The sequence below is a fragment of the Physeter macrocephalus genome, chromosome 1, assembly GCF_002837175.3.
Source record: "Physeter macrocephalus isolate SW-GA chromosome 1, ASM283717v5, whole genome shotgun sequence".
NCBI lineage: Eukaryota > Metazoa > Chordata > Mammalia > Artiodactyla > Physeteridae > Physeter > Physeter macrocephalus.
The window spans coordinates 30228964-30299046 of NC_041214.2; the positions used below are offsets into that span (position 1 = coordinate 30228964).

Sequence of the window (70083 nt, forward strand, 5' to 3'; positions counted from 1 at the left end):
CCAGGCCTCACGAGTAGAGGGAATAGCGTGATGAACCCACGTTCCCAACACCCAACTTCAACCGTTATCAACTCAGCTCGTGGCCCGTCTTGCCTCACCTATCTCTCCCCACTACCTCGGGTCTGTCCGTCTCCACAGCCCTCCATCCAGGCTTCTTTGGACCTCTGGATGGTCCTGATACCTGGGCTAAACCCTGAAGTTCTAGCAGGAGGAACCAGGGGAAGTGAGGAGGAAAGGCACTGCAGAGGGCAAAGGGGATCTGGGGCAAAGGAGGCTTGGGGGTATCATGGTGCCAGGCGGTTCAGTGAGGCCAGAGCCCAGCTTATGAAGGGCCTGACGTGGGACTCGGGTCAGCCCACCCCTTAGCTCCTGGGGAGGGAGTTCCCTTTGTGGATCTCATACCTTTGAACAGCTGCGAAGGTGTACAACCAGGATCTCAGTGGCATGTGAGGAGGGGAAGGGACAGTGGGTGGGGAGTGGTGGGGGCAGTTCATCCCCCTCTCAGGGTTCTGCCGACAAAGTTATGCTTTCTTATTCACAGGCTTTGGGCAAGGAAGGTGTAAAAAGGTGCTTGTGGGGTCCCTCGCCACATGCTGGTTTCCCGTAGCTCTGAGTGCACTACCGTTGCCGGTCCCCCACATCACAATGTGCTCTGGGACCCCTGCTTTTCGGCCTCAGGGTTGTCTCTGGTGGGAGGCTGCACAGGCTACTTGCAGGTACAGCCTGCAAATGCTGGAGAGCTGTCTCTACCAGGGCAGCCCACACCCAAGGTGGAGTGGGAGTTGGTGAGTAATTGCTCCAGCCTTCCCATGCTTTGGTGGGACAGTTCTGAGCTTAATTCTGCAGTTTCTCAAAGTCCCCAGGGGGAGTGAATCCCAGTCTCCTGCAACAGTTACAATTTATTAACACACCCTTTATTGGCCTTTCTCCCTCTGGTTTCATTTTTCTCACCCTCTCGCTTCTGCTTCTTGGGAGCACCTCTGAAATAAATAAAACCTGTACCTAAGTCCTTGCCTCAGGCTCCGCTTTCAGGGGGACCCAAGTGAAATAGATGTGAGTGCCCACGTGTTTTGCATGTGCTTACACATGCTAGTGATAATCACCTGTACAGAATGACTCTGTTCCTGAATGTACATTATTAAGTTCTATGTCCCCAAATGTGTTTCTCTATCTACTCTGGAGACTCACATATTAGTTTTGCATTTCTATGCTGTTTACCCCTCCCTACTTTCAAATACATTAAAATTTGGGGGGGGGGCAAGATTTATAAGAACTTTGGAACCTATGTGTATTAGTCAGGGTTCTCCAGAGAAACAGAGCAATAGGATATAGGTTCAGATATAGATATATGAAGAGGAAATTTATTACAGGAATTGGTTCATGCAGTTATAGAGGCCGAGAAGTCCCATGATCTGGTGTCTGCAGGCTGGAGAACCAGGAAATCTTCTCAGTCCTGGAGTGTGAAGGGCTGAGAACCAGGAGTTAAAAGTCTCAAGGGCAGGAGAAGATGGACGTCCCAGGTCAAGAAGAGAGAGCTAAATCGTCCTTTATCCTTTCTCTACCTTTTCATTCTATTTGGGCTCTCAGTGGATTGGATGATGCCCAGCCAGGCTGGTGAGGGTGGATTTTCTTTGCTCAGTCTACTGATTCAAATGCTAATCTCTTCCGGAAGCTCCCTGAGAGACACAACCCAAAATAAAGTTCTCCCAGCTATCTGGGCATCCCTTAGCCTAGTCAAGTTGACCCTAACATAAAATTAACCATCACAGTATGTAACATAGTAAATTATTTAAAAATTATCCAAGCAGTGAGATTGATGTAGAAAAATTAGAAAACACAGATAATCAAAAAGAAAAATAAATTTGAATAACCCCCAAATCCAGAGTCAACTACTAGGTATGCATGCACTGATTAAAAACATACATATGTCTCCTTCCTAGAGTTCAACTATATTTATTCTTCTCTAACTTGATTTTCCTTCTTGAAAATAGATTATAAATGTCCTTACATCAATACGCATGTATCAACATAATTATATTTAATGGCCACATAGTATCACAAGGTAAAGATTACAAAAATTTATTTAGCCAGGCATTTCTACTTCGGGCCTTTGATAAATCATGGAATGATAAACAAATGTGTATATACATCTTTGTGAGCTTAATAAAGATTTCCTTAGGATAAGGACTTAGAAGTGAGGTTGCTGGACCAACATCGTAAAGAAAGCTAGCACTATATGCCAGGCACTGGTCCAAGTTTCTTACGAATATTCACTGACTGAGGACTCGCCTGGCGGTCCAGTGGTTAAGACTCTGAGCTTCCACTGTAGGGGCCACGGGTTCCATCCCTGGTCGGGGAACTAAGATCCTGCATGCCGTGTGGTGCGGCCACACACACACACACACACACACACACACACACACAAAATTCACTGATTGAACCTGACAGTAACTCTTTGAGGAGGTGCTGCTATTACAGTCATTTTAGGACTAGGAGGTGAGACACAGAGCAGTTAAACTTGCTTTGAGTCCTGTCTCCAGTAAACGGTATGACTGGGATTTGACCTGGCCAGCTGGCTCTGGAGCCCTGGCTCCTCACCATGTATTTTTTTAATATATATTTTTAATTTTCTATTTCTCTTCTCCTCTTTTAATCTTTTTAAGTTTTTTGTTTTAAATTAATTTATTTTTGGCTACGTTGGGTCTTCGTTGCTGCGCTCGGGCTTTCTCTAGCTGCAGCGAGCGGGGGCTACTCTTCATTGTGGTGCGCGGGCTTCTCATTGTGGTGGCTTCTGTTGTTGCGGAGCACAGGCTCTAGGCACGTGGGCTTCAGTAGTTGTGGCACGCAGGCTCAGTAGTTGTGGCTCGTGGGCTCTAGAGCGCAGGCTCAGTAGTTGTGGCACACGGGCTTAGTTGCTCCACGGCATGTGGGATCTTCCCAGACCAGGGCTCGAAGCCGTGTCCCCTGCATTGGCAGGCGGATTCTTAACCACTGCACCACCAGGGAAGTCCCTCACCATGTATTTAGCAGGATTTTCATTACATAAACACTCTCCAGAAAACCTGAGCCACTGAGTCTAGTGTTTGGGGTGATCCTCTTCGCATTCCCTTGCCACCAGGGGGTATCATTCATCTCTAAATGTTTGGACAGTGTGATAGATGAAAAACGAAACCTCACCTTTTAAAAAATTTACATTTTTTAGTTTTCTTCTAAGACAGGATTTCTTTTTTCATTTTCCTATCAATTATTTCTATTTCTTCTTTTATAAATTGCCCAATTATATTCTTAGTGCTTTTTTTTGGTCAGTTGATGTAATTAACTTTTCCTTGTTGTTTTTTTCTTTATCTTAAAAAAATTTATTTGTTTATTTGTTTGTTTGTTTATCTTGGCTGCACCGGGTCTTTGTTGCCGCACACGGGACCTTTTTAGTTGTGGCATGCAGGCTTCTTAGTTGTGGCATGCGAACTCTTAGTTGTGGCATGCATGTGGGATCTAGTTCCCCGACCAGGGATCAAACCCAGGGCCCCTGCATTGGGAGCATGGAGTCTTACTCACTGGACTACGAGGGAAGTCCCTCTTTATCTTTTTATTATGGAAAATTTCAAGCATATATAAGAATAGAATGTATAATGGCCTTGATGTCCTCATGGCTCAGCTTTAACAATTATCAACACATGAAGACTCTTATTTCCTGCAAACGTCTTGCCAACCTCCTCCTGAATAATCATATTATTATATCTACAAATATTTCCATATGTATCTCTAAAGTATATTTCCTTTTCAAAATAACCACTTTACCACCACCACTAAAACAAAACTCAGTAATATCTTCTAAATTTCATCCAGTGTCTGTTGTGTTCACATGTCCTCTCTTTTCCTATACATGTCTCTTTTAATCCATAGATTTCATTTCCACTTTCCCCTTCCTTCCTTCCCTCCCTCCCTCCTTTTCTCCCTCACAATCCTTATTATTTTTTTTGTTGCTAAAGAAATTTGGTTATTTGCCTTGGAGAATTCCCCTGGTCTCGATTTTGCTGACTGCATTACTGTGATGGTGTTTAATGCATTCCTCTTTCCCCTAAACTATCTGTAAATTGTAGTTAGATCTAAATACTTGATCGGGTTCAACTTTTTCGATTCTTTTTTTTTTTTTTTTTTTTTGGGGTATGCTGTGCTTGGCTTGCAGGATTTTAGTTCCCCGAACAGGGATTGAACCCTGGGGCCACGGCGGTGAAAGCACCGAGTCCTAACCACTTTTCGATTCTTTTTTGACAAAACACTTCGTAGGTGGGACTGTGCACTTCCAGCAACAGGCACATAACATCTGGTTCCCTCTTTTTATGGTGTTGATGATGGCATTGATGATATATTGAGGATAATTACCTAAATCCATCTATTGAGGGATTTACAAAATTATGATAGTCTATCATTCCTTTGGCATTTACTGGCTGGGAAGCTTCTGTAAGGAGAAATTCCCCAAATAGAGCTGTCTGGTTGCCTTAAGATACAGTTTATATAGGTAAGGAAGCTAAGGGTTTGATTCTTTCCCCTTTCAAAATAATGAGACGGTTTCCTTCTATACTCCATGGGAACCATATGAACTCATACATTTAAATATATTTGATCTGTTGAAATTGATTGTGGTTGTTATCCTTATTGATGCTGAACTCGTCGTCTTTGGCCAATGGGTGCTTCTTCCTGTTGGTTCCTGGGTCCTTTTGAATGACCTTAGCAGTCTGATAGCTTCTTTGCTATCTGTTATGAAAGAAGATCCAGGTTCATAGCATACATTTCCTGCCTCAGACCTGAAATTAGTAATTTCTCTGGGGAAATCCTGGTTTCTTTTGGAGGAAGATGATAATTACAGACAATCTGGGTGCAGTGGGGTCCTGATTACCACTGGTCTTGTCATTACTTCTAAGCGCTTTCAGTGGACAGAGACAGGAAATACAAGTAAGAAAATGTATTATAAGTTCTTACTGATATTTCCCATTCAAATTCAGGACTACAGGATTTTTACTTTATTTCATTGATTTAACATCTATTTGTATCTCTTTTCTTCCACTCCAAGAGTCTTGGCTCTTAACAGCACAATCTCAGTCTTAGAATAGCAGCACCAACTTTATTGTCCACAATATGAATATTAAAAACAGTTTAAAATTTATTACTGTTATATTTTGGAGTTTTGGGGTCCTGAGGGTGTATCCCACTAGGGATGCCCAGTCAAATTACTATGTTTTAAAATCACTTCCAGTAGTTTCTTTCTGTGGTTATGCTACTGACTGGCTGTATAATTTGGTTTGCTTCTTCGTTTTACTTTTGATTTTTAGAGATAGCATTTTTATTATTTAATTTGCTTCATATTGCTTTTATATATACATATTGCTAATATATACAATGTAAATATATTAAAATTATATATATAGTTATATAAATAAGACTTTGTATTTGAAAATATTAATCCATTGTCATACTGCTATTTTTTGTCTTTTAGTTTTGTTTATACGTTCCTTCCCACAGAGAGATTTTTAAGTTTTATATGTCTAACTGATGTTTTCCTTTATAATGTCTCCCTTTGGTGGTTGTCAGCATTAGAAAGGCTTTTTTCATTCCAATATTTATGCATTTTCATCTATATTTTCTTTTACTTCTATTTAAAAATTTAAAATTTGAATACTTAATATATCTGGAGTTTGTGGGGGGAGGGTGTTAGCTGTGAGTTAGGGATGGTGCTTATTTTTTTCCAAACAGTTAGCCAATGGTCTCACCATCATTATTTGACAATTTATCCTTTCTTCACTTTTAAAAATATCCCCTTTATCAAATGTAAATTATTGTATGTGCTTGGATCTGTTTCTGGACTTTTTATTTATTCCATTAATCTGACGGTTCTGGCACTGGAATCGCACTGTTCTTAATCATTAAAATTTATCATCCAGTAGGATGCAAATACCCTAATTATTTTTATCTCTCAGAATTTTATTATTGATTATTTTTCAAAGTTGATATTATATCAGATTCTTATGAAGGCATCCAGATCCCCATCTATGAATGAACAAATAAATATGAATGGCTCCCACGTGCACCTTCATGAACCCTAATTACAACTCTTATTTGAAGTTGGGTCTTGTCAAAGCTCTAACTTGGTCCTTAATTGGGTGTCTTTTGAATACTTCTAAGTAGAGTGTCCCGTTTCTCACAAATCCTCCTGGATCTCACAATTCTTTCTGGATTCCCATCAGGCTGGTTCTTTGTAGTGTGGGAACGTAATCCCTGGTAGTGTGGGGTGGCAGTGTGCTGTAGGCTCAGTTAACAAAATGTTTTTCAGGTGATTCGAGGTTAACAGCTTTTATTTTGCTGATAAGAACATAACAGAAAGAAAGTATGCAACAGTTAACACACTAGCACCTTTATTTTATAAAAGATTTTTAATACCAGATGAATAAGATTGAGTTAATCTTTGACTAGAAGACCTAACTTCCCAAGAATAGGCCCCTCACAATGACACGCACCCCCCATTTTCTTCATTCACTTCAAAACGAGGTGGACAAATGAAGACCTGGTTATGGACCAGCTCTGGTCCCTAGCCTGGCACTCGGGAACCGTAGTTTGTATCCGTGGACCATATATTACATGATTGCATGATTCAATAGGAAAACAGAAAATGTAATGAGTTGTATCTTCCGAGATAACTTCAATAATGAGCTTAACTTATGCATGTAAGGATGATAATGACTGGAAGTTTATAATAGGTTGATGGCTATAACCTGAAAAAGGTTTTTACCACCTAAAAGTCCGAAGCCACAATTTAGGAAGTAGAAGATACTTTGATCTCATGGCTGGAATCTGATAGTGTTGTGAAACTGAGATACACGTAAGACCATTTTCAATTTTGGAAAATCTAAAGTGAAATGACATATTATAATAAGTTGATTTACACACTGTTATCAATTCTAAGTTTATAGGGAATTGAAGTAAAGCAAACTCTAAAGTCAACAAAACCTCAGCTGTGAGTCTGCACTTTTTTCTGTTCCTTGTGTGTGTCCCCTGCCAGTTTCTGAGGGGAGCTACTGAGATCCTCTCTAAGAGGAAGGGATGTGGAAAGAATCATTCATACCTGCATGGCCTATTCTTTGTCTGTTCTCATGCCTGTCTCATTTACATACCTGTCTCCCTGGAGGTAATGGTGCAGGTTCCAGGTTAGAATAATAGACAGAAGAAGACAGAGCTGCCAGGCACTAACATTTGCTAAGTTCATTAGGGAGGAGGACATGTCGCTGATCCTTGTATCACCTGTTTCTACAGAGAGCAGACACTCCCCATCTGATAAGCCGAACTGGGCCAATTCTAAGTCAGTTATTGTGCCAGGAGTGTCTTCATAGCGTATGAAGACACACCTGATGACAAGACAAGAGAGAAGAACCAACATAAGCAAGGAAAGAAACATATCCCCAAGGGATAGCGAGGACTCAGGATAAAGGTCTGAGGGGGGTGAATGGGAGGGCCTGAACCGGGATGAGGTAATGAGCTGAACTGTTGCTGCAATAGCTGATCAGTGTTAGGCTCTTGTAGAAATGGAGATGTGTTCCATACTCAACAGAGCCCATCAGCATCATGGATCAAATAAATGGATGGTCTGAAGGAGTAGAGAGCTGCCCCTCTGCTCACTGATTCCATGATTTGATCACAGTCAGAGATCTTACAGAGGAGAACTTGGGCCCAATAGATGATCACTAAGGGTCCACTGAGCCCCAAGATTCTAGAGCCTTTTCTTTGCCTTGGTTCAGCACAATAGTTATTCAGAGAAAGTGCTTTGAATTCCTGACCAGAAGTGGTATGTTGGCTTAGAAGCTGCTACTGCTTGTTTTATTTTGCGCAGGATCAGCCCACAGGTGCCTACCGCACAGTGCCACTGTGGGCCAGAGTGGATGGCTCGTGAGGACTTTTCAATGACGTGTGGACCTTTCCGCAAGAGATAACCAGGGCTCTTCCAGCCTGCACCACCACTCCGGGACAGGTGGGCAGGACTTGGCAAATTGTCTTATTCAGCCAGGCAACTCTCCTATCGTTAAAAAAACAAAAATCAAGAACCTTTGAAGATAGGTATAGAGCAGGGACTTGTCCTGCTTTCCTGCTTACCCTTGTGTTGCCAAGGCCTAGCAGAGAGTCTTGCACCGAAAAGGCAATCAACAAATACCGATGGGTCTCCACAACCTGTGTTCTCAAGGGGACTCACTGTCAGGAAGTTTCCCCGTCCTGGAAGTATCCAACACATAGGGCAATTCCACACGGAAAAGTCCTTATGACCTTTTTGCTTCCTCAGTTGCTGTACTGTCTCTCATTTTGTTTATAGATACATCTAATTGATTTGCTTATACCTGCTGCAACCCAGGCCTCATTCCATCAATCTGTTAGATATACCCAGTCATAACTGAATCTCAGCCTTGGCTGACATGCCTTTGAGTTGCCCTTGAACTGTCTGTCCCCTCTCTTCAATATTCCAGCACATATGCATACCACCATCACCACCACCTCTTCCATCATCACCACCACCACCACCACCACCACCACCACCACCGCCATCACCACCACCACTATTACCAATACCACCACTGGTACCACTGCACCACTATGACCACCACCACTACCATCATCACCACCATGACCACCACCATCACCACCACCACCACAACCACCATCTCCACCATCATCACCATCACCAAACCACTATTAATAATACCACCATGGATACCACTGCACCACTATGACCTCCACCACCATTGCCATTACCATTATCAGCACCATAACTACCACCACCATCACTAATATCACTAACATTAATACCATGACAACCACCACCCTACCCATGAGGAGGGAGTATGCTTTTGAGTTTGACAGTCATGTGTGTGAACTCCCGTCTGCCACCGTGTCCTCCTTAGTAGTATTGTCATCTGAACCACCTCTTCCATCAGCACCACCAAACCACCACCATCACCACCACCATCACCATCACCACCACCACCACCATCTCCACCATCACCACCACCTCCGCCATCACTGCCACCACCACCGCCACCACCACTGCCACCACCATTGCCATCGCCACCGCCACTGCCACCACCGCCACCACCACCACCACTACTGCCATCACCACCACCATCTCCTCCACCATCACCATCACCACCACCACCACCACTATCACCACCACCATCACCATCACCACGACCTCCTCCATCATCACGACCACCACCACCACCATCACCACCACCGTCACCACCATCACCACCTTCACAACCACCACCATTGTATATTTATCCATGTAATTCTGGGGATTGTCACTCATTTTTGAACACAGCTTCTATTGTAGACAGAGTGGAAAGAGCCTGAAGAAGGGAGCTAGGAGCACTGATTCAAATCCTGACAGCCACAGACCTGTTTTGTGACCTTGGGAAAGTCACGTAGCATTTTATTTTCTCACCTGTGAAGTGAGAAGCTTGGCAGAGCTGATCTTCTAGACTTACAGTATTGTATAATCCCATGAATGCCTTAGGCTTTAGAAATTCACTTTTACCTTTAAAAAGGTTAGTCAATTTACTAATTATAACCTGAAAGTCCTTTTGATATTTAAAAAATCCTCTTGCTTTCTCTTTGTTCTTTGAAAATTTAGAGCTGCCTCATTTCATAATGCCTGAAGCCTATATTTATAATCAGCATCTATTTCATGGTTCTGAGCCGTTTTTCACGTAATTGTCTTTTTTTTTTTTTTTTGGCTTTGGAATTAGTTCTTTTGTGGTTAATGTATAGCAGAAACAAAATGACTTTTAAAAAAGCCCTTTGGGAAATATGGGGTTCACAGCTGTATTACTAGGGGCACACAGCACTGAGAGAGAACTAGGTCTCAGAAGGGAAAGTAGCCCCATTCTGGGGAGAGAGAGAAAGGAGCAGCCGAGGCCAGAGGCTGGTGGTGTGCCGGAAATTTGCAGTGGTGTAGAAAGTAGTTAGAGGGTGGCCTGGAATAAGCCAGAAAATGGTAGTCTGGACTCCAGAGGGGAAGGGAAGACTATGTCCAGTGAGACCGGCAGGGGGCGGCAGATCACAGAGCACCGGGAGGGTGAGAGCTGAGGGTGGGTCAGGCGGAGGCTCTGCGTTTATGTGGGGCGTTCCAGACACTCCAGGAAAGAACGGCCCTTACCTGGGACCCACAGATGGGTAGATTTAGGTATATTTGGGTTTCACATGTAAATTCTGAGAGAGCTGAAAAGTTTAGGGAGGGTACTGCAGCAAAGAATGGGACTTCCTATTAGTCAAGGGCATAGGGGGTTGGAGCATCAATATTTGGAGTGTGGCTGTGTATAAATGATCACATGATTTCTACTCAACGGCTGCTGCAGGCTAGGTGGCAAATATACTTTTTCTTTTTAAAAATTTATTTTATTTATTTATTTTTGGCTGTGTTGGGTCTTCGTTGCCTCTTGCAGGCTTTCTTTAGTTGCTGCGAGCGGGGGCTACTCTTCGTTGCGGTGCACAGGCTTCTCATTGCAGTGGCTTCTCTTGTTGTGGAGCACGGGCTCTGTGCGGGCTGCAGTAGTTGTGGCACGTGGGCTCAGTAGTTGTGGCTCGCGAGCTCTAGCGTGCAGGCTCAGTAGCTGTGGTGCACGGGCTTAATTGCTCCGCGGCATGTGGGATCTTCCCGGACCAGGGCTCAAACCCGTGTCCCCTGCATTGGCAGGCGGATTCTTAACCACTGCACCACCAGGGAAGCCCTATACTTGGTTTGAATACTCCCTGAATGTGTATATATTTCTCATTCTATATGTGGATTCAGGCATTCTCAATACATTATTTAGTCACATAGGTGGTTGAGAGTTTCCCTGTAGAAGGGGTTTAAGGGTGACGATCTGATTTGGGGGGCCCAAGGCATTAGAGTCGGTGAAAATGGAAAATAAAAAGATTTCATTCTCATTCTTAAATGATAGAATACTTAGGTGTAGAGAAGTAGGATAATTGTTTTCCATCATTACATTAAAAGATGTGATTCCACTGTGTTCTAGAAAATCTATTATCACTCCAAATGCCATTGCTTTGTAGTCAATCTGTCTTTTTTCTTGATTTAAGTTTAAGATGTTCTCTTTATTGCTGCAATTCTACATTTTCATCACGATGTTTGTAAGTTTGGATTCATTTGGTTTCTTCTATCTTTATTAAGATACAGTACGATTTTAAGTTGGAAGATTTATATCTTTAAAAAACTTTAAAAATTGCAGTATTCTAAACATAAAGATAATTAACTGGACTTTACAGAAACTGATCTAGGATTTTTTTTTCTGCATATGGTTGGCTAGTTCCTTCCACAAACAAATAATAGCAGCTGACACTGATGGAGCACTTATTGTACAATAAGTACCTTGATGAGAGTTACTGTTATTCCCCCATTTTACAAAATGGAGCACTGAGGCTCAGATAGGTTCACGGTCACATGACTATACATGGTAGAGGGAGAGTTTGAACGTAGGGCAATTCGTTTTAGCAACTACTGTTCTTGCCATACTTCCTCTTGATATTAGCCTCAAGTTTTCAAACCTTTAGTGTGCTTCTTTTTCTTTTTTAAAATTTATTTTTATTCCATTTGGGGAGGGTCTTAGGGGACTAATAAATACTAGTTGAAGGGGACAAAAGTCTCCGCTCATGACCAGGTTCTCCTGTCCTCAGGTTTGAATGCACTTTCCCAAGCATGTTTCTGCCCAGCTTTTTCCCACAAACCTTCCTCCTCTACCTCAGAAAGACGCACTCCTGCCCAGGGAACCTCTAGGGTGTACAGGGCCCTGAGCAAATATTTTTCATAAAGCTGTCTATGAAAACTATTTGATTAAGACAAAGAAATTGCAGTTAATTTAAAATTAATTTTAAATAATTTAAAATCCATGGGCATGGGCTCGTGTGACATAGTGATTTATTGTTGGCAATATAGAAAAATAAGGGGAGAAGAGGTACTTATGGATTTGTTTATTGTCCAGTTGGTGCATGTGAAGACTCTCTGTAGTGTTCTGGCACCATCTCATCCTGTTCAGGTCCAGGAAACATTCTTCATGTTCTTTATTGTCAAATGCACCATTCCTGGCTAATTTCATACTCCTCATTATGAGGAAAAGGTAGCAATGCTGTTATTGCTCCCATTGCTGTGGCTGTTTGTATTGAAACAATATAGATCTGCTCATTCTCACAGTTCCCTGATATCAGCTATTTAGTGATGGTGATATCACTGCTTATGATGCTGCCTCTGCATCAGGCCACCTGTGAATACTGGCTTCCAATGACTCTCTCAAATGTTGCCTGCTTCGTGGTTGAGGAGTACAAAAACAAATCTTACCTGGAGTATACAGGAAAATGAGAATGATAGATCTCTGGTCTTGTTACCTTTACCATTTGGAATTTTTTAACCTGAAGGTAGACCACATCTTTTTTTCTTAAATTAATTAATTAATTTTTGGCTGCATTAGGTCTTCGTTGCTGCGCGTGGGCTTTCTCTAGTTGCAGCGAGTGGGGGCTACTCTTCGTTGCGGTGTGCGGGCTTCTCATTGCGGTGGCTTCTCTTGTTGCGGGGCACGGGCTCTAGGCGCGCGGGCTTCAGTAGTTGTGGCACGCGGGCTCAGTAGTTGTGGCGCATGGGCTTCGTTGCTCTGCGCATGTGGGATCTTCCCGGACCAGGGCTTGAACCCGTGTCCCCTGCATTGGCAAGCGGGTTCTTAACCACTGGGCCACCAAGGAAGTCCCTAGACCACATCTTCTGACCACATCTTCTCTTGAAATTTTTAGGCTTTAATCACTGCCTTCATAAGATGTGATCTCTTTCAACGTAGACACACCTTTGCCTGCAGGGAGGATGGACGAGGGGCCTGTGAGGGGAGTGAGAAAAGCGAGGCACGTACCTTGTATGAGGCATGTCCATCTGTCCTCTACCGTGGGGGAAGACTGAGCAGGAGACTGCAGTGTCGCCACATGGATTAGGAGTGAGGACATCAATTAAAGCGCCCCCTGGTGTTGCAGAGCGACATTCTCAAGAGGCCTCAGGGGATGTAGGTGAGACCATCCCCAGAGGGCCGCTGGGTGTGTGGCATGGAGCCTGGAAGGGCTTGGGAGACCTCCCTGGGCGCCAGCAGCTGGGGACACATAGGGTAAGTGACACCTGCTGCTGTCCGATGTTGTAGATCTGAGGCGGCACTGAGCATAGAACATGGGGAAGGGGGGAGGGATGACACAGGGGCCCTGAACTTATTCTGTGGAATATGTGAGTGTCACCCCAACTCAGCATGTTAACACCATTTTAGGGGCCCAATCTTGCATGATCTCACGGAGAGATACTGTACTAAGTAGGAAGGGTAAGCCGCTGGCCTGGCTGCTGTCCTGAAACTGGGGACACGTAGGCACATGTTCCAGAGCTCCTTTGGGCATCCGACCAACCCCACGTCCAGGGTAGAGAGTCAGCACTGAGAAGGGGAGAAACAGGGATGGAGTTCTCTGTGTCCTGGTCTGGGCTTGAGGCGTCTTCTCAGACGGCACCGCTGGCCCCAGCCGGTTCCAGGCCCTGAGGGGTGCTTAGAAAACGCCAAGGAAGGCACGTGAAGGAGCAGGGCCCCACGAGACCTGGGCCGCTTGCCCGCTCAGGCCTAAGCCATGTATTGCGCCTCACGACGGTGACCGCGTCCACATTTGCGGTTGCAGCGTCAGCCCTAGGCCTCTGCACACTGGACACAGGAAGGAAGCTAGGTTGTGCTGAGTTCTGGTTTGGTGGATGAGGATGGACCTCTAATTTAAATCTTCTATTTGGTATGATCACTTCTTTTACCATTTGATCTGTACGGTTGTGAAAACAAGCAACTATTTTGTTCTTGACTTACAGCCTGAATCCATAATGAGGAAAGGATGTTTCTTCCAGCTGCAGAGGTCTGCCCTGACCTTGGCCTCACAGGGCTCCATTACTGGATGGAGGAGCTTTTCTTTCTTGCTTCAACTGGCAATCTTCCATTAAATGTTTGTTCTTTGCTCACCTGAGGGAGGTCTCTTGCCTTGGATAAGCTCTTTCAAATCTGGAGGTACCCTCTAGTGAGTATGAATGTCTGTGTAATGGTGTTTAGGGGGCTGTTGTGGTCATTATTGTTTTGTCTTTTGCCAATTATTCCTGTGACAAAGCATATATATATGCTTTATATATATGTAGGTTTGGGTGTGTTTCATAGTACAGTAGGTGCTGGATTCCTAATTTAACAGAAGAGGAAATGAATGTTCTGAGTGACCTGACCAGACCAGAGTCCATAGCAAGGATCTATATCCTGGGATCCACACCCTGTAATCACACATTGGGACTGTCGACTGAAGAAAAATGCAAACCTAAAAGTTGTGAGTTATGTTTTATTCAGGGACCTTACTAAGGGCTAAAGCCTGGGAAGGCAGCCTCTCAGATAGCTCTGAGGAACAGTTCCAAAGAGGTAAGGGAGGAGCCAGATTATATAGGAGTTTTTGCTGAAAAAATAAAAAAGCAAAGACAAACCAAACATGGGGTCGAACATCAAAAGATTACTGATAATCACAAAAGACAGACGACTCAAGTTAATGATTTTAGTGCTTTTTTATATATGGGAAGATGCAAGAATCTGGGCTCATTGAAATTATTCCTTAGATTTGCATCTTAACTATCTAGGGCCAGTATCCTGTTTTCCTTCATCCAGAATTCCCTTCATAGAGTACTGACAGGGGTGGCTGCAGTGGCCGATGCCTTGATGGTGGGCAGTATTTGTTGTTTACTGGAATGACAGACAACATTTTTTTATAGGCACTGGGATAGCATCCTGAGATCCACACCCGGGATCACACTTTGGTAAGCCTGGCTGGTTTCTCATGCTTCTTAAACCCACAAGCAATTGGTGTTGCCACAAGGTTCTCCAAACCCCCGGAAAACTAAGGCACATCTTCCTTGGTTATCAATTTTATTTAAATATCTGAGGGGATAAAGGTTAAGCATTTTAACTGGCAAATAATTTTAACCCTTAAAACATTACAACAAATACAGATATATTACAGAGCAGAACGTGACATGCGCAAGAGTCCCTATCTGGAGCTCTAATTGGGTCTGGGCCCTCCAGGCCTCCTGGACAAGTTTCCCAAAGCTGAACTTCTCTCTCTTTTTTTTTAATGTTTAAAAAAATATTTTTGAGATATAGTTCATATAACATAAACATCACAACTTTAAAGTGTACAAGTCAGTAGTTTTTAGTATATTCACAATGTTGCACAGCCATCTCCACTTTTACCCTCTTTTTGAGGGATTCTTTCATGAAACAGTTTGGGATGCTACTTCCCTGCCGCTCTTCCTCCAGAGAAGAATTCACAGCCTCAGTGACAGGAGGTAGGGAAAAATTCTTATTTGTGAGGGTGGCTTTTGGGGATGCATTTTCAGTTCCTATCAAGTCCTTCCACCTAGGCAATCCTCTCTGTTTGGGAGGCAGCCTGTTCCTTGAGTATTCATGCTGTACTGTGGATGGATTATCACTAGAAGAATCAAGGATGAAGTCTTCCTGCCATAGAAATGACCAAATCACAGAGGACTAAACAGCTTAGAAACTGTGAAGACTCCTGAGAGAATAGTAGGGGCTGGACTTGCTTTAATCAGGTTTCAATGCAGAGACAGGTGTCCTGTCAATTCCCTCATTCAGGGACACATTTGTGGTGACATTAACAAAGTCAGCATTCCCTGGAGACCCACAAAAGCCTGATCCAATGTGAGTTTGTGTCTTTCTGTAAAGATTTGCGGTGGGACTCCAAGCAGTTTAGATAATGGCCTTCTTCTCACTGAAGATGCCCGTGGCTATTCCATGGGGCCAGATCTGTGGTCATGTTGTTTTTCACTTTTCATGCAAATTCACAAGCAGGCTTGAACTACGGTGGCTTCTCTTGGCATTCCTGCCCAGTATCTGCCCTGAATGAGGACTTGATTTTGCCTCTCTTTGGGATTTTCTCTTCTTACAGACTTTCTGGAGATTCTTGAGACAAACATATGCCTTCTCAAAGCCATATAACAAAATCCTGTTAACTTAGGTCCTAGATTTCGTACCCACTGCAAATTCTGAGAACTTGGGGTGTAGGAAAATGGCTCCTGCCTCTTTGAGAGATGGTTACTTGCATAGCTGTGAATAACAATAATTATTCTTTATAGGCTAGTACCATGTGCTAGATGCTTTACACGTATTATTTTTAATCCTTACAACAACCTTGCAAGGTAGGTGTTAGCCCATGTTGACTGAGCTGCTGAGGCTGAGAGAGGTTAGTAACTGGTCTACTTTTGTACAGCTTGCTAGGAAGTGCTCTGGCTCCAAATTTCCCAGGACCCCTCTTCCCCCTTTCCTTTAAGCCTTACTTCTCATTTGGTCCCTTGTCTTGGTGCATTGAAACACAACGGGCTTTGAGTCAGTTGACTGAAAAAAAGTGCACAACCCAAAAGTTGAGAATTATGATTTATTCGGTAGCTTTACTGAGGACTTAAGCCCTGGAGACAGGCTCTCACATAGCTCTGAGGGACAGATCTGAAGAGGTAAGGGAGGAGCCGGGATATACAGAAATTCAAAAAAAAACCCAGGTAGACGAGCATCAAAAGATTACCACTAATTAAAGAAAACCAGACATCTCATGTTAATGAATTTAGCACTTTTCTATATATGGGAAGATGCAAGAATCTGGGCTCATTGAAATCATTCCTTTGATAGACACCTCAGCTATCTAGGGCCAGTATCCTGTTTTTCTCCATCCTGAATCCCCGTCGGGTGCACATTTGGGGACTGCAGTGGCTGATGGATTGGTCGTCCCAACATCCTTTGTTTACTGATATGGCAGGCGACATTTTTTGTCCACAAGTCAGACAGACATGATTCAAATGCCAGCTCCACTAATCACTAGAAGAATGACTGGACCAGTCATGTTACCTCTCTGAGTCTCAGTTTCCTCAGCTCTAATTGTGATAATAATGCTTTGGGAAGTTGCTGGTTGCTATGGAAATGAAATGAGCTGAAGCACTTCCAAGTCCCTGGCATGGTATTGGCACATTACATAGCACAGCAGAATCTCAACAAGTGGCACTTTCTTGTCCTTCTTTATTCATCTTTGTATCTGCCATGGCACCTGGTACAGAGTAGGTACTCAAGAAATATTTGAGGAAGTAAATTCAAAGGATTCTCCATGGCCTTGTTTCATAGGGACGTTGTGAAGTTGGACCCTCTCCAAAAGCTCCCTGAAAGAACAAAAGCAGTTTTGAAGCATGTCAAAGCTACTCACGGTTAAAATCTTTAGGATGAAGCAGGAAGACAAGAAAAATCATAAAAATAACAATAATACTAAAATTCTGAAGTAAAATTCGCTAGGTTGGAGTGCTGTTGATCTTCAAGAAATAGCAAGTTGAGGCGTGTCAAGTTGCGGATTGGCAAGGGACAATAAAAGTGACGAGAATGGCTCTTGGTCTTGGAGGATTGTTCAACAATGCGTGAATTGGTTGGAGACAGTGCACTTTTGTAAGTGTATCCTTGTTTAAGAGCATAAAGGATAAAATATAAGATTTTTGAATGCGTGATGTGGGGTGTTGGAGGGAGTGCACCTTCCCTGTTATGCAGGGAGTGGTTAGAAGTGGTCTCGGAAGGGATTCGGGAGGGTGAGAGTGTGACGTGGGTGTTGCTTGTCCCCAGCCACTTGCATGACAGACACTGCTCACTGACCATGGCAGTTTCTCATGCCTGAGTCCTTCTCAGCACAGTCAGTTGGAATCAGTCTAGACTTTTAAGATCCAATGATTGTTGTCCCTGGCTCCAAACAGGGAGATGTTTGTGCCCATTTGGTACAAAGATTCAAAGACCCCTCTTCCCTCCAAGGAAGCTTCATTCTAGTCTCCTGACACAGCTAGGTCATGGCACCAAAGCTACTAGAACCTCTCAGGATGGCATTAAGATTTTAGAAGTGCAGTAGTTCCCCGTTATCCATGGGGGATACATTCCAAGACCCCCAGTGGATGCCTGAACCCGCAGAGAGTACCTAACCCTATGTATACCATATTTTTTCCTATACATACATACCTATGATAAAGTTTAATTTATAAATTAGATGCAGTAAGAGATTGTTGTTAAATAATAACTAATAACCAAATAGAATAATTATAACAGTATACTAATAAAAGTGGATTTATCATGCACTGTGGCAGTAACTTCTGCAGTTTAAGGTATGATAGCAAAACTAGCACAAATTTCTTTTTCCTTCTTCACAATTTCACAGATAGGAAAGTCATTCTAACCATAAGTCTAACCATAAATATGCAACCTCAGCATATTTTTTCCTTCCTTATGTCAAGAACTTTCACCTTTTCACTTAAAGGAAGCGCTTTAAGGCTTCTCCTTGGCATATCTGAGTTGCCTGCAACACTACTCTTCCCACTGGGGCCATTATTAAATAAAACAAGGGTTACTTGAACACAAACACTGTGATAACCTGACAGTGTATCTGATAACCAAGATGGCTACTAAGCGACTAATAGGTGTCATACGCTGGACAAGAGGATGATTCACTTCCTGGATGAGACAGAGTAGGATGGGGTGGGGCGGAGTGGGATGATATGAGATTTCATCACACTACACAGAATGGTGCACAATTTAAAACTTATGACTTTATTTCTGGAATTTTCCATTTAATAATTTTGGACCACAGTTGACTGGTGGTAACTGAAACCACAGAAAGGAAAACGGCAGATAAGTAGGGACTACTATAGCCATTAATATGTTTTGCTTCTTTTTGCAATGCATTTGCCCTAGAACTCAGACACAAGTCTATGCACACTAGATTAGAGGACAATCAAAAGTACACACTGCATCCAGAATCATCCCTACTCATGCTTGAAGTAAACCTGTTCTTTGTCATTTTTCTTCTCTTGAGATGGGATTTTCTAGGACATACTTCATTCCTCATGCTCCTCAAGTCTACCAAACCCATTTGGCACAGTGGATATTTCTGTGAGAGCTGTACCCACTCAAGGTCTCTGATGAAAGCTTGGCCTGGGTGTCCATGTTTCTTTTAATTAAGATACATTTGCTTTAAGTAGTAGTAAATCCCAACTGAAATTTGGTTATGCAATAAAGATGCTAACTATCCTACATTACAAAGAGTTCAGAGATGGAATGTCTGCAAATGAGGAGCAAAATTAGAGTTCTGTTTCCACTTTCCCTAGGCTTCTCTTCTGCTCTCCTTCATCTTCAGGCTGGTAGCAACCTAGCTTCAATGTTTCCAGTCATCACATATAATCATGGTTATGCTAGATGGAGGAAGAATGTGTGTGTGTGTGTGTGTGTGTGTGTGAGTGTGTGTGTGTTTGTGTATTTGGGGGATGGGTCTGTAGGTTTTGCTGTCTTCTCATTAGGAAGTGAAGAAATCTTTTTTTAGAATCCTCCAACAGACTTTCCTTTATAAATCACTAGTTAAAACTGGATCATATGCTCCATTCCCTAAACCAATCCCTGGGAAGGGGAATGTGCCACTATGATTGACTTAGGCCAATCAAAATATATCCTTTGAGCTGGGGAAAGGGCCATAGGATGGAAGGTAGATATACTTCTTTAGCAAGAAAAAGTGATGGTAATAGGACAGATGTTGAGTAGCCAAGGCTACTACAGGGACAGAACTGATTGGATCAGAGGTGTACCCTTCACAGAGGATGACAAAATTTTCATTGGTTAGTGGTCAGTCAGATTTTCTCTCGTGAGAAGAATTTAACCTAAGAGAAACATAGGTTCTGCTTAGATTGTAGTAGATACTTTAACTAAAAGTTCATGCAGAGTTGGATCTGGGTGAGGCAACCATTTTTAGTTGAGGAGTAAGCAGCTGGCAGAGAGGCCCCAAATCATACAGTGGGTTTTCTGCTCCTTGCATACAAAAAGACTTGACCAGAATATCCATATAAGCTTGCATCCCAGGTTGAGCACAATGTAGATTTAGCTGGTCCCACTGCCTACCTAGAATGTGTTATCTTTGTACTTCTCAAACTAATGAAATAATTTCGGTGGGTAAAAAGCACTAAAGCTAAGATGATGCTTGCTCTTCAAGGCCCACCTGTTCTTAAGTGTCTGGATATAATTCTCAGTAGTATTGGCTTGGCAATACCCAACTGATAGAGTCAACAAGACCTCTATAGTTCCTCAGACCTGACCCTTTCCCACTGGGAGAATTCTGTGTGGCTCACACAGTCACATTGTGTTTCCTGAGGACAGTGACAGCTGGAATGGCCAGTATCTTCTATGCTGGTCCCTGGAGAGACTTCATCTTGCCCTTACTTTGGAATGATAGTTTAGGTGGTTGTAAAATTCTCCTCTGAACTTTGAAGATATGATTACAAAGTCTTCTGGCATTTTTTGGTACTGATGTCAGTCTCATTGCCATGGATTTATAATAAATAATTTTTTCTTTATTTATTTTAAGATGTTCTTCTTATTCCTGATATTCTTCATTTTCATGACTATGTCCCTAAGTATAGCTTAATTCTCCTCAGGAGGCAGTGTGCTTTTCATACCAGAGAATATGTCTTTCTCCAGTTCTAGAGACATTTCCTCTCCTCCAGGTTGACTAATTTTTTCTCTTGGATCCATATTAAGTGAATGTTAAAGCTCCTCATCTTGTGTGTCATGTCTCTAAAATCTTTTTGAGGCATTACATCTCTTTCTCTTCTTGTGTTGAGTCATTTCCTTTACTCATTCTTCTGAGATACCATGCTATATCTAGTCCATTATTTAACCTGACTATGATTCTTACATCAATGACTATATTTTAAATTTCCAGCATTTCTATTTGGTTCATTTTTAAATACCACCTGTTCGTTTTTCCCAATTCTTTTTTTGGGGGACACATTTAAAGCGTCCTTATTTTACAGCCCCTTATATTTTTCTATTAGCTGGAGATCTTGATTTTTGATTTCTCTTGGTTTTCAAATCTAGTGACTTTCTCATCATGATTTATTTCCTCACATGCTTTATAATTTTTGATAGTGAGCTTAATTTTAGTGAAAGATGTTTTAGTGAGGGAAGCTTGTATATGCTGGGATGTGGATGCATCCATATGGAGTACCTGCTCTGGGACCTTATAGTTTCAGTTATTTCAGGCTAATATCTTCCTTCCTTCCTTCCTTTTTCTTTCTTTCTTCTTTCTTTCTTCCTTCCTTCCTTCCTTCCTTCCTTCCTTCCTTCCTTCCTTCCTTCCTTCCTTTCTTTCTTTCTTTCTTTCTTTCTTTCTTTCTTTCTTTCTTTCTTTCTTTCTTTCTTTCTTTCTTTCTCTTTCTTTCTCTCTCTTTCTTTCTTTCTTCCTCTCTCTCTCCCCTCCTCCCTTCCTCCCTCCCTCCCTTCCTTCCTTCCTTACCTCCTTCCTCTCTCCCTTCCTCCCTTCCTTCCTTCCTTTCATAATTTTAAAAATATTTTGCTACATGGTTTATAAATATTTTATTTTAATGGCAAATTTTCTACGTGTTTGTGTAAAATAGACATTCAGTACATGTTTGTTCAATAAGTGAATACAAGTGAATCTTGAAAGTATATTATATGCATGAAACCCATTTGGGGAAGAATAAATTAAGTGCCAATTCTCCTGTTCATAGAAAGAAGAGCTAGCTTCCATTTAGGAAAGAGAATGTTAAAGTGTTGCACATCCTCTCCAAGTGTAGGTGCCCCATGTTTAACCTATTTTTGGAGTTTCCATTCCATTGCAACATGAAATCAGCGTAGAGCAGGGGAACCAGAGGGCAGCCAGCTATTGGGTTTCACAATAGTATCTTTACACTCTTTGTCTCATCCTCCTCTGTGAACCATACTCCTCAGTGACTGCTCTGAGTTAAACTGTCAGCAGCAGGGGCTATAATAATTCCCTTGAGGGTGTCTAACTTAAAAACTTTCTATACCAGATATGCTGAACCACTGTTCCAGAACCACATTGGGATACCTTGCCTCTCTCCTGCCTCAGAGTGACTTTCTTCTCTCCATGTATAACCCCTCCCTTTATAACTTTGGAGACAGACTTTGTCCTCTCTTGTTGCTAAAGCCTTAACGTTGTGTGCCAGGATCTAAGTGTCAGTCTCATAGACATCTGCAATCTTTCTCCCAGATCCTCCTGCAAACAGATCTCCCTCGTGGTAGATGTTCTGTTGTGAGAATTCCTCAATGGATATATAGGCTCCACTCAGCTCCACTTCTCCTGCCCTCTCCTCTCCCATCCCTTCATTTCCCCTAGGGTCCTATTTTCTTCTATATACACACAAAAAGTGGTGATTTTTTCCTTTCAAAATTGTCTGAAATTTTACATCCCTAAAGGACTTGCTGTGGGATTGGCACACTTGCTGCAGCAAAAAGGTTAAAAGAAGGAATTTAATATGCTCCTTTCCCATTCCCTCTGGTGGGTAGGTGGAGTATTCACCTGGGATGGACACTAGTGGGGAGAGGGCTGAGGGTGATGGGGCTCAAGTTCCTGCCCTTAGCCTGGGGAGGGAAAAGAGAGGGAGAGCCCATTGGTGACATAGGCAAGCATGTCCTACTCTTTTTTTCACAGCAGCCTCAGTGACAGCTTTACCTCTCTCTTGTCCTTTCTTCCTTCCCCTCCTCCATTTCTTTTTAACAGCAAAAGAGGAACCAAAAAGAGAGTGTATTAGAGAGAGAACCATTACTTTAAACATAATTAATTCTAGGGCTTTCTTACGGCAGGGTTTCTCAAATTTTAACAAGCATAAGAATCACCTGAGGATCTTACTAAAATGCAGATTCTGATTCAATAGGTCTGGGATGGGCATCAAGAGTCTGCATTTCTAACAAGCTCCCAGGTAATACTGTTATGGAACCAAACTTGCGTCTGCTTGCCCATGCTCAGTAAATTCAGTGTACTGATTCCAGCTTGTGGTGAAGGAAAGTGCAGTGTTTATTGCAGGGTGCCAAGCAAGGAGTCCAGGGCAGCTAATGCTCAAATCACCTGAACTCCCTGATGGGTTCAGCAAAGCATTTTAAAAGGCCAGTTGAGGGAGGGGAGTCCCAGGGTATGTGATCAGTTTGTGCACAATTCTCTGATTGAGTGATTGATGGTGAGGTAACAGGGCAGTGTCACAGGAGTTAACATTATCAATCCTTAGGTACCAGTAGGTCAGGGGGCTATATGCTCATGGTCATCAAGTAGTTAACTTTTTCCGTTTGGTGGTGGTTTTAGCATCTGTAAATCAACTCAGGAAATGTGCATCAGATACTACTATCTAGGTACTTCAGAGAAGAGCTAAAGCTAAAGGATATGGGGGAGGGGTCTTTCCTGGGAAGGTCTTACAGGGTCCTGCTCAGTTACAACACCAAAACTGCTGGTCTATGGACCATATTTTGAGTATTAAGGTATTACAGTTCAGACGTATAGCCAGGTGCTAACATCAAGGGGAGGGAGCCTGGGGGCTGAGCCAGGATGTGATGTGGGATTTTTGCCGTAGTTCCTGGTCTCTGCCACAATGGGGGCAATACCAATGGAGGCATAGAAGGAATGAGAGGGTATGAAATTGTAAGTTTGGGGGCTCTCTCTTGGCAATGAAACAGTACTTTTACATACTTCATAAATCTGTCTTTACCTGGGTGTGATTTCAAAGGGGGAAAAGTCCACACTGAGAAGGAGAAATATCTATGTGACTACTATGTGCTATGAAATTTTATTTTATTTTTTTTGCTCATGTTTTCACACATTTGGGCCAGCCTTAAGAAGCAGTACAATTGCATCAGTTAGGAATACATCCAACTTCTAGTAACAGAAAATCCAGTGACGGTGGGGTTTATTGGTTTCACATAATGGGAAGTCTGAACCATTGGGTAGTGGAATGTTGTCTCAGACCTCATCTTCTATATGCCTCCAGATCTGTGTTCTCAACTCTGGCTGAATGACCTGGGGAATTAAAAAAAATCATGTTGTCCAGAGCACAGCCCAGACCAATTAAATCAGAGTGTCCAGGGTCAGGACCCAGGCATCAGTATTTACAAAATCTCACCATACGAATCTAATGGGTGAGAACCTCCACTCCTGGCCTTGCTTCTGCACAGCTTTCTCCAACACTTTGCATCATGTTCTTAACAACTCTCAGCTGCTGGCATTGGTTCAGTACCAGACAGTGTTACAGCCAGCATATCTGTGAGTCTCTTGGCCTATCCAGCTTGGTTCCCAGATGCTTGATGCAGCCTCAGTCGCTACATTCTAGACAAGAAGGAGGAGGAAGGGGAAAAGGCAGGGCTCAGACTGCCACTCACATCTTATTGGCTAGAATTGTGTCATGTGTCTTCTGCTAGGACAGAGGTGGCTGGAAAAGTGACTACTTCACCTTTTCTAGCCTCTGTAGTAGAAGTAGACAAGAGCAATGTGGGTTGGGAATAGCTATGAGGTAAGAGGTAGGTATTGGGTTTTTTAAAGAGTTGATTGTTATTGCAAACATAAAAATTACATGCCCGTTATAGAAAACTTGGAAAAAATGGAATAGAAGAAAATATACTTACCCTGGTCTCAGCACTTCAAGACAAGAACTGTCAATAGTTAGATGCATTTCCTTGCAGATTCTTACATGTTTTCCCTATGATTAAATTATATTGCATTTACAATGATGAATTTTACCTTTTCTTGTAACATGAAAGGATGAGAATTTCTCCATATGTTATGATGATTTCTTAAACATCATTTTATTGTCTGCATTATATTTCACTGTGCTACTGCATCATAGTTTAACTTTTTCCTTGCTGTTAAGATTAAGGTTTTTGTTTTCCCTTTTCCAGTTTTACAGAATTAAAAACAATGCTGCACTGAACTTCTTCGTGCCCAAAGTCTTCCCCCTGCTTTGTTCCTATCTATCTATCTATCAATCATCTATCATTTATTTTGGTGGGAGAGAGGAGGAGGTAAAGAAAAAAAAATTTGGTTTCTACTTCAAATAACTTTCCCAAAGAGTGGTGATTCATTTACATCATACATCCTCATGGATGAACACTGTTCTCCTGGTTTTCATGACAGTTTGAATTGAAGGTAATGTGTGTAATGTTTTTCTGAAGTCCAGTGTATTCATTTGGACCTATGTGGGGTGTTTCTTGTGTTCTTGATCTCATATGAAAGGAGGGGGAAGGGTAAGCTGGGACGAAGTGAGAGAGCGGCATGGACATATATACACTACCAAATGTAAAATAGATAGCTAGTGGGAAGCAGCCAGGGAGATGCAAGAGGGAGGAGGTATGGGGATATATTTATATGTACAGCTGATTCACTTTGTTATACAGCAGAAACTAACACACCATTGTAAAGCAGTTATACTCCAATAAAGATGTTAAACAAAAACCAAAAAACCAGAAAGATACATGTACCCCTATGTTGATAGCAGCACTGTTCACAATAGCCAAAACATGGAAACAACCTAAATGTCCATCGACAGATGAATGGATAAAGATGCGGTACATATATACAATGGAATACTACTCAGTCATAAAAAAGAACAAAATAAAGCCATTTGCAGCAACATGGATGCCACATGTTGGAGATTATCATACTAAGTGAAGTAAGTCAGAGAGAGACAAATATCATATGATATCACTTATATGTGGAAACTAAAATAAGGCACAAATGCACCTATCTACAAAACAGAAGCAGACTCATAGACATAGAGAACAGACTTGTGGTTGCCTAGGGGGAGAGGGAGGGACTGGGAGTTTGGGGTTGGTAGATGCAAACTATTACATTTAGAATGGATAAACAATAAGATGCTAATGTATAGCACAGGGAACTATATTCAATAACCTGTGATAAACCATAATGGAAAAGAATATAAAAAAGAACATGTATGTATGTATAACTGAGTCACTTTGCTGTACAGCAGAGCTTGGCACGGCATTGTAAATCAACTATACTTCAATAAAAAAAATTAAAAAGAAAAGAAAGAAAGGTATTGACATTTTGGCTTCAAGAACAAATTAAAAAATCATAAATACAACTTGTGTTTGATTTGGGTCTGGGCTGATTACCAAGCAACCATTCAGCAACAATGGTCTCAAATATTTAAACACCCTGTGAAATTGCACTTAATTTAGCAACTGTTGATTTGAAGAAGTGTGCAACCAACAAGGGAATGAGGGGAGAATTTTAAGTCTGGATGCCAAGTTCAGAGCAAAATATTAATAGTCTCCTGCTCACATCTGCCATATCTGTAAATATAATAGAGGGAGAGGATAATAAGAATCATATGAATAATGTTAAATAAAAAGTACAAATAAAGCAGGAAATTTTTTCCATTAAATTTGCCACTTATTCAAGTTCAATAAAATGGTTGTAAGGAAAATAACAATTTAAGGCAGAAGGCTAGTTACATTGTTGCTATTCAGAACTTCTTATGAGCGGAAGAATACCTATCAACTCCCCTGCTTTAAACTTACTTATTTGCCTTAAAACATGTTATTTTGTAACTTGAACATCTAGTTATGCCTTGAAAAGTCCAAGAAGAAAGTAAAATCATACTGAAAGCCAGCAACTGCATCAATACATCTAGACAGATGTTTGCTGGTGGTTTTTGGTAACAAACCCTTTTTCCTCACATTGCACAGATATTCTTTTTATAGGCACAGCCCTGGCAGTAATGAGAACGCGGGTTGGTGCACAGAAATGTTACAAATTCTGCAAGTGGAGAACTTATTCTCTCCTTAGGGGCTGAATTTTGCTTTTTTTTTTAGAAGGTAAAGTTTTGTTTTTGTTCAGCTTTCTCCCACCAATTTCACTAGTATTTCTTGCACATGGAAAGACATATATCTGGTGTGATAATGCTAGCAAAAGTACTACCAAATACCTTCAGCTGATGGTTCCCTTAGCCACAGAACAAGATTTTTTTAGTCAGGATGATTTCCTTTGGGCAGATTCCAGGAAGGCATCACTGGGTCACAGAGAATGAACCCGGTAGTGACTTGGAGTATGTTGCCAGAGAGGCCAGGAGGGTCATTCCAATGCCAATTCTCCAGTGAACCCTTTGCTGGCTTCTCTCTGCCCTGCTGGCTGTGCCCCTTTGCAGATGGATGGGGCTGGTCTGTCTGCACAAGGGCTAGTGGTAGGAGGGTTCTGCCAGCACTCAGGAGAAGACACAGTCACATACACCCACCGATTCTGATGCCCCACCCCCATCCCTCAAAATGCTTGTTGGACATTTTTCTTTCTCTCATTCTCTCTTAATTATGACTTAACTCCTAAGACTTGGGCAGACACTCCCAGTATCATAAGCGGGGGGGCTAGCTGGGTGGCCTATGCTCTATTACGGTATTTTATTCACCCTTCAGCCAGACTCCATCCTCCTTACCAGAGCCATTGCCATGGCAACTGTCCTCCTTTGGGCAATAAGTATGGTCAGCAAAGTCCTACATGATTAATATGTTTGATATTTTACCTTTCAAAAAATTCTTTGGGGAAATTCAAGTTGGATTGTTGAACAAAATAAATAAGCTTTTTATTGATAACAAGGGCTAAGGGTGGCAGCTTTGATAACAGGAAAAGCCTGGACTGGTCACAAACCTGAGACCAGAGTGAGCAGGTCACATCCAGCTCCACTTCAGACAAGAAAGGATTGGAAAAACTCTCGATTGATGGAAACTGACTCAGAACCCAGGGTGTTGGGGAGCTCTAACATAAGATTAGTGCTGAGATGAAAAGTGCCTCAGCCCAAACCCAATCTCAGTGACCTTTGGGTGGCTTTTGGCTGTCACCACTGGAGGGGTCAGGGATTTCACCTACAGAGAGTGCCCTTTGGGGGCCCTGGGCGTTCCCTGACCCTCTGGCATCACACCACAGGTCTCCTCAGCCTTAAAAATGCGCCCATGTCACACAGCACACTGAGAGTTTTGCGGAGGCTGAATGTGTCAGATCAGAGGGAACAGCTAGCCTGATGTCCTCCTCCATCCCCACCATCTTCTGTCCACCACTTACAATAGATTTGCTCTTTCTTGACATTTTGTTTAAAATTAGAGAATTAAAGATTGAAATTTTACAGTATGTTGTTTTAAGTATTATGCTTCTTGGCTTCATAGGCAAATACTTTTTCCTTTAAAGTAGACTTATTCCTCCCTCCCTCCCTCTCTCCCTTCCTTCCTTCCCTCCTTTGTCTGTATTTATGTATGTATTTTGCCTCAGTGGGATTCACTCTGGCATAGTGGAAAGAGAGTGAGGTGTGGAGCCAGACAAATCTTGGATGGAGTCCACACTTTCCTATTGGCTACGTAGCTTTGGCATAGGGTGACCAGATGTCCTAATTTGCTGAGGACTGAGGGGTTTCCTGGAAGACAAGGCTTTCAGTGCTAAACTCAGGACAGTTTATCACAAACCAGGACAGTTGATCACCTTACTTAGGCAAGACACTTAACCTCTCTGAGCCTTGGTGTCTTCATATGTGAAATGAGGATAATAATACTTGTCTCTTGAGTTATTTTGAGGATTGGAGCTAGTGTACAAAAAGGGCCTGAAGCTATGTCTGAGAGCCACTAGATCTCAGTAGATGACACTGTTAGTAGTATTAATATTAGTAATTTTCTATATATTTTTTAAGGCTCGAAGAGATCTTTCATCATCATTCAGTTCTGCCATCGATGCTTTTCTCTTAATTTCTAATGTCTGTTCAGGAAAGGGGAGTTTAGTTTGTTTTCTTCACTTTTATGTAAGCCTAGGTTTCTAAAACTTTACTTTCCCAGGTAAAAAAAAGCTACTAAATTTTGCCTAACATCTCTGAGTGGAGTCTAAGGGTAACACACTAACTGAGATTCAGATTATCTTTTAGAAACCCTGAGAAAGTCATTGAGGTCCCTAAAGTCTTCCTCTTTAGATACAAGACATATGGCTTTTACCAAGCCCCTTCTTTTCCAGATGCAGGTCTGATGTGTTTCAGGTATTGAAGGCTTGGGAACTGATGGTCTGCTCTGGATACTTCCCTACACAGGAGAGTGGAGGTCCAGGCCACCTGCCAACATTAGACCACCTGCCCCACAGCAAGCTTGTCCTTGCTGTTTTGAGTTGGCCCTTTTGTCCAGAAAAAAGCGTTGGGAACCAGGGAGGCCAATGGGGTGGAAACGTGTGGCCTTGGGGAGAAAGTAAGAGGTTAAACCTGCGTATGAACTCCAACACTTGTTCTAGCTCCCCCTGACTCTTTTCTGGTCCTTGCCCACTATCGGGGTGTGGGCCTCTGTCTCCCATCTTCAAGTTTGAATAGAGGTGATGAAATGGGGAAATGAATGCCAAAGTGTCTCCAAAGGGGAAAAACTAAAACAACTCAGTAGAGGTCCAGTTTCTGGGCTCGTAAGCATTTTATTTTATTGGTTCAGAAAAAACAGAGAGCTCTATTCAGCCAGGACTTATCAGCTTCCTCCCTCCAAGCTGTCTGAGATGGTCTGGTCTCCAGGTAACAGGCTGCACCTGCCATATGGACTTCCTGCTTGGATGTTATTATTATTTTTAAATTGTGGTTAAAAAAAACCCACATAACATAAAATTTACCATATTAACTATTTTTAAGTGTCTAGTTAAGTATATTCATATTGTGCCATTTCTGGATGTTATTTTCAAGTTTTTGATCCTCCATAAGTTCTTAGTTTTGTTTTTTTCCTCTGGGTAGGAAATGAAGATATTCTCATTGAAGAAAATTTGGAAAGTACTGAGAAGTATAAATAAAGAAAAAGAATCATTATATCACTATTAAAAACAACCACTTTAAAATATTTTGGAATATATTTCTTTCCAGGGCATTTTTCAATGCACTATTTAAAAGAATGAATATTTTTAAAAATCTTAAGAATTTAATGGCTGTGTATTAATTTACATGTATAAACTATTATTTATTTAAGTCTTCCTCTAGCTGGATTTTAGGATGATGCAGTTTCACTACTCAAAACAATTGATATATATCTTTGGGCATAAATATTTATGATTATTTCCTTAGAGGATGTGAAAAAAAGAGAATTGCTGGATTAAAGAACAAATATTTTTAGCCTTTTTCATATTAGGTTTTACATTATCTTTACATTTCCTCCCAAAATCTAAGTTAAAAGATAAGACAAAATATGATATTTTCTATAGAAGGGACTTGTACGTTCCTCATCTCCAGGCAGGTCCCAACTCTCCCTGGAAGGTTCTCCCAGGAAGAAATCTCTGATTTCTTTTAGCAATCCTATAGTAGGGGTGGCTAAGTGTTTTCATCTTATTTGATCATTAGGTAGTAGCTGCCTTTAGTACTGAGTATTGTGGTGGTATGCGTACTGAAAACCACCACTGTTAGACCCTTTTGTCTGTATCTAAATTAAATACTTTTGCTCCAGAATAGGATTTGAAGAACTTCAGTGACATTTTGTCTCCACGATATAGTGTCTTGCACTAAATACTAAACCAAAAGGAAACTCTGTTTATCCCTACTCCTAATTCCTCTTTTACTCATTTCATATTAATTTGGGCTATTCTGAAGAAAATAACCCCTTTCCTATCTCAGGGTGGATTGGGAAGGATGATAAATCAGCCTGGCTTCAGCTGGATGAATGGAATAGTTCAAAAGCAGCTCCGAGGTGTATGCAAATGCCTGAGAACTGAAAAATCAAAGAAACTGTGGACGCTGCTGAGGACCCAGAGATACAGCTGACTGAGCCTGTGTGAGTATCGGTGAGTGTATGTTTGCTAGTGTGTGGTTCCTGACAAGTATCTGGGAGCTTTGGGCCACTCAGATTGGTCACAGGATGGAGGTTGATGAGGAGACATCAGGGTTGTTGGGGGATTAGAGGTAAGGTATATAAAGCACTAAATGCAGTACTGATGATCCCAAGGACTCAATAAGGAAACAAAATAATGAAAACATGTTGGTGAATCATTGAGATTGATCCTTGAAGGTCACGTAACTGGTTGGCCACGGAGTTGGGACCATAAGTTCAGGTTTCCCCAAAGACTGGATTCCAAGTCCAGTGCTCTCTCCAATGAAATGCTCCAACTCTGAGATGCCAGGCACTTTGGCAAAAATTGTAGTCATTTCAGTGTGGTTGACCTCGTATAATATCTGTGGTGGCAGGATGGGGCTGAATATTACCCAAGAAAAAAGGTAAAAGAATTGGGCATCCCATGGATACATTGATTTAACCCTCTTTCTTTTGGACCTCAACATGAATGACAGCGAAACACTAGCCCACTCCTCGGGATTCCCCAGGGATTTTTATGGAGAACAGTGATGAGTCATATTTTGAGCTTGTACATTATGACTTGCACATACTGTCTTTGCACAGAGTCTTCAAAATGTCCTTAATCTTAGTTTTCTACTATCCAGTTTGGTAATCCCACTTGTTTAAAATTGAATGTGAAGGTTGTTTTTTCTTTTTCTTTTGCCATTTTTTTTAGGTTGTAATTATCAGTTTCCTGTGAGAACCAAAGAAGTCTCCCAGATCTTCCCTCTCTGTACTGTAAATTCTGTGCTATTTGGTAAATGGTCAGAGAGATTCAGAGGTTGTGCCTCTGAAGGTTTTCTTGGAGTTCAGTTTCAACCAAAGGGGTAAAAAAAGTAAAATCAAGGCAAAGCAGTGAGGGCGCGATTGCTAAGGACTCTGGGTCCTTAGGATATAGTCTTTGTGGTATATGACAAATCTCCACTTTTTTTTTTTTTAAGATTTATTTATTTTATTTATTTTTGGCCACATCGGGTCTTAGTTGTGGTGCACGGGCTCTTCATTATGGTACGCGGGCTTCTTTCTAGTGTGGCACAGGATTTTCTCTTCTTTAGTTGTGGCCCGCAGGCTCCAGGGCACGTGGGCTCTGTAGTTTGCAGCACGGGGGCCGTCATCCAGACGCGCAAGCTCAGTAGTTGTGGCACGTGGGCTCAGTTGCCCCACGACATGTGGGATCTTACTTCCCTGACCAGGGATCGAACCCACGTCCCCTGCATTGTAAGGCGGATTCTTTACCACTGTACCACCAGGGAAGTCCCCATCTCCACGTTTTGACTGTGGAACCCAGGCTTGGCCAAGCTAAATACCACTGCTCTGGCTTATAGGAAGAGATGATGGATGGATACCTGGATAGGAATAGATTCATGACTCAAATAGTCCAATGAGTTTTATCAGGATTTTTTTCTCCTACAGATATCAGGAAAGAGATACCTCCTTTTTGGCAAGTTTCCCTAGCTGAAAGATGGCCTATGCCTGGAAATATGAGCAGCCATCACTGCTAGCCTGTGGGAGCAACCTGCCTGAGAAGCACACCAACTGAGAGGAAAGCAGAACTGGGATGTGAGCAGAAAAAGGTAGAGTCTTGAGCATATTCCTTGATCCTTCTGTGCCTGAAACCAATCCTGGCCTCATATGCTAGCCACACAAGCCAAGGCCCTGTTTGTCTTAAAGTTGTGCAAGTCAGGTGTTTTCACTTAAATAGATCCTTTACTCACATTATTCCATTAGCCTCCTTATCCCTATTCTGTAGATAAGGAAACTGAGATTCTGAAAGGTTAAGTGTTTTGTTCAAGCTAACACAGCTGGGAAATGGTGCCGCCTGGATTTGAGATTGGGATGTTCTGCTTCTATAGCTCATGCTGTTTCCATAGCCTGATGCAGCCTCAGTGAGTAAGGCTAACTGAGCTGGTCAAGCCAGACCTTGATGTCATCAAGGGGACAGGCATTGACTCTCTTGTTTTCCTAGCTCATGGGCTTACCAATGACATTAGACGCTTCAGGCTGGCACACTCAGGGTCAGACAGGCTAAACTTGGTTTTTGGATCCCACGCTGCATGCCTGGCAGCTCTGGGAAGCCCTTTTTTTGTGTGTGTGTGGTACGCGGGCCTCTCACTCTTGTGGCCTCTCCCGTTGCGGAGCACAGGCTCCGGATGCGCAGGCGCAGCGGCCACGGCTCACGGGCCCAGCCGCTCCGCGGCACGTGGGATCTTCCCGGACCGGGGCACGAACCCGTGTCCCCTGCATCGGCAGGCGGACTCTCAACCGCTGCGCCACCAGGGAAGCCCTGGGAATCCCTTTTTATTCAGGCTTCCCAAGTTGCAGAAACTACTAACTGGACTGGATCAGACCTGGCTGGCCTCCAGGCAGCCAGGCTGCTGCTGAGAAGACAGAGATTCTGCAAACAGAAACACCCCAGGGAGATGTACTCAGCTTTGAGGTGCTGAGACTCCCACCTCCACCTTGTGAAGCTAAGGAAAAAAGAGCAGAAGCTGTTCGAATGTGAGATAACAGTATCTTTAATATTTAAGTAACAAAACATGGAGGTCAATACTCAGTGCATATACAATAAGACAGAGCAGCAACAAAAAAATTTACAAAGCACACTCTACATGGAGGCTTTCAAACAATTAAGTGTTGGATAGAGAATGTGCTAATTAAAAACCCAGCTGAGCCACACCTCAGGGCCTCAGACCTGACTAGGGACTTGGTGGTGGTGCTGGGGAGAGTTCACTGTGCTCAGGGCCTTCAACTCAAACCCTGAGAACCTTGAACAATCTCCATGTCCTACATTGCTCAGCTGTCTCTCTCCCAACCTCCACTTTGTGTGTGTGTGTGTGCATGCACTTGCTGACTTTTTTAAAATTTTTATTGTTTTTACAGTAGGTCCTTGTTGGTTATCTATTTTTTTTTTTTTTTTTTTTGCCGCGGCATGTGGGATCCTCCCGGACCGGGGCACGAACCCGTGTCCCCTGCATCGGCAGGAGGACTCCCAACCACTGCGCCACCAGGGAAGCCCCTGGTTATCTATTTTAAACATAGCAGTGTGTACGTGTCAGTCCCAAACTTCCAATCTGTCCCTCCCTCTTACCCTCCCCACTGGTGACCATAAGTTCGTTCTCTAAGTCTGTGAGTCTGTTTCTGTTTTGTAAATAAGTTCATTTGTATCATTTTTTTTTAGATTCTGCACATAAGCGATATCATATGATATTTGTCTTTCTCTGTCTGACTTATTTCACTTAGTATGATAATCTCCAGGTCCATCCTGATTTTATCTGTTCATCCTTTACCCCATCTTAGACAATGATTTTCATGAGCGCTCTTATGTGGTTTGGCTTAAAACCATTGCTGTCTCATTGAGAAGTGTCTCTGGGTTTACTGTTTGGGTTCTTGGTGAACACAGTTCCTCTCTGTTTAATGGGCCATGATCTGGTCTTCACCTGGATGTAGTCTTTACAGCCTGAAGACCCCTACGAATATTCACCCATCTCCTTGGAGGCCACTGTCCTATGCACTATTGGCCTGAGGACTTCTTTCCTCCAAAGAATAACGCAATGGTCAGATTCCCCCAGTGCCAGTGCTGTTCCCTGACTAGGTAGTTTTGAGAGATTGGCCTTACCTCAGTTTCCTGGGGGAGGCCTATTCTGGCTCTGGTGCTGGGATGGGATTCTGGTGGCCTGGAAGAAGGAGGTTAGGCTTTTGGCAGTAGCGATGCAAACACAGGGAAGGCGTGTGGCTGCAGAGAGTTCTTGAACATCCAACGGTCCAACCACTCAAGATGAATTTAGTGAAGGGACCAGCTCTCAGGGTCACAAAGCTGACCACAGTGCCAAGTAAGTGCTACCCTCAACTCTTAGTGGCCTGCAGCCACGGAAGTGTGGGCACCTGTCACTTGGAAATATTACATTCAGGCTCATCACGTTTTTAAAAAAGAACCAGTTTCAACTCACTTCCTGGGACCTGCTGTGTTCCATTATTTGGTTTTTACATGGATTACACCGATTCTATCATCTATAATCAGAGCCCAGGAGACCTCAAAGGGAAAGAAATAGGATCAGGGAGCATTTCATGAAATTTGGACTTAAATGTGATTTTACAAAGTACAATACAACATCAGAGCAATTATTTTTTCATTTTCTTCTATTCACGTGCAGGGGTGAGGCTAATTCACAGAGACAGTGTATCATTTCACTAAGACATTATTTATTCTAAGTATATTTAGAATACCAAATATATTTAGATTACCAAAAAAGAAAAAAGAAAAAGGAAAAAAATTCTTTTCTCCTTCCTCTAGGGACAGTTTCTGGCCTGTGACAGAAAGAGGACCTGCAGTGGGGAGTCCAGCTAGAATTTAGCAGATGTTAGCAGAAGTGGAAAAGGTTGGTTTCCTCAAACTGAAATCACTTTGGTCCAAGTAATGTTCAAGATCATAGTGTAAGAAAACTCAGATAATGAGCTGCAGATATGATAAATATTTTTCCCTACCAGCTCTCCTTCAATCAGTGTTTATTAGTAGCCAAGTTAGGGTGGGGGTGGGGGGAAGGGGCAAAAATCAAATAGCAGAAAATGATGTCTTTTGATTGACTGTTTTTTTCCTTTCAGAATTGTTCTGGGGGTTGAGTTGGGAAATAGATCATCAACGGGCCATTGGCCAGAAGGAGGAGGGAGAGTCTGCCTAAATTATCTAAGGGATTGATAGGAATTCAAACCACATTCTATCATCAGATTAAAAAGGTTATGTTAAAAAAAAAGAAATAAGAGGATCGGAAAATGTGGGCTATAGCCTCTAATGCACATCTGCTAACTCAGCTGTTTTGTGATGGAACATTTAGAGAGAGAGGCCGGTGTCCAAGACCATCTGGCCTCACCACAGGTGAAACCAAGGCTTTCTAACTTCCAGCTGTGAGTCAAAAGCAATGGGAAATTAAGGTAAAATGTCCTTTTGGGGTGAGCTCTAGCTGGGGGATTTCTGCTCCTGCCGAGGTGTCTTGGAGGGCTACACGTAGTCGTACTTGGAAGGATGAGATTGTCCCTCATCTTCTGTGCGGGCACCCCCATCGTATATCTTCTTGTTTTTGGTGTTGGACTCAAAGCCAGTGCTGGCTTTGAAGCCTCCAGGCCTGTAGGCAACATTGTGGCCCGAGGTGTGATAAGAGACGGCTTTGTAGCTGAAAGCAAAAGAAACATTCTATGACCATAGATGTATTTGGTAGGAGGACGAACTACTCATTTTCCCTAGGACGTCTTGACGTTTAGCACTGAAAGTCCAGTGTCCCAGGAAACCCTTAGTCCTGGGCAAACTGAGACAGTTGCTTCCCTGGGCTTTGGGACACTGGCTTTTCAGCCTCTGTGGTAGAGCAGAATTTCTTGCTTTGTATTCGAGCTGGGGGGTTAGTGACTAGTAAGTTCCCTCCGTTCATCAATTAAGATGAAGCTGAACCAGAAATGATGTCCAGGGGAACATGGTTATGCCAAAGAATCATAGAATTTGTGAGCTGGGAGGTATTTACATGCAACCCATCTGCCCTAATCTGCTTAGTATGTGGATGAGGTAACAGAGGCTCAGAGAGGGCAAATGACTGGCTAGAGGTCACGGGGCTGGTGAGCAGGAGAAGCTGACTGGGATCCAGGTCTCCCAACCCCAGGCCCAGTTACAGAGGTACAACAGGTGTTCTCAGCAGCAGTGCTACTAACATTTTGGAACGGATACTTCTTTGTTGTAGGGCCTGTCCTGTGCTTTGTAGGATATTTACAGCATCCCTGGCCTATGCCCACCAGATTCCAGTATCACCCAACCCTTCCACCCCAAAGCTGTAACAATCAAGAGTCTTCAGGTGTTGCCCAATATCTCCTGGGGACCAGGGCAGGGGTGGGTGGGGGTGGGAGGTGGGGAAAATTGCTCCCAGCTGAGAACCATTGAGTTCCAGAATGCTGGAGTTGGGAGGAAACCTAGAGGGCTGGGTTTTTCCTTCAATAGCATCGTTTCTAAATCTGCTCAGGCTGAAATAGGCCTGTTCTGTTCTTTAGGTCTCCTCGTAAAAGATGAGGTTCATGATCCTTTGGTCAGGAGAGCTCTTCCATGTACCTATACTGATCATTCTGCCTGCAAATGTTATGTTAAAATGGACTCGGATAGAACGTCTGATTGCATTGGGATGGGGACACTCACTTGGTTTCCTCGGGCGCCAGGCCCCGGCAAGCAATGCACATCAGCACGCCCCCAATTAGCGTGAGGCCTCCAGCGACCCAGCCAACAAACAGAGCCGCGCCAAAGGTGTACCTGGGTGGGGAGACGGTGGCTGTGAATGTTGTTGACTCAACTCCCCGGGCTCTACCCAGTGAACCTGGCCGTGCCCATCCTCTCTGTCCCCACTTTGGGATTCCACATCGATCCCAGCCCGCCCCTGAACACAGCCCTTTGGGTCGCAGTCAACTGAATCAGGTGTCCTGGAGAATAGAATTGGGACTGAAGCTACTCAGCAAAACAGCCGTGGGATTCTTAGGCCCCTAGCATCACTCAGGCATAGAATTAATTGTAAGCTTCTAATTTCAGAGAAACATCTCAGGAAATCCCCCTCCCTCCCTATTGGCAAAGGGAAGTGTCTTGAAGGTTTGATAAGAGAAGTTTGAGAGATGATGGGATCACTCTCAAGTTATTATTTCAGAAGGAATTTTGGTCTCTTGCGTTCTTTCTGTGGGCCAAGAAGCTTTTATCTTCTCTAACTCAAGTAATCCTGGTAACCGTCCATGCCGGTAGGAGCATTATGTTTAGAAAGAACTAATGTGAAGAGACCAGTCATTCTTTCATTCATTTCTTTACTCATTTGTTCAACAAGTATTTATTGAGCTCTTACTATGTGCCTGGCACTGGGACAGAGGGGTGAACAAAACGGACACAGACCCCACCCTCATGGTGCTTCTGTTCCAGGCCACGCTGAATTCCAGTCCACCAAGGCTGGTGCTCTTCCCCTGGAGGGTTGCCTCCAATGGGACTCAATTACATCAAAACAGGATTGTCTGAGAACGAAATCTCTGAAGTTGCCTGCCCAAGGGACACGGGAACGTTCTAAGGAGACGGTGTAAGAGAGTGATGGCGGGCATTGGCGCTGGGTGCCAGGCGGGTGGGTGACTCCTCGGGCAGGGGCAGTGACTCCAGGCACCCAGATACTGCGGCCAAGGCGGGCTCTTCAAAATAGGGTGACCAACCATCCTGATATGCCTGTGACAGAGAAGTTTCCCAGGATCTGGGACTATCAGTGCTAAAAGTGGGAAAATCCCAGGAAAACCGGGACAAGTTGCTCAGCATGCTTCTAAGTTGCCCTTGTAGTCAAGAGACCATGAGAGGACGGTAAAGGAGGATGAGGGCAGCTTATGGGGATCACATTTTTTTTCCTATTCTTGAAATAAAGCAGGAACATGGTTGGCGAGTGGAGTTCCAGGGAGCCAGAGAGTAATGGATTTATCACGTGATCACGCTCATCTGTCTCCCACGATGGTGTTGCTAGAGAAATACCAAGTGTATCCACTCCAGAGAGGACGGGTCACTTAGGTATAATATTTACATTGCTCTCCCAGAACAAGATCTTTCTCTTTCAGGAATTTGCTGCTGCTTCTTGCTATGAAACACATCCCTTTGAAGTGGCTAAATTAATATAGGTATTGGAATTGCTCTTCCGTCTTTGAAAAGTTCTACTCTGCTTCCGACACCACATTACAGTGAGGTTTCATCTCCCTCCACTAGGGAGGGAGGGTTTCATCTCCCTCCTCCGTGAGAACGAGGACCTTGTCGTTATCCCCAGACCTCAGAAGAGTTTCTGTACGTTCGATACATTTGCAGAATGAATGAATTAATGAATGAGAGAAAGAGCAGCCGTACAAGGAAGAAACATTACTTTTCTCATCTGTACCGCACCTCCCTCATTTCGATTCCAGCTTTTCCCTGTCCCTAGCTGGGTTCCCGTCATGGACTGGAGACGTGGGGGTGATGCTCATTTACATGCTTGAGTTAACAGTGCCTGTTTCATTGACACCACAATGGGGCCTGTGTAAGAGCGTTAGATAAATACTGTGAACTGTCGCTATATTTCAATGCAAATGTCAGATCAGCCGCAAGTCATATCACCAAGGATATTTCACTGAAATGAAGTTTATGAATTTACAGATCATTGTTGATTTAGGATATGGCATGGTTGCCTCTGATAAATTTTTGCTATTTCAGGCGCTGACAGTCACATTAGGCATACGTGTTTAATCGGAGTTTTGCAACAATGTTCACCGTGGAATGCTGAGACTAGATTAGGAGGTTACCTGGTCTGGACGGTTTGCACCATCCCACCCATGCTGGTGTACATGTTAGCTGTGGACATCCAGAAGTTAGTAACCAGCATGTTGGCAAACACGGACACTCCAGCGATTGCACAGAGACCTGTGGGCAAGAACAAGAAAACTCCGGAGTCAGCTTTAAATGGATCACATTGTTTGTGAGGCAATGTATGTTTAAACGAGTTTAGAGGAGCAGGCTGCAGAATATTCCATTCCTATAACAGGATGGTCAATCCAAGCATCGATTATTGAATTCCCACTATGAACCAGACCCTGTGCTAGGTGCCTACGGTCTCTTATCTCTCTAGCTGAGGAAGGATTTGTACGTGCGCAGAAAGAGATTTTTCCATCCTGGGACCAGGGGTCAGTAGTACAAATATTCTGGGCCTGGTCCTTTGATGATGTCAAGGGCTTTTCCCTTAAAATCATTTTCTAAAGTCTCACCAAAATAATGCCTTTAGGGATTGAGTCACATGTCTACCTAGAGTTGAGAATCTCTCATAATGAGGCGAGGGTGGCAGCTAAGAGGGACACTGGCACTCATGATAATTCTGTAGAGTGTAAGTGAGCCCTAATCTCAGATCTTGAATCCCAGTGTGTAAAGCTCTGATCCATGTTCAAACCATGCTCGCTAGGGAGAAGCCCTGTCCTCTGCCAGAATGATTTTGCTTTGACATTCCTGGATGCGCATTTGAGAGAGGGAACCCCAGGCTCCTTGTTTACCTGAGATGATGAACATGATCCCGGAGGTAAGTGTCATTTTGGCTTTGGCAGAGTCATCCATGTTGCCAATGCGGATGCACTTTAGGGCAAAGATGGCCACCAGGAGGCCGATGACACTCAGGATGATTCCCACAATCATCAGGGCTCGCACTGCCTGCAGCATGGCTGCAGGTCGAGGGGCAAGACACAAGCAGACAAGTAAGACCACCTCAACGTGATTGATTAGGCTCTGGTTTAATACAACAAAACAACTACAACCAACCAGCACCAAACTGCTGAGAAACGGCAAGTCCATAAACTGTGAACCTTATCATCATCAGGCAAGGGATATGAAATTGTGAAAAATGCAAAACCATCACTTACACTCCCCTGATTAATGAAAGACATGCACGCAGAAGTCGACAGAATGAGAAAATTATGAACTGTTGGAGCTGGGAGGGCCAAGGGAATTTAGCTATTTCATGTCCTCATTTTAAAGCTTGATAACCTGGGGTCCAAGAAGGGGAAATGGCTTGACTAAGGTGCCATTAAAAATTATTGATAGAGCTTATAGTAAAACTGTGTTGCTTTGACTTCTAACCCAAACATCTTTCTTCTCTAGTCTTTCCATAGGAACTCAGTGCTTCATAGGGTTGTGTCCCCTTCCAGAAAGCTTAATACTCATTTCCAGCCTATAATGAAGCAAGGTCACTAGGTGGTATACCAGGGGCACTGTATTGTTGCCGCTTCCCAAAGGCACTGCTAAGGTCATGGTGAGCTGTAGGTTTGGGGTCTACATAAAAAGGCGATTATATCAATCTCAGGCCTTTCAGCACAACCGCAGTTTATCAGCAGTTCCCCTTCCGGGAATCAGTGGAAGCTGTACGTCCTGCTGGGACTCTCCTGCAGTGACCTCCCCTCCAGATATTTCCAAAGGCGTTTCCAGTGCATCCTTAAGGTGCAGTGACTCATCCCAACAGTTTTTTACTGAGCCTGCATGACTAGGCATGGGGATGACGGTGAGTAACAGGTCGGATATGGTCTCTGCCCTCACGGAGCTTATGCCAAAGTGGGGAAAGAAAGTCATTACACATGTCCACCACAAGCATAATTAATTTTACAAAAGGAAGATAAATTAGTTCTTGTGTCTTCCTGAGGGAAAGGCCACTAGTGTGGGTAGTTCTGGTAGAGCAGAACTGAAGAACCATGTGAAGCAAAGCAGAGAGCTCTGTCCTATCCTAGTTGTCATAGCCAACTGCTACTTTTAATTGAAAGCTATTAGGGACTTTTCTACGTTAAGAGATTGAATCCATATAAAAACTCCCTTGCAATGTAGGTAATATTATTATCTCTATTTTATAATTGAAGAAATTGAGACTCAGAGGTTAAATAACCTGCCCAAAGACACATATCAAAGGAAAGGCAGAGCTGGGGGTCAAACCTGGAACTGTTTCAAAATGGTTATTTTCCCATCACAATACATTGCTCTGAGGTACTTTATCCTGGAAAAAACAGGTAGAGTTCTGGCTGCCAGCAAGGTAAGCTCCTAACAGAATGTATCCTTCCAACTTGGAGACGAGACCATAAAATGTCATCCTCTGAAATGAATGCTAAGAATGTATAAAGGAATATTCTCCAAAAGTCATCTCAGGGAATTGCCTGTCCCAGGAGATTATTTATAAATGTGACTCTCAAGACAAGGGAGCCCTGGGAGGAATTCTCTCCAATCTCTTCGGGAAGATTTCATCTCAAATAGGGCCAATATCAGGGGAGCTGCCTGCTTATTCACTCTAACGTGTGTATCATAAAGCAATTTGTCATGATGGAAGAATTGGAAATCAATGAAAGATATTGAAAACAGGAGAGGTAGATCATGCACAATTCATTAAAGAGCCCTCTGCAGTGTCTGAGGAGTGGCGGCCCTGGCAACTTTCTCATCAGGTAGCGAGACAATGGTAACCAGCTACTCTAGTTCTGTGCCGTTGACTTCCATTCACTTAATTCTGATTCTCTTCTCCCTAAAGAAACTTCTGCTTTTAACTTTGCTTCCCTGCTGGGAAGAGATTTCTATAAGCATCCATCAGCAGTCTTGGTCCTATTAACCACATATTCTGGGGTTAAATGTGTTGGTGTACAGTGTGGATCAATCTTCCAGGATCTGACCATTCATTCCTAGAAGAATTGATGAATATTAGCATCTTGGGCTTGCAGTTTCCTGATGCCAGAGCCACGGTGGCCCCAGTAAGGTGAAAAGAACTCATGAGGGCTTAAGAGTGGCCTCTGGATCCACTCCTTAATATAAGAGGGTTCTAGTGTGTCACCTCTGTTTTCCAAAGCCTTGCCCAATGGCTTTGTTTACCCCACACATACTGGGAACAAACACCTCATCCATTCCCTGATTAACAGATGCAAGCATGTGACATCTACTTGTGTATTTATTTATACCTTTGTGTATTCATCCAGCACATGTTGGTATACTCTCATAGTCAAATGTTAACAGATTCATGCGCTCATCCATGAATTCATTCATTCATTCATTCATTCATCCATCATGTATTCTTAAGCTCAAATTCTCTGCCAAGCCCTTTGCCAGATGCTGTAGGAAGAATAAAATTTCATGAGAAATAATCTCTGTCTTCAAGCAGCTTACAACCTGGAAAGATTATATTTTCAGTGGAAATCCTAAACCTCAAATTTCTTTTCACCTTGGGAGTACTTTGGCTAAGAAATCATAATAGAACCCCTTTCTGACAGTCACTCATGGTGTGGTTCTAGCTCTCTTTCACACACGCAATTAAACTCTAAGGCTGTGGTTCAGGACAGCTATGGAGAGGACATTTGTGGGGCAGCCCCAGACTTCAGGAAATACCCTCAGGGATCTCCTATGTTTACATGTTGCTACCAGAAAACTGGACCTATGAGAGGAGGAAGGGACTTTGACTTTCCTTCCGTCTTGTCCTCATGGACCTCTTATGAACTTCAAATCTACTCAGGAACCTGTTAAAGGTTTTAAAAACTGCTCTTGTTCTGATATTTTAAGCCTTAAGCCATTCAGAGAACAAAATCTTTTATCCCTTTTGAGAAGCACCTGGCAAGGCATCTGGTTAAAACAACCAAAACCCAACCAACCAACCAACCAACCAACCAACCAACCAACCAGCCAAATAAACAATATTAACCAAGTAGGATAAAAAATACCCCTTCCTCATTCTATGAAAAATTTTACTTATCCTGGACTGTTGGCAAGGATGGGGTCATTGAATCTCTTTAACTGAGTGGTTCTACTATTTGTTCCTGAAAACATACCACGTATGTGCTGTGGCTGTGGCTGAAGCGTGTGGTCTTCCCTGACATTGTTGGATTAGAAGGGATGGCGATGCCAGCTGGTGGGAGGTAAAAGCACCGGGCTTGCCTGATGTGGAGAGCAGCTGCTGCTGTGTGTGCCACAGGATTCCTTGGGTACCGAAGCCCTAGCCAGCCTGTCTTTGCCTTTGCAAAGACAGCCTTTGCCTCAGGCTCTCAGATGCCCTCTTGCCGTTGCTGGGTCAGGTTTGCATGACAAGAACTCATTCTTTACTGCTCTCTCTTGATCTCTGGATTTCTGATGAGCACTGGTACCCGCTTTGAACCAGGGGTCCACCCTGACCCTGAGCTCCTTTTTATTTTTTAGAATCTCCTTCTAGGGTTAGGGTTAGCTTACCACTTTCTTTTAGCCTGTGGTTGGGCAAAGAAACAACAGTCTTAAATCTTGTGGGCCCACTGTCAGAACCACAACTCTGGACCTGGAGGGATGAACCAAGATCTTCCTTGCTTTGGAGACCCACTGTGGGTGTTCTTCTGAGGGTGGGAGCTGTGATGGGGGCAGCTGCCAGGAAGCGAGGGGGAATGTTCTTCACTACTCATTGCTAGAACTCCCCTATGTCTAGTAATGACCATGGAGATGTATGGTGGTGACCCGAACTTCCTTTCCATCTGGAAGATTCTACCACCTGGAATACTAATCTGTCTCCATGGATAAGTCACCAGAGGAACTGCTTCCAAAGGAGGTAGATTTCTCTTTTAGCCTCTCTGTCTCTTATTTGATATTCTGAGCAAGGGGCATAGGCTTATCAGCTGATAACAGGTGAGTCAACGGGTTCTATAGCCTGATTCCCTGCACCGAAGGTGTGACTACAGCATTCTTTCCAACGAACAAAGACGTATTATCAGACCCGAAGGGTGGGCAGGATTCAGGGCTGACAGAAGCAAACAGAAAAATGGGAACTCAGTGTCCCCCCCACCCCGCCCGCCGCCCCGCCCCACAGTTGCAATATATCTTATTCCCCCAAAGTAGCTATGAACTGACAGGCAAGGCGTGGTTCCCAATCCTGGCTGTACCTTAACCTCTCCTGGCGAAACTTTTAAAGAAATGTTAATGTTTTGCCCTGATCCCTAGGGATTTTCACTTAATTGTTCAGTGACATAAAATTGCAAGGAATAATCTGGGAAAACAGCCCTCAAGAGGGCTTAGGAGGAGGTGCTCAGAAGGGGAGTTGAGAGGAAAGAGTTCCCAGTGGCTGACATCAATCACTAGGCTGGCTCCGGGGTGTGGGTGGGGCTGATGAGACCGCAAGTCACAAAGTGCCAAAGACTGGACATGGGGCCTTTGTTGGGGTGGGGAGGGGGAGGACCCGTATCTTCAGGCACAGCTTGGCTTCAGATTGAAGGCAAGAATGTCTGGTGGAGGAGCCCAAAGGAGGGGATCCCAGAGGAGGGAAGTCTGAGGTCAGACCTCAGAGGGAAAGCCCTTCAGAACAAGGTGGGAAGGCCTCGATTCTCCAGAGATCCCAGGGAACCGATATGGAGGTCCTGTGCATCTCATGAAAACCTGCAGACTTCATGATACCAGGTGCGTGTCATTAGGCAAGTCTTTTAACCTCACAGAAGCCAAGTCTCCTCAACTCTGGAGAGGGATAGAGATATTTCTTGCAAAGAAATGTTGTGAGGATCAGATGCTGCTTGGCCCCAGCATGGAACTAAGCCAGCCTCAGTAAGTTTTAGTTTCTTCCCCTTCCCTAAAAAGAAGTTATCTCTCCATAGAGAACAAACTAGTGATTACCAGTGGGGAGCGGGGGAGGGGCAATATAGGGGTGTGGGAGTGGGAGATACAAACTATTGGGTGTAATCTAGGCTACAAGGATGTATTGAACAACATGAGGAATGTAATCAACATTTGGTAATAACTGTAACTGGAAAGTAAGCTTAAAAAATGAATGAATAAAAATGTATAAAAATGAATTTAAAAAATATGAATAAAAATGAATTTTAAAAAATGAATTTAAAAAAATAAAATGAATATATAAAATGAAAAAATGAATTTAAAAAATAAAACAGTTTGAAAAAAAGCAGTTATCTCTCTCCAACCTGACATGGCTTTGGTTTGTGCTAACCGTGTACAAACCTGAATCCTCTCACATGGTGATAAAATATAGTTGAGAATTTGAAAGCCATGGGTGAGAGAGTGTGAAGGGCAAGAGTGGAAGAAGACTTGAGAAGAGGAGGAAGAGAAAGGCCTGGACCAAGGCGGTGGGGGAAGATCTGGAAAAATGGGCTCAGGGTCTGGCGGGCGATGAGTGGGCTGATGGTGGAAGCAGTGTAGGCAGCTCCTATCCTATTGTCCTTCCTTTTCAACTCTAAGGTGTGCTCCAGCTACATAACTCTGACCGTGTGTGTCCCCACCAGGAAACGATGCCCCACCACTGACCAGTCCATGCTAGGGTGTGATGCTTTGTGGGTGGCTGCCCCCACTATCAAAGCCACAAAGCTGAGGAGGCATCCTGATTCCTGGGTCTACCTAGCTTTGATCATAGAGAAATCAGAGCAGCAGCTTCCTTTTATATGTAAGGTACAGGTTCTCTTGGGCTTTGTAGATGTGTTCTATAGTGTGTACATATTTAGATGTTTGTCCACATGTTGAAAAAGGCATGTTTGTGCGAAAACATGTCTCTTTTTTGAAGAAAAGGAAAGCAGCTTGACCAAGAGGTTCCCCCAGATCTCATTTCAACTTCACAACTAACTTATAATCACTCTACCTTTTAGGGCCAGTTTCTTCCACCTGACACTGGGGAAAGACAAGCTGGTTTCACAGAATCATGAGCATTAGACTTTATGTGAAACATTCAGCCAATAGTAAGAAGAAATAAACAAGGCAGCTCCTTTAGAAAGGATACATAAGAACAGTTTCCTATTTTTTTCCCTTATGGATTTTAGATTTTGTGGAATTGTTCTCTCTGTTAAATGTGGTTTCCTTATCCGCCCTCCCCTCAGCCATTGCCGTGTGTGTAAATATGATTGACAAGTTGATGGGAAACTCCCTAGCTCTCTAGTGGCTATTGTTTTCTCACATTGAGGTGGTAAAGGGGAAATGCAGCCAGTTGTGTGAAAAAAATCAGACCCTCAGTGCCTGCAAAGGGGCTGAGAACCAGTGAAGTGTTCAGAACACAGGTGGAATGGGGGACGGAAAGGAGAAAAAAGGACCCTAAATAATTTTTTCTTTGGATATTTAGATTCATAAAAGGTGTTTGATTTTGGAGAAGAAAAAAATCTGGAAGATAGAATGTCCTGTTTGAGAGCTTTGGGTGACATAGACATGACAGTAATGATTTAATGATGCCAAGAGCCAGATCTTGTAAGTGGGTCGCAGAGCACTTTCACACAAATGCCTTCCTGTGAGGCACTGCACACCTGGAGAAGACGAGGTCAAGAGATGTAGGTGGCCAAGCTATACCCTTATACCAACTCACTCGCCTCTAACCATAGGGCCCTGCCACTGCACCAAATTCAGTCCAAATATTTGCAAACACGTTAGAAAAAACAGTGCTTGACTATGATACCATCATGGAGGCCAGGGACCTGAGTCTGCCAGGCCTCCCCTCCACCCTGCTCATTGACTGCCCTTTTCTTTTTCTTCCCACTGTCTCCAGGGCGGGGAAGTGGGAATGACACACAAGTCATCCACTCTTTAAACTTAGTATTCTTAATTTTGCATTGTTAATGATATTGCTATAAATGGGTCAAGGTGCCAAGGTACCCTCTACTCTTTTTTTTTTTTTTTTTTTTTTTTTGCGTACATGGGCCTCTCACTGTTGTGGCCTCTCCTGCTGCAGAGCACAGGCTCCGGACGCACAGGCTCAGTGGCCGTGGCTCACGGGCCCAGCTGCTCCGCAGCATGTGGGATCTTCCCGGACCGGGGCACGAACCCGCGTCCCCCGCATCGGCAGATGGACTCTCAACCACTGCGCCACCAGGGAAGCCCACCCTCTACTCTTATTGTGCTCAATCTCTTCAACCATAAGGAAGCCCCTTCTAGCTGGAATGAGCATGGACGGGGAAAAGACACGATTTGGAAGTCTTTTCAGCCGTGTGTTCATACCCTGCTTCTACCATCTTCTACCCATGGGAGCTTTGGCATGTTATCTTGCCTCCCTCTCTGAGCCTCAGTTTCCACTTTTGTCAAAAATAAAGCTAATACTTCTTTCCTTGTATTGTTGTGAACATTAAACTGGAGAGTTTATGTGCAGTCCAATGAACCAGAGCTGTTTTTATTTCTGGGCATTGTCTCTGTAGAATTACATGCTACATTGGCTGTTTAGAATCCAGTGGAGAGAATCTTGGGCTATAAATTATACAACGCTTGTAATATACAGGTAAACAGTCCTGCTACCACCACCATTTACCTCATTCATCTCTCTGTAGATTACATAGTACAGCTAGATGAATGGAATCAAGTTATTCTATGGCTGTCAGTTCCAACTAAAAGTGATACATTTTTATCAGATGAATGAAAAGTTAAGTGAGATTTTTGCAAGAAAAGAGCTTCTACTTAGGAAGAATTGAATAATTGGTAGTGATGATTATGATGATTAAAGCATTATATTGGTATCTGCCTCATGGCTTTACAGCACTTGAAAGCTTACTTCCCTGAGTTCCAGGTCAAAATTGAACTCTCTGCAACCTTCCATTTCTACCTCTGGGCATTTCTCCCAGCTCCTCGGCTTCAGGTGTCTCTTCCCAAGGCCCCTTGTCATGCTCAAGAGCGTGCTTTCAGCAGCCGCTTCCGCTGGCCGAGTCCACCCTAGGCGCTGGGTCCTGGCTGGTTCATGTTCCACTTTTCAGTCCCCTTGGGAGCCCCACAAGTGTCCACAAGCCATCCTCTGGCCTCCTCTCTGGCTTCTTCATTGCCTTATGTTCCTGCCTTTAGCTTTTGAGTTTCTTTCTAGCCTTTTCCTCCTGGTTATCCTCCCGCCCTTCCCTCATCTCAGTCAGTCAGCTACGTCTTAAGTCATCAAAAAAATATTTGCATTTCAGGATGCCAGTTGACAACTCTAGTCACTCCTGCTGCCTTGGGGACTGGCTATTCTTAAATTCACACTGTTCTCCGAGGCCATACATGATCAACGATTTAAAGTTTCTCCTCTTCCACAAACTCAGTCCCAAGAAATGTCTTTCCTGGCTTTTGGTGGGATCCTGTTCCCCCGACGCAGACCGGCAGGGCTGGGGTCCCCCTCTGTGAAGGCTGCCTGGAGCTTTTCAGAGTTTCAGATTTGTGAGCAGTTGTTGGGAGTGGTACAGGATGTGGTACAGAGATCTGTGGGATCCTTTTTAATTGTGGGATGTGAGGGGGCTTCAGGGAGGAGATGGTATTGAGCTGGACCTCACATATGGGAAGATTTGTGCAGGTGGCAGTTGGGGTGTAAGAAGGGGGATATTTGGGCAGCAGGGGCATTGGGTATCCAGGACCAAGCCCAAGGCATAGTAAATGGACAGGGAAAACATTAGGCTGTGGGCAAAGGGCTGGTAAGAGATTAGTCAGGGAAGGGAGGTGAGCAATGCAGGAGGGCGTGGGTGTCAGGCTGTCATGTCTGCACCTAATTAAGCTGGGAGTGGGGAACCATGGAAGCTGGTTAGGTCTTGAAATATCCAGGGAGATGAGAGTTGAGAACTGGAAGTTTGTGACTGGAAGATTCTGCCCGACCTTCTGCCACAGTCAAAGCAGAAAACACTCTAAAGAGATGAAGGATAGAAACCAGATTGTGAGAGGTTAAGAGTGAGGGGTGGTAGAAAAATGTAGTCTTTTAATTTGATTGTCAGTGAGTGGGGGAGAGACAGAAATTGACAATGATCTGAATCAAGAGAAGGTTTTCCAGTAAAGGAGGATATAAGCATAAGAGAGGAGGAAAGATGAAAGAGGCAAAAAGGAGAGGGGCTGATCAGCGGTGATGGCCAGACAGGAGGGCCTGGGGCATTCACAGCCGGGGTAGAGAGGTTGGCCTTGGGAGGGAGGGAGGGGATCTTGTTCTGCAGAGAGGTGGGGAGATGAGGAGAGATTCTGGGAGGGCTCAGGGAGGATGGGGTCCCTCGGTAGAACAGGAAAGACAATGAGAGTGGCAGCGATGGGGTCTGGCCATTTAGGAGAGTGGGGAATATTTGGGAGCCCCATGTGTAGAACGATACAGAATGAGCAAGAGATTGATAACATGTGATGGGGCCCTGGGTTAACGAGCTAAAGTCATGGAATGTCATGCCTTAATTTTCAACATAAGGTCAATCTTATTTTTTCATTTAATAGTTAAAATTAGCTAGCAACTCAACAGTCCACGGTCTCGCATCTCCTCCCTTCTGACCTTTGCCCTCATGCTATCGCATCATCCCTCCTCCAGGGTTTCCTTCCCTCCGGCCAGGTTCTACCTCCCTTGATTCTCTAAGCAGGTCTCAGTCAGTGATCGGTCTGTCCTGCAACACCAGTGGCTTCTAAAAATGGAGTCAATACCCCAATTCTTCCACTCTGCCACCCACCTTCTATTTCTTTCTGCACATGGAGATGAATTAGTTGAATTGCTCTTTACAATTCAATTTCAAGGACTTCACAGGCTCTTAACAGTTTTGTGCAAATTTATTCCCATCTACCTGTCCACAAAGTGTTTGTTTCAGAGAGGCAAAACCTGGCCCTGTTGTCCTTTCCTCACCAAACTCACATCTGGGCCACTCCTTGGAGCCACTGATTAGCCTGACCTTTTATTTCTTTTTGCTTTAAAAAACAAATACAAGTAGAGCGTCCATAATATCTAGAATGCAAAGTTCCTATGATTCCTATTTGAAATAATTATCTGTATGAGAAACAGGGATTTAGCTGATTTTATCTTCAGGGGTGAAACGATGTCACATTTATAATTATATTTATATTCTGAAATTATTATAACATCATTACAGTTCTATAATTATATTTTGACATGCATTGTTTTTTAGGAGTGCATACCAGAACCTCTCAACCCAAATGCAGAGAAAGGATATTTATAGTTTAATGGCAATGTATACTTTCTGGCACCTACAGAGACTCCAGTTTTTCAAAGGAAAAATTAACTGAATTGATAATGAAATGATATTAGCTCCCAGTAAACTTTTTTGACTGTAAGAAAATATTCACCATCCTACCTACTCCCATGTGTGTGCAGGCAAGAGCAAGTCACATGCACATACATGCACACGATTACTTTTCTCCTTGAGAAACATTGTCTATTCTAGTATCATGAGCCTGTCCTCACGATAGACCCATTCTTTTCATGACCTGCTTCCTTACTAGCAATTCCTTTGACTTGAGTATGAAATCTCCGATATTCACCGCTACGACTATAGCCCTCTTTGACACAGGGTCAGCTTCTCCTCTTATTCACACCTCTGATCCGGAGCCCGTGCCTGCGAGGGTCACGCCCTGAGCCCATCTCACCAGTCCCTCCTGGCTGCGGTGAGAGAAGCAGGCCCTTCCCGGCCTCACCTGTGCCCTCGCCTACCTGGCAGGCTCAGGATGGTGAAGTAGGGCCGGCACTGGGTGAAGCCGGAGCTCTGCTGCACGCAGCTGCGCCAGAGCCCTTCGTACTGGAACACGGCGGTGACGGGGTTGTCGTACAGGTCCTGGGTGCTCCACGTGTCCATCGTCGTGGCGGCGATGCAGCCGGCCAGGCCCAGGATGGACAGCAGGAAGCCCACCACTTGCCATGTGGTGGCGGACATGGCCTGGGTCGCCGTCCTCCCGCCCAGCTGCCGCCTTCGTCCTGCTGTGCTCCCGGGGAGCTGCTCTGATTAGATGGTTTCCCTCAGCCCTTGGTGTTTGCTCACAGTGTTTTCCTTAGATAGTTCAGTTTCACTCTTGGTTCAAAGCATTACTTTTTCATTTGTCAGGGAAGCAGCCCCAATAGGCACTTGTCCCGCTGCGCCGCGCAGGCCCAGCTGGTTTGAAGGCGAGGCGGTCTGAGTAGAACCCCGCCCCATCCTGACTCAGGCTCTGCCCCGAGGGCGCCCACATCTGCGAAGAAGCGCAGCTGAGACCAACCCCCGCCCCCCCACCCCGCCAGAAGCTCTTCCTTTAGGCTCTGCTCATCACAGGAAACCACTTGGCCTGAACTCACTTAAAAAAAAAAGGCTCCAGGAATCTCCTCTTACACCAGATGTTAACATTTTCTCCTCACGACTAAAACCACGTTTCTCTGGCATAGTTCCATTTTGATCTTACAGAAATGGGTAGGGCAGGTATTATTATTTCCCACCCATATTTTTGGGGGGGGCTGTGAGTCAGACGACCTACAAACAGGTTAAGAAACTTGCCCAAGTGCCTTGAACCACAGCTACTTTAAAGATGACAAAGGTGGAGCTCCCATCTCAACTTCCAATCTGGGGCTCTTTCTCTGTTTCCATACGGAGTGGCAGGGGCAGGCAGAGTTGTCCCCTCTTTTGAGAGCAGGAAGCCAAATCCTAGAGATAGGCTCTCGGTCCACCGGTATTGGAACGGGGTTGAGAAGAAGCAGGGCATTGTGTTGATGGCCGTCTCACCCTTTCACTCCTGTTGCAAGAACCACGTGAAGACCACGTGGCAGGCAGACATGGAAGTTCCACAGAGGCCAGGAGGAGGGAACAGGGCAGGCTGGGCCAGAGACCCTGACCCGGTTACTGAGAGGCCTAGCATTTGCTCCTGACACTGTCCCTAACACGCCGTGTGCTGCGTGATTTGGGACAAATGGCTCAACCTCTGTGGGTCACAGTTTTTTCATCTGTAACATGGACAGATTAAACAAGAACACTTCAGAGCCCTTTCAGGTCTCACACGCTGTCATCTTCTACATTTTGCAAAAGCGGTTTTCACTACAGTTGGTCAAAATATCAGGATTATATAGTCACACAAAAGAGAGACTTGGCAGGAGATCATCCATGGCGTTTTGTCTACATAATTTGATTTTAGAATTATGTTAGGGAATTGATGGACCTGCTGCTTCCTGTAGGTGGTGTGTGTCTGGCCTCCGAATTCAGACACATTTTAATGAGACTTTCCCCAAATCTGGATGTCAAGGCCCTGATACACAGCCCCACACACCCATACCCCAATCTCTAGCCTGCAGACAGGTTCTCCCGGAAACAGGCCTGTGCATCTGGACATTTCAATGTTATCTTGGGTGCACCACTCCCACGGCTTTATTCCCAGCAAACACAGAGAGCAAATATGCAAGGTCTCCCCTCTGATTTGAATGGAGGCAACGCTCCCCCTCAACCGCACACCTTGCTTTAGGTTCTGTGATCAGTGTTTGTAGAGAAAGAAGAATGAGCCGGGAAACCCAGAAGAAGAAAGCAAGCAAGAGTTATATGACTAAGGTCAAGTCGTGGCTCTGTATCCCCTGAACTAAGCTACAAGGCCAAGTCTGAAATGTGGGTAGAAGGCAGCTAGAAGAAGTGACTCTGGTCTCTGTTGGTGGACAGGGATCGACCGATTCAATTGGAAAATGTTGGAGTAATTCAGGAATGATTCTGCCACTGTCTCTGTGGACAGAGCTCATTTTACTCTTTTTTCAACTAAGAGGCAGGCTTTTTATCCACAAAGAGATCTGTTAAGAGTTTGGTTTCCAGTTGTTCATTTTACGACATCTGTCTACCCCCTCCCCACACATTGACTACAATACCACCAGAACAGTAGATTGAAAATGGAAACATTAAAACGAAAATGTTATTATAGTTATCTATTCTGATTCATGGCAGTTTCCCCACCCACTCTCCTATGCAAATGTTTTTATGCAAAATTTCAGGACAGAAAAAACAAAGTTATTCAGGTAATAATGAATTAAGCTTTCTTTCTTGTTTGAAATGGCGACAGTGACTTTATGTTTTTGGAGGAAGAAAAAATTAAGTTTAAAGGATAGACGAAAGCTCCCTCTACCTAGGCAGAATACTGAGCGAGTAGAGAGAAATTCTAAGTCTATACACTTTTTAAAATATGAAATAAGTACTAACATGTTTTAAAACATGTGGAAGATGGGATTTTTCACTTCCTGGTGAGTTTTCTGTGCTCCAAAATGAGTGGACCACTGCTTTAGCTGTCACTGCCAAAGAGTGAATGGGGGTCCTCCGAGGAACATCTGGCTTTCTTGTTCATGGCAATAGGCTTTGTTAAAATATATTAAATGTATCTCTAATGATAGTGATAGTTTGTGGTCTGATTATAATAGTATATAATAATAATGGTAATAATTCATGGTCTGATTGCGTTTAACAATAATGGGGTTGTTACAGCTTTGTTTAATCACCTTAAAATGGAGCAAAAATTTCTGCTGACTTCTTAGGGGGAATCCTCCCTTTATTCAACTTTAAATTTGGTTCTGGTGGTGGCATTTCAGGTTGTAAATTTCCAGGCGCTTATATTATTTTACTGACATTGGAGAAAACATTTCCCCTACCTTTTCTTTACCTCATTTTAGTAATATTCATATAACACCATCTATGCTAATTAGGCAAAATGGTGGTCAAATAGCAATATAAAATATCATAGCTAGGAATATAGGAGGAGTAAAATTAGTATTATTAGCAAGACAAATGATTGATACATCTATTGATTTTTTTTCTTTTAAACTGTTAACACACTTTATAGTCTTAATTTCTGACTCCACCTTTTGGTGCTCAAAATAGAAAATTTAGAAGTAAGGAAAATTAAAACAAATCTTACTCACAGTTTTAAATCCTAGACAAAATATCTGGCATACTTTCTTTTTAATCCATTCTCTGTATATATTTTTATATGATTAAGAGATTAGACAATTTAATGTTTTGTGCTTTTCACTTGATTGCATACATGTGCAATTACAGTATTTTGTAAACATTCTTTAATATATTTAATTTAGTATATTAATATCCCATTATATAGAAATGCTACTATTCACTAAAACAGCATTTATTCTTATATAGTTAGATTATATCCCTTCCCCAGTTTTTTTTTTTGTATGAAAAACAATGTTATGATGAACATTTTTCACATAACTCTTTGCTAGCATTTCTGATTACTGTTTTAGGACAGATTCCTAAGAGAGGAATTAAGATGTCAAAGAGTGTGAGGTTTTAAAAAAATCTTTCTTATGTAGAAGCAGATTTTTTTTCTATGAATTTTATTCCTAGCAGCAGTATTTGAAAGATCTTGCCTCATCGTACCCTTACCTACACTGTGAATTTGGTAAGTTATACATGATCACTTGTTTTGATTTGCATTACTTTGATTACTAATGAGTTTGAAAATATATTTTTTAAACAAATATTTATGGAGCATTCGTTTTTCCCTTTTCTTGAGTTGTCAGTTTGTACTTCTTCCTCATTTATTTGCTGGAATTTTAGCACTTTTTTCTACCAATTTATATGAATTATTTATTTGTTAAGGATCTTAATATATTGCTATGATTAATAAAAAGATCTTTTCACATCGATTATTTCCTTTTTAGTGTTTTTCATGGTTCCAGAAAAAAAACAGCGTATTCCATTTATATGTTCACAGTACATGGTGCATAATAATACGTGCTTAATAAAAATCTGTTGAATGATGTAGTAAAATGACTGTTCTTTTCTATGCTTAGGAATTTAATTTCCATTTAGAAATGATATTAGAATTATTTTAGAATTTTAGAAAGTTTAAAAGTATTTTATGTATCTTTACATTTAATTAATCTGGAACCTATTTTGGTTTATAGTCTATGACTCTTTTTTTCCCTCAAAAAAGTTAATCAATAATTTTTACAGCACTTACTGAATAACCTTCCCTCTCCGCATGCTTTGTAAAACCTCCTCTATCTATATTAAATTCACGTATATGTCTTTCTAATTTTAGACTTTGTTCCATTGACCTTCTGTCCATCTTTGGGCCGAAGCACCCTTTTAATTATCACAGCTTTAGAATTTGGTTAAATATCTGGCCGAGTTAGCTCTTTACTTTAGTATTATTCTTAAAAGAAAACATTTAAAAGTTAATTTCATCTACTTTCTTCTTATAGATAACCACTTTGTCAAGTTCCCAAAGGAAAACTCTTACTAGCATTTTGATTAGAATTCTTGTAATATTATCCACACAAGCTTACGCTCTGCAGAAATTCTTCCTGGGTTTGAATCCTCACCTGCCACTTACTACTACAGTGTCACTGGGCAAATTCTACAGCCGTTTTGTGCTTCAGTTTCCTTATCTATAAAATGGAGGTAATACCACTACTTACCTCATAGTGCTGTTGTGAAAATTAAAGTTAAGTGTAAGGTAATTTATGTAAATTTATACAACCATGTAAATTATGTTTAAAAATATAAATTAACACATGCTAATTTCTTGAGCCAACGCCTAGCACAGAGTAAGGTCTTAATACATTTTATTATTATGCAATAAGTTAATTATATTATTTATTTTATAGATTAATTAGGAACAAATTCACATCTCTATAATATTCCTATCTAGGAACCTGTAGTATATATTTCCATTTAATTGACATTTAAAATTTTCTTAGTAAACCTCTTTTTTCATCTTTATCCTTGCCTAATATTTACACTTGACCTTAGCCAAAAGGCCGAGAAGCGATCCTTGCCTAATATTTAAAGATATTATTCCCAAGTGTTTAACACATATTGTATTGTGTTGCCTCACAAAGAGGTCTAAGTTAGTTTAATTCTCTTAATACACTACGCTCTCTCATGCCACTGTGTCTTTTCCAATGATGTTCCTCTCTTTCTGGAAAATTCTTTACCTCTTTATCTTCCTGGGTAACTCATACTTGTTGTTAGTAACTCAGCTCAGCTGTCATTTCCTTTAGGAAGTCCCTTCCCTCATGTCTGCTGACTATGCTTTATTGCAGTGATTCTTAACTGGGGCTGCTTTTGCCCCAGGGGATATATAGCAACGTCTGGAGACATCTTTGTTGTCACAGCTGGGGAGGGAGAGGTGCTGCTACTCCCATCTAGTGGATGGAGGCCAGGGATGCTGCTAAAAAATCCTATAATGCACAGAATAGTACCCTACAAAAAAGAATTACATGGCCTAAACTGTCAGTAGTGTCGAGGTTGAGAAACCTTGCATTGCAATGGTTTGTTGATCCTCTGTCTCTCTTTCTAGATTTGTGAGCCTTTGATATCTATGTTCCCCATGTGCAGACAGCTTGGGACATAGTAGGTGCTCAACAAATGTTTGTTGAACAAATAAACGTTCTTTCTAGGACCATGATTTCTGTGTTACTGGGTTTTAAAATTTTTTAAAAATTTTTAAAATTTAAAATTTTAATTAATCAACATACTTATTTTGTGTTATTGTTTATTTCCTATTATCTCTGCCTGTGTAGGAGGACCAAAGGCTTTGCCTTTCTTTCCTTATCGCTGCCGAGAGGATACCTTGTCCAAACCCGGTCAGCCCAGGACAGGGTGGCTGCCAGTGATGGTTCTAGTGAAAAGACTTTGTCTCGGAAGGTTGGCTGCCAGTCCTATGGCTCAGATTTCTCTGGAGGGTTTGGTTGTGCCTGATTTCTTCCCTCTGAGCCTGAGTATCTGTGTTTGCGTTCTTGGAAGTATGTAGCTTCTCCATGGAAATCAAAATATTCTGCGCTTTCATTTCAATGGCGATGGAAAGGAAGTTAAAACAAATATGTTCCAGATCCTCAGGCTAGCCACTCACGGTTTGGGTTCATTTTGGTGTTTATGATCATGTTTATATCAGGGGGTCAGTGAAGTGATAGCCTCAGCTGCTCCTTGAACAAAGGGTTCATTCCAGCTCAAATAGGAATGGAGTCAGGGGAATTTCTCCCTACCTTGTGGCACTGGCACCGTGAACTCAGACACCTGTGCCCTGGTGGTCACTACTGCGGTAGCATCACCAGCAGCATTGTTCTGTCCTGTCTTTGCATAAACCCGATTGCAACAGTTAGTGGTGGTAAATACACAGCAGAGAACTATTCCTCCCCAATTCCAGAAATAATTGGGTTGATAGCCTTAGAGCCACTGATTCAGTAGTTCCACATCCCAACCTCACCTCAGATGAGCAAGACCATTGCAAGAAGCAGCAAGTCACAGATGCCTCATCACCACAGACTCAAGAGGATGATTCTCTGATGGGGTGGTGGCTAAGTGTAAGATGCGGGTACCTCGAATTGATTAATACCCTTTTGTAAAACAAACCTACGTGAACAGAGAATCTGCATTAAGAATACTAAAGTCAAAACATTGAGAGAGGTGAAATACAAAATCAGACTTGAGGCTGTCTCTTTGTCCTGTTAAACTCCAAATGAAAACCAACGATATCCCTAACACCAGATGAATTTGGACATTTGTGTTTATTAGTTTTTTAGTGGTATTTACAGTACATTTGCAAGTGTGGCTTTGGTCCTTGTATAAGATTTATATGCATTAGGAATTTAAATCTATTGTTATACGTGTTTATATTAAAGTGACACTGAAATGAATATAATTGAAATCAACATTGAGGGGCTGCAAGAATTTTTTTCTTTTAAAAGCGATTCCTACAAAATTCTCTTTGAAAAATCCTTCTCTGAACTATCTAGTCGCAGGATCTTCACATATGAACACACACAAAATTTCTAAGAGAAGGCCCTAGAGCAGTTTCAGTCTGGCTCAGTTTTAGCTCTGTGGACGTGGGCAAGTCACTTTGCCCTTCTAAGTCTCCCTCTCTTGACCTGCAAAATAAGTACCGGAGCTGTTGACAGCTGTTGCTAGTCCAGGACACTCCCCAAGACCGCAGCCCCAATCTTAGGCAAGAAGGGAGGATTGGAAAGGTTCCTTTGCACTGGGGATTTCTGCTTTGTGTCTGAGAGCCTTGGGGCTCCCAGTTAGGGCTGTGAGCTGGGGCTTAGGTGCAGGCAGGTCTGAGCCCTGGCTCCATTTGCATGTGACTTTGGGCAAGTTACCCCAGCTCCGCTTCCTTGTTTCTAAAAAGGTGGTAGTGATAGCACCAAGTTCCCAGGGTGGCTTGTAGAGATTAAACCAAATATTGCAAGGCAGTTGTTGGCTCAAGTGCTAGTGCCAGGTCTGCCATAGTTATTTGCCCTTTGTGAAGCCGTATGACTCCTCAGATGTCACGTGGGTGCTCTGTGCGCGAGAGGTCAGCCTCAGGCTGACTCTCCCCTTCGTGGCCTCTAGCTCTGCATGGACACAGGTCCATGGACCAGACCTCTGAGAGATTTGGGGCATTTTGCATTTGAGGTGAGGGAGAATCCCAAGGACAGATGGTTAGCCCCGAAGCTCAGGAGGGGTCAGCAGGACATAGGGATGTGGGAGTGGCTCGCCTTCCTCCAGTCCCTGGTGGAGGGAGACCTCACTGAATCGGCAGCTGGTCACCCATGGATCTGGCTCACATTCTCCTGTTTGCACCCAGGCCCTTCGTCTCTTGGCTTGGCATTCGATGCTCTTCATCATCATCTCCGTAAAAACCCTCTTCTCCAGCCAAGGTCATTCCTTCATTTTCTCCCAAGTAAGACTTGGGTGAAAGCACCCCCAGGCCTTTGCCCATGCTGTTTTTCCTCCTGGGATGCTGCCCCTCTAACTCCTAACTACCTTTCAAGGGTCACTTGTGGGATTTCCTTCTCGGTGGGTCTCTTCCTGAGCAGGTCATCCTCATCTCATCTCCTGCAGCACCCGCCTTCTGTCCTCCTGACTTGTCACCTTGTCATACCCAGCCCGCAGTGGACTTTCACATTTTGGGGGGGAGGAGTGCCAGGCCCACAGAATCCTGAGGTTGTAGTGAGCGCTCCATCCATAAGTGTGGAATGTATGAAAGACTGAGTCACTGCGTCACTGAGTCTTTACCTCTTACCTTCTGTGCGGGTCTAAGTCTTGACCCTGCAGCCAAATGGGAAATTCCTGCAGAGAAGCCCTGCCCTAGTTTCTATTTCTGATCCTCCTTACTGTGTCTACCTTAGGAAATGCCTCTCTCCAGTCTTTGATGTATATTTATGGAAGGAGAAAAGAACTAAGAAATAAAAATGACAAGTGTATTCATTGTCTTACTCTGTTACCTGAGTGAAAGACACTTTTAACATTCTCTACTCTCGAGACTTGAAGTTTTCTTCAAGTTAACATGACCCATCTACAAATCCTTGAAAACAAATCCTTGTGTGGCTAATATGCCAGTCTGGACATCACAGCCCACACCCCTTTGCCCCACACAGTGGAGTGCACTTTCTACGAGGGTCCTCTGTGCAGAGAGTGCCCTGAAGCTGGTTCCATGAGGCCAATACATTCCGGAGGTCAGGAGACGCAGAGAAGGGGCCCATGTGGTGCCCCCATCCCTGAGAAATGCAGCACCCAGTTCTTTTTCTCTGTCCCTTTCCTCTGCTCCCTTTCTGTTGCTGCTACGTGCTGAGGTGTCCCCTGGAAGCTGGGACCAGACACAAGGGGGGCTGGAAATGGAACTCTGTTCAGGAGATTCACAGTCCCCAACTCAGGGAGGGGAGATCTCAGGGCTAAAGGAAGGAAGTGGCTATGATCTGGGCCTCCTGAGTCCTGTTCCTGTTGGTGATTGAGACAATGCTATTGCTTGCATAGGAGTTATTTTTAAAATGTGCGCCGGGCTTCCCTGATGGCGCAGTGGTTGAGAGTCCGCCTGCCGTTGCAGGGGACGCGGGTTCGCGCCCCGGTCCGGGAGGATCCCACATGCCGCGGAGCGGCTGGGCCCGTGAGCCATGGCCGCTGAGCCTGCGCGTCCGGAGCCTGTGCTCCGCAACGGGAGAGGCCACAGCAGTGAGAAGTCCGCGTGCCGAAAAAAAAAAAAAATAATAATAAATAAATAAAATAAAATAAAAATTAAAAAAAATGTGCCCAGTGGGGAGAACTGGGTACCATCTGGCTAGGGATACAGGAGCCCTACCAGCTCTAGGAAGCTCCTCTCCCTAAGTTTCCTGCACTCCTGTTCCTACCTTGGTGGTGGAGGCTTTTGCTTCTCCCTCCCCCGTGGTCCTTCTATGGTGCGCCAGACAGAGGCCGCTGTCTCCTGTCCACCTCTGTCTTCCCCCACATCCTGCCAGGTACCAGCCCTTACCTGGCAGCCCCAGCAGGGTGAAGTAGCCCCGGCACTCGGTGAACCCAGAACTCTCTCGGACACAGGAGCGCCACAGCCCTTGGTAGTTGAATACAGCTGTCACCGGGTTGTTGTACAGATCCTGGGTGCTCCATTGGTCCATGCAGGTGGCGGCAATGATACCCGCAATCCCAAGCAGTGAGACCACAAACCCCAAGCCCTGGCAGGCGGTCACGGACATGGTGGGGTGCGGAGTTGACACACGGCGCTGCTCAGCAGGGGGCCAGTTCTGAGAGCCCTGAGGGCAGGGATGGAGTTTTCTCAGAGAGGCTGGCACACGCGTCACGAATGGGCCATGGAAGGAGGGGATTGAACAGTGCCACCTGGGCTCGCCCTGCTCCTTTATCTACCTGAGATAATTTCCATAACATGGTACCAAGAGCCATTTGTTTTCCACCATATGTACACTCTACTCACTGTTTACCTTTTGAGGGAGTTTCCTGATTAGCCAGGCTCCCCTCTGTGGAGGGTAAAGCAGGAACAGAGGGCACTGCCTGCGTGCCCCACAGGCTGGCCAGGCAGGGCTCCCAGTGGCTAAGCCACAAAATACTTGGAGATGTCAAAGGAATGTAGCTATCTATACATATATGTATAGATAGATAGATAGATAGATACATATAACTGAATCACTTTGCGGTACAGCAGAGAGAAATTTAGGCTGAAAATAGGGCTTGACAGGTGTAAGCTTTTCTATATAGAATGGATAAACACCGGGGATAAACACCAAGGTCCTACTGTATAGCACAGGCAACTATATTCAATATCTTATGATAACCATAATGGAAAAGAATATTTAAAAAGAATGTGTATATATGTGTAACTGAATCACTTTGCGGTACAGCAGTAATTAACACAACATTGTAAATCAACTATACTTCCATTAAAAAAAATACTTCGAGATGAAAGGGCTTCATCCTTGTGGCTCTCCCAAGGTACTGCTGCCACTTTAGTTAAAAACCTAGGTAAGACAGGTTATGAGGCAGGATGAAATACAACCGATTCTCCTTAAGCACGTTGCTTACGGTCTATAAAGTTTCCAGGAACACTGAATTAGCGAATGCCGAATCATTGCGCCTGAGAGGATACAGGGTTCTGTTCCTGTGAGCCTCGGGTCACATTTCCGTGAACCGATCAATACGTAACCTTGTTATATGTGGGTTTCTGCCTAAAGACACCTAATTTACATTGTTGATTCATTAACGCTGAACTGCTGGCCATCCGCACTAGAACTCACGCCTGAAGCTCATCTAAGGCGTCCTTTTCTCTGTAAGGCGCATCCCAGCCTTCTCGCCTTAGGAGCACTAACCAGCACTTCAGCACTGTGCTTGGGGCCATTTTAAATAGAGAAATCACCAAATAATAGCACAAAGACGTGAAAACCATGGCACTGAAATACTGCGAGAGAGTCATTTGTTTACATGATGAGCTGAAACAAGAAGGCAAAACCTTGCTTGTTTCACCTCACCTGGGAACATGTACCTCCCACCGCCCATATATCTTGCCGTCTGCATACGCACATGTCCGGTGACCACTGAGGAGGCACCTTGAGCACTGGTTAAAGTACATTCTAACGAATAGGTGAACTGGCAAATATGAATCTGCAAATAATCGACTAGTTATTTGATGGAACTGAGTAGTGACTGTGGTCAAGCTGTTTGCAGCTTCTGTGGCACTGACTCCACCTTCAGCCCAGAGACCATGGGGGAGAGGGAAGGAGCAGGACGGTCCTGGGCTCTGGAGTCAGCAGCCTGGGTTCACCCTCACGGCACTAGCTGCGTGAGACAACAGCTAAATCGCTTAACCTCTCTGGGTCTCATTGTCTTCGTCTGTAAAATGAGATAATAAGAGTGATTATCTCCCTGGATTGTTTTGTAGCTTCAATGTGATAATGCATGTGAAATGCTAGGTATTACATGTGGAGCTCTGAACTCAGAAATAATAGCAAATATTACTAGGGCAGACTGATAGTAGTAGAATTAAAAGCTTTAGTGATTGACTGATCACTTTAACATTGTGTTTCTTCACATTGATCAGAAACTAAACCCCAGCCTCTCACACAAAGTATCTCTAGTTATAGAGAGGTTTTAAAATTTTTTGGTCCAAATATCATTTCTACCTACTTTGACTCTGGATTCAAGTCTCAACTCGTTTACCAACTCACAGAACTATATTATACATTGTTGGCTAATACCTCTGTGCCTCAGTTTCCCCAAATTATTAAAGTATTTGTAATGTATAGAAATATTGGATCACTATGTTGTGTACCAGGAAAAAATAAAGTAAAAGGTTTGGAATATCTCAGAAATCTCATAATTTAAAAAAAGAGGAGCCCCTTTCGTTGTCTGTGATATTGTCAGGAAGACTAATATGTCATGTAGGTAAAATGTGTGTGTGTGTGTGTGTGTGTGTGTGTGTGTGTATGCTTGTGTGGCAGTGCAAGGAGAGGAGAGGGGTGTGCTACCCTGGTTTTGAAGCAGGAGGGAAGAATCTTCCCACTTTTCTCTTGCTCCCTGAAGTAGCTGCTTGGGTCATTTATTAGAATCCCTCAGGGCATCTGGGGACATAGTTTGAAAACCAGAGGACAAGATTCATTCAATAATCTGTTCAACAATTTATACAGTGAAGGGATGGACTAGAAAATTCAGCTCCCTGGCCCACGGAGAAAACAAAGAAACTTGTTAGGCTTAGTCTGACTTGGTCTCCATATGGGAAAAAAAAAAAAAAGAAAAAGTCGTCTGAGAATATGTGACCATGAGACTTTGTTTCATATGTGACTGGGTTTGAATTGACACATCCCACATCATGGTCCTGGAACTCCCATACTAAGAGAATAGCATTAAAAGGTGTTTCCAGGCTGACAAAACCTCAGGAACAGCTTGCAGAGGCAACTGTACAACACTCAGTGAAGACTGAATAGACTTCTACATTTAAAGCTGTCAAACTTGAGCTCAAAACTCAAAAATTCTAAGTCTATTATGAACAGTGGTAAACCAACTCTTTAAATAAATCTTTGACTTTATAGCATTTGCCAATTTGCATGACGTAAATACTCCCATTATGGCTGACTTCAAGCTACCATTGTGAGGTCACTGAATGTAAAGTTGGGAAGAGATACATGAATCACCTCCCACAAGCTGACTCCAGCACATCACTTGATTACAACTAAGACCACAAGACTTAACAAACAGTTACAATGGACCCCCTAAGAAAATCAGATAATATTGGTTAAAGACGTAAAAGAAGGAACAAAAATCACAAGTAACTAAAAGACGCTATGAAAAAAAGAACAGGAAGATTTGACCACTACCCACCCACCTAGAATTCCTAGAAATTAAAAATGTAGTCAATGAAACAAAATACTCAGTGGATAGTGTAACAGGCGCAGTTTTTGGCCCAATGATTTCCACCTTTTAGGTTACACCATGGTTATATTATGTCATATGGCAAAAAGAGTTTTTTTACAGATGTCAATTTACTTATTTAAGGGGACCTTAAAATAGAGAGATTATCCTAGATTATAGGATAGGAAGCACAATGTATTCCTATGAGCCCTAAGAAGAAAAAGAGGAATGCAGGACAGATAGTGAGAGAATTACAGCGGAAAGGAAGTCAGAGAGTAGGAGAACGAGATGGATTCAATGCACCAGTGTTGATTTGAAGATGAAAGGAGTCATAACTCAAGGAAACAGGGACCTCAGTTCTACAGCTGCAAAGAACTGAATTCCTCTAACCAACAGTGATCTTGGAAGAGGATCTCAAGCCCCATATAAGAACCACAGCCATGGCTGGTACCTTGATTTAAGCCTGGTGAGACCATAAGCAGAGTATCAAACCACACCATGCTAGACTTGTGACCTACAGAAATTGTGAGATAATAAATGGATGTTGTTTGAAGCTGCAAAGTTTCTGAAAATTTGTTATGGCAGCAGTAGAAAACTAAGGACAGGTAATTAGCAGATTAAATACACCTAAAGTTAGCATTCATAAACTAAAAGATAGAACTGAGAAAAGTATGCAAAATTAGACACAAATAAAGAGAAAGCAAACATGAAATAGCAGTAAGAGGCATGGAGGATAGAATGAGAAGTTCCAACATACATCCAATGTATGAGTACTGAAAGAAGAGAATAAAGAGAATGAGAGAAAGGCAACATTTGCTAAGCTATTGGCTAAGAATTTTCTATAGCTGGTGTAAAGCATTACTTCCATATTAAGGCTGTACAGTAGTTCCATGAAAGGTAAATAAAAATAAAACAATAGTTGCATGTATTGTAGTATTGCAAAAATACCAAAGATAAAGAGAAAAGCCTTTAAAAAATCTGAAAGAAAAGAATTATAGCCATTATATCAATTGCACCAATAGAAACCAGGAGGTGAAAGAATTATATCTTTAAAAATTGAGAATAAAAATAACTATCAACCTCAAGACAATGAGAAGATAGGCCACAAATGGAGAGAAAATATTTGCAAGAGGAACATATTTACGAAAGAAAAATATCTGCAAAAATATTTTTTATCCGAAAAATTTTTGACTCAAAGGCTCACCCTAAATATACAAAGAACTTTTGAAAGTCAACAAGAAGAAAATTAACAACCTGATTAAAAAATGGGCAAGAGATCTGAAGAGTTCCTCATAAAAGAAAATATACAGATGGCAAATAAGCACCTGAAAAGATGCTCAACATCATATGTCATTAGGGAATTACAAACTAAAACGACAACAAGATACTACTACCTACCTGTTAGAATGGCTAAAATCCAAAACACTAACGCCAAATTCTAACGAGGATGCAGAGCAACAGGAACTCTCATTTATTGCAGGTGAGAATGCAAAATGGTACAGCCATTTTGGAAGACAGTTTGGCAGTTTCTCACAAAACTAGACATACTCTTACCATATGATCCAGCCAATCATACTCCTTGGTATTTACCCACGTGAGGTGAAAACTTATGTCCGCACAAAAACCTGCACACAGACGTTTATAAAAACTTTATTCATAATTGACAAAACTTGTAGGTACCTAAGATGTCCTTCAGTAGGTGAATGGATAAATAAACTGTGGCACACCCAGACAATGGAATATTAGCTAGTGCTAAAAAGAAATGAGCTATAAAGGCATGAAAAGACATGAGGAAGCCTTATATGCACATTACTAAGTGAAAGAAGCCAACCTGAGAAGGCTACATACTGTATGATTCCGACTAGACGACATTCTGGAAACAGCAGAACTATGGAGGCAGTAAGAAAGATTAGTGGTTACCAAGGTCTTGGGGCTCAGGAGGGATGAATAGGAGGAGCACAGAAGATTTTTAGGGCAGTGAAGCTATTCTGTATGATCCTATAATGGGGGATGGCTATCTGTCTTTATACATTTATCAAAACCCATAGAATGTACAACATCAAGAGTGTACCCTAATGTAAGCTATGGACTTAGGGTGATAACGATGTGTCAGTGTAGGTTCACTGATTGTAACAGAGGTACCCTTCTCGGGTTGAATGTAGGCAGTTGGGAAGGCTGTGCATGTGTGGGGGGAGGACTTATATGGAAACTCCATATTGCTGTGAGCCTAAAACTGCTCTTAAACATAAAGTCTCTTTTTAGTAACAGGGCTGAGTTCCATATTTGGGTTGATGTCTGAGCGGAGAGAGAAGAACAGCTCTGGAAGTGCAGAGCAGAGAACAAGACTTCCACAGGGGCAGGGAGCTGAAATGAGAAGGGCTCGTGAAAAGGTAAAATTGCTGGGAATTCTGAGGAATCTTGGAATGGGCAGTAGCCTTTCTCAAGGTGTGGCATGAGAGCTCAAAAGAATCTCGTTTAGGTCTTCAGGGCCAGGGGAGCCCCGGGGGTCTCAGTTACATGACAAAAGCAGAAGGGGCAAGGACACTGTCTCGGCGCCGCGCTCAGTCACGGGGAGGACATGAGGCAGAACCCCGTGACGTGAGTCAGAACACTTTCGACCTCTCGGCAACGGGACGATTGTGAGGCTTGAATTAGGAAGAGAGAATTCTGACTCAAAACATTCTCAGTGACTGCAAGGCTGGCTCCGTGTAGCTCTGACCCTCGGGCTCTGCCAGATGTACACCTTAAGCTCTGTGGCCAAGAGAACACTGCTTATATCTAACCTTCTGGCCAGGTGGTCAGTGGTCAAAGGATTCTTTAAAAAACTTGTAGGAATTTTTTTATCATCAAATCTTGGAATCAGAGGTCAAGCAATCTCAGTATATACGCTAACATATGAAGAAGTTCATGTCCTAACTCTTAACATTGTGTGGTTTTACTTACACCATTTTACCAAAACTGGACCTCTCTCCCCCAGAGAAATAAGGAATATTGTGAAGAATAACAGGCTGAATACCGCTACATGCAGAGATCTCTGGCACTGAGCGTGGGCTCTGAAAAAACAAACTCAAATTTCCCGAGACAACCAGTCTGCTCTTTCCAGGTAAAATGTTTACCCCAGATTCTGCAGGAGAAACTCAGCATGTCCTTGTCATAAGCTTATGCTCCTGAGTTAGCTATGACTCAGAAAAATGACCGCTGAACCCTGAGTTTCAGCCTAATGTGTGTGTTCCAAGGACAGGACTCAGCCACACGGTGACTCATTTCCATTTGGTTTGGCTCGTGGGAGTAAAAAGATTATACTCCCTTGACCGTGGTGGGTATAAACGACTCAAGTACCCCACCCCATTTGAGTTTCAAGATTCAATTCTAAAGCCAGTAAGCAAGGCTGCTAATCAATATACTGCCCAGCATTCATCAGCTTTCTAGACCTGGCTCTACATATATATTTTTTGTTTGTTTGTTTGTTTTGCGGTACGCGGGCCTCTCACTGCCGTGGCCTCTCCCGTTGCGGAGCACAGGCTCCGGACGCGCAGGCTCAGCGGCCATGGCTCACGGGCCCAGCCGCACCGCGGCATGTGGGATCTTCCCGGACCGGGGCTCGAACCCGCGTCCCCTGCATCGGCGGGCGGACTCTCAACCACTGCGCCACCAGGGAAGCCCAACATGGCTATATTTTTGAGTCCCAGTTGTAGTGACTAATTGCATAGGGATTTTTAATAAAAAATTTGCCTAACATATCTGGAAAAGAATTTGGACAGTATGCATCATTTTAGGCTAGACAAGAATTAGGTCCCTATTTGTCTGCCAAGCAGGGTTTTAGTTGGGACACCCAAACCTTGCTTCTTTGGTGATAAAGCAAAATGCAGCAGGAATATGGACACATCCACAGTGTCCATGTTTTTCTTGTTGCCAGCACAAGCCAATATCAAGGTGTCCCCTGAAATATAGGAAACACTTTTAGGGCAAAAGTTCTAGGACAGAATCAGCCCTTCATGCAGGTGTGATGATGTCACAGATGACCCTCATACTCCCCTGCCCTCCCCTATATCGCTTCCTCATTGATGCTCATTGAGGCTCTGTGCCCCAGGCTCCTCAAGCTCACTCCCAGCTCTAAACGCTGCTATCAGGAAAGAGATGTGCTAAGGCACGATGATTGAATGGCAAAGCTTAGTTTGCAACCTCTTCTGGACTCTGTGTTTTACCCCATGAATCAACTTCTCCTCTCTCCCCCTAAAAAAACAAATAAGACAAAACATTGTGTTTTTGTTAATGGTTTGGTGATCTCCAGTCTTTTGGATTGTATGAATGAGTAAATTTTCATATAAAAGATTCCAGGACACAAATAAGACCAGCAAATTTTTATTTTTCCCAGTAAAGACAATAACTAATTATTATGATCACCATCATTTGTAAGAGAAAAATATTTTGATATAAAAAAATATAAAAAACCATAATCTCAGAATAAAGGACAGTCATGCACAGCTAGAAAACCACAATCTCAGAAATATATGTATAAATATATATATATATTTGGATTTATGATCCACATTGTCCTCATTTCTTCCCTCATTTCTTTTTAGATGGAAAAACCATCATCATGGATCAGCATGGTCCATGGAGCAGCATGGCTGCAGAAGCCTGGAGCTGGAGGACTGGGTGTTTTCCTATAGCCAGTGAGATGCTTACTGCTAAGGTTTGTTGAAGGGAAGCAATGCCAGAATATAGGGGCTAGAAACATGATTATTGAATGGAAGGTGAGGGTGGGAGTTTTGGTGATCCTGAAGGGAGTTGTTAGCTTTGGGAGGAGATATAGATGGGCAAAGATGGGAGATCTTGAGGATTCAGGATGACCTGGTTGGGGGTGTACACACTGAGGTGAGTGGAAGGGCTGTGTGTCTGCTAAAAAATCATTCTCATCAAGTGTGGAAAAAAAGCAATGAAAAGTTCCTAAGGACAGTGACTACAACCTTACAAGGACTTATTTAGAATGTTCTGTAGACAGAGACTAAGGAACATCATTGACTGATTGATTTTGTGTGACCTATTTGATTCATTTATGGATGCATTTGCCTAAAAAGGAATTGTGGAGCCAGGTGTACACTAAGTACTGGAAATCTGGAAATAAATAAGATTCAGTCCTTGTTCCCAGATTTGTAAAATTATTTATAAATGATATATATGTGCTACTATATTTATGTATTACATTGCAAAACATAGCCTAACAAGAAATTAAAGGAGGATAATATAAAGTGATTGTAAATAGAAGTTCTGAAATAATCTTCCTGTATCCCGGTGTATTGTTTTGTCTGTCATTGCACTGCGTGCTTCCCTATTTGGAAATTACTGGCCAAATCAGCTGTGAGCAAGTTGAGAGAGAGACTGGTAAGTCAGAGCGATGATGGCTTTGCAGAGAGAAGTATTACTACAAGGCTGAGGAATAGACATGGGGCTCAAAGAGAGTAGCCCAAGTTCTTTAGGATTAAAGAGAAAAGAAGCGGTAAAGAGTGAATAAAAGTGAAATGAAGCAAAAAGAAGAGAGAAGAATATGTAGCTTGGGCCTGGGAGGAAAGTAGAGAGGTCAAGAAACCTGTTGAATGACCCTTGAGGCAGAGCCTATCAACAGAAAGGGAGCTTGAAACTTTAGGTGGGGTGGATCAGGCTTATTTGGACCCAGCTAAGTGAGCAGCATGAGGCTGGGTCTGCGATTTAGCCACTCAGCCCCACACTGTAATACAGTGATGACTGATGGCTGTGCTCAACCACAGAGGACTGGGTGGGAAGGGCTCCCATGAGACCTGAAATAGAGAAAAACCAGAAATCGTCAGGGAGAACCTTGCACTGCTGCTGATATATAGGTCACGAGGCACTGTGGCTCAACGATAGCTTTTTGAATCATCTGATATCAGCACTGGGGTTACCAGTCATCCTGGTTTGCTTGGGAGTGTCCCAGTTATATCACTGAAAGTCCCAGGTCCTGGGAAACCCCTCAGTTTGGGGAAGATTTGGACAGCTGATCACCCTAAGTTAGAGCATCTTGCTTGCTCTTTTGAGGAATGACCTCTTATCCCTTTCAGTCCATTAGGTTCCAGTGGAGTGGTTTCCTCTCTAGAGGTAGACATGTGACTGAAGCTGGCCAATCAGTATCTTTCACCTCCTTGGTCACAGTGATTGGATTACGGATGAGCACAAACTACAAACCAGGTCAGCGAGACTCACTTCTAGGCATTTTGTTGGGCTGTTGGGAAAGAAAAGGGGCTGTTTTCACTGGGACTGCAGGCATTGAGTCTGATGAACACTTGAAGATGCTGGAACCACTTATTGGAATCTTGAGTGAATCAACTTAGAAAAAAGTAGAAAGGAGAGATGGTGAGAGATACTGATGATCTTGATGATGTCTGATTCCCTCTACCAGACTCCGTCTAAAGAGAGTTTACACTTAAACTTTTCAGTTATGTGAGCCAACAATTCTCTCTGTCCCCACCATCCCACCTTCTGCTCGGGGGCTTCCCTGGTGGCGCAGTGGTTGAGAGTCCGCCTGCCGATGCAGGGGACGCGGGTTCGTGCCCCG

General features: G+C 43.2%; 2 protein-coding genes and 1 long non-coding RNA gene across 12 annotated transcripts in view; 2 read left to right on the forward strand and 1 right to left on the reverse strand.

Moving 5' to 3' along the window:
* DZIP1L (DAZ interacting zinc finger protein 1 like) overlaps window positions 1-245 on the forward strand; it is a 50587-nt gene extending 50342 nt beyond the window's left edge. For 6 of the 7 annotated variants that reach the window (XM_007107288.4, XM_028489444.2, XM_028489450.2 and 3 more), the window contains one exon: window positions 1-244. This exon is cut by the window's left edge and continues 1600 nt beyond it. The gene's annotated coding sequence lies outside the window, so the exon portion shown is untranslated. The other variant, XM_028489449.2, reaches the window with a different exon arrangement.
* A 10178-nt stretch (window positions 246-10423) lies between these two features.
* On the forward strand, window positions 10424-30629 carry LOC114486242 (uncharacterized). Of its 3 annotated transcripts, XR_008618508.1 has the most exons (6): window positions 10424-13172; window positions 13898-14100; window positions 14216-14394; window positions 14828-14872; window positions 24831-25077; window positions 30545-30629. It is a non-coding gene; the product is annotated as an uncharacterized lncRNA (long non-coding RNA). The 3 variants fall into 3 exon arrangements; XR_003679646.2 differs by lacking the exon at window positions 30545-30629 and having other exon boundaries at window positions 24831-25230; XR_008618507.1 differs by lacking the exon at window positions 30545-30629 and having other exon boundaries at window positions 10424-13077; window positions 24831-25230.
* Window positions 30630-34940: 4311 nt separating this feature from the next.
* On the reverse strand, window positions 34941-60446 carry CLDN18 (claudin 18). Of its 2 annotated transcripts, none has more exons than XM_007107287.4 (5): window positions 60133-60446; window positions 39801-39965; window positions 39063-39180; window positions 36925-37035; window positions 34941-35923 (listed from the first exon to the last, which is right to left on the reverse strand). In XM_007107287.4, exons 1-5 carry the CDS (start codon window positions 60350-60352, stop codon window positions 35752-35754), a joined length of 786 nt encoding a protein of 261 aa, XP_007107349.2. In that variant the 5' UTR covers window positions 60353-60446; the 3' UTR covers window positions 34941-35751. The 2 variants fall into 2 exon arrangements, with proteins under 2 accessions (XP_007107349.2, XP_007107348.2); XM_007107286.4 differs by lacking the exon at window positions 60133-60446 and adding an exon at window positions 50606-51139.
* Window positions 60447-70083: the final 9637 nt, after the last annotated feature.

Coding starts and splice junctions, on each gene's coding strand:
- CLDN18 (XM_007107287.4), bottom strand. CDS start 60,352: ATGTCCGTGACCGCCTGCCAGGGCTTGGGGTTTGTGGTCTCACTGCTT. Junction 39,966..60,132: donor CACCCTGCTGGGGCTGCCAG/GTAAGGGCTGGT, acceptor CTCGACCTGCAG/CCATGCTGCAGGCAGTGCGA. Junction 37,036..39,062: donor GTGCAAACCGTCCAGACCAG/GTAACCTCCTAA, acceptor CTCCCCACCCAG/GTACACCTTTGGCGCGGCTC.